Here is a 72,089-nt window from a genome sequence, read left to right as displayed (position 1 = left end):
AGCAGGATTAGGATGGGTGACAGACAGCGGGGCGTAATGACTGTGCTCGGGGTGTGTGGGGCAGGCAAACAAATTCCAAAAAAGTCCAAAAGGGAGAATCCGGGGCGCAGTCCAAAGTCCAAAACCGGGTGATCCTTCCAAGAAGAGACAAACAAGGTTATGGGATCCGGAACAGGAACAGGGAATAAAACCAGGGTAACGAGGCCAGGTGCTCCAAGCCCCTGACTCAGATGGTCAGGACGCCGTGATGAAGCCAATGCCGTCGGGTCTCTCCTGGACCCATTGGTAGGCGGGCTTCCGGGCGTCCATCTCCCAGTGCTGAGCCAGGAGTAGCGAGAGCGCCCGGCTTAAATAAGGAGGGACAAACAGAGGGCAGGTGCACATAATCAACTAAAATACAAAAGGGTCGGAGCACCCTTAAGAGAAGGGATGCAGATCGTGACAGGAAGTGCCTTTAAAATGGAGAACAAGCCATGTATTGAGCCAGATCAGCTGCATGATATACAGTAGATACTGTATGATGTACTTGGATCACTTCACTACAAGCAAACAAGCAAGTGAAATGGGCCAAATGACTTTCTCTCTCTTGCTGAGATTTCACCAATTTTCCTCTAAATACTGTACAACTCAGACAATACAGATAAAGAAGACTGTAAACCTTTACAGAGTTTCAATAGAATAAAAGTGTGTGTGTTTCACTAAGAGCTTCAGTCAAGTGCGATTTCACAATACTGGGAGGAGCCTCAATTCACGCTTCTCATCCAACCTTTGCTGGTTTGGCATGTGTGCTGTGCCATGACTATGAAAACAATATTGATTTTTTTTATTGTAATGAATGCTGTCTGACCGCAGGCCTGACAGATGTGCATGACAGTTTTGGGGACTCACACATTTTTGGAATCCTTCCTTAGCCTCAGACCATTACTCAGATGGCACTGTTGATGTTGCGATATGCACTGAGAAGGGACAAAATACACACAACTGAAAAAAAGGTCATTTACAAATACAAGTAGTATTTGTTGAGTTAAACTGAGGTTCCGACTTGGAGAGGCTCTCTCAATACGCCAATCAAATAAAAATCTGATGGACTGAGCTCCAGACTGCATGGAGGGTAAGGTGATCCAAACCCCAACTGCTCAAGCACCATCACCTGTGAGACTTGGTGGCTATCATGTTGCAAAGTGACACTGGTGGCAAAAGGCCTGTGACCCATAATAGTCAAAATCAGACACATAAAACTGTAAGACCACAACAACAAGGTAAAGGTAAAAATGGGAAAACGTTTTACCTATATTTTTCTTGTATGATAGGACAATAAGGGGTAAAATACAAATTTTATCCAATCTGCATTAAAACATAGAAACAATCTCACTATTGTCGCTACCATCATACACATACAATTTCATCAGCATCTAAAAGCAAGAAAATATTATGCTTGCTTTTTGGCTGGTGCTTGTAGCATGATCACATGCATGTCTTATGGGAAAATCGAATCAATATCAAGATATTTGTACAAAGGAAAATAATATTTTTGAGAAAGTTTGTTGTTGTTTTTTACAAGGGAAAAAAAGAACTGTAAAACACCACGATCTCCACTTCTGAAACAGGGTGCAGTTTAATTAGAACATTCTTCACAGTTATGACGAAAGGTCCTAAGAAAAACTTATGCTTTTAAAAGCAACATGTCACAGTAGCCGTGGTAGTAATCAAACAACATGCATGGCTAGTATGCACTCATAAAACACTGATGATAAAATGCTGTTACAAAACAGGGTTTGTAAAACATTAAGTAAAACGTTACAAAGTCAAGAATGTACCCAAGTGGTAACAATTTAAGGCACATGAGTTCTGTCTTGTGGGTTCTTATTCTCTGATGCTAAAGTAATCAAATTAAAGTCTAACGTAGACAGACAAATATTAACAAAACACAGTAACTATACAACACAAAACCTTATACAACATCCATCATTCATTCATCCAGCCATTTTATAAACACTTTATTCAGTACAGAGTTGTGGGGAATCCAGTAGGCAACACAGCACAAGGCAGATTACACCTTGAAAGGGATGCCAGGCACACCATACTCCAGTTATACATACAGTATATACAAGTCAATGTATCTCAGAGGCCTGTTGTACAGAACCAGAAACCCAAAATTCTCACCTTATAACTTGAAACACTATGCAACCCTTAAACAGGCTACAAAGAGAACAAAGCCCTGCATCCTAAATAACATAATGCAAGCCAAGACTAAATTTCACATCAACATGGGTGCCCAAAATTGAATGGAAATCTTTCATCCTATTCTTAAAATACATTACCAAAGTAGAAGAGAAAGTTGTTAGCCTCAGGATTCCACAATAAAGGAAATCAGAATTTCCTGAAATAAGTAGGACAGCAAGCTCTCTATAACAAGGAACTATGATCACTATGATAAAAAATATCATATAAATATGATCTTTTTTCTTATCTTTGTCCTCTCTTGTTCACGGTTCCTTCTTTTCTCTTCTCTATGCATGTTTCTGCTGTGTTTCTATTGAGATGTCTGATGTGTTATCAAAAAGCTAGAGTAAACTAGAAATTCCAGTTCATTACCTGCGTTTACCTATCTCTCACCCATCTGAAGCTAGGCAAACACTTCCAAAAATACCTACAGTATGTTTGAATAAGGTGTGGAGTGGTGCAATAAAATATGAATGCCAAAAGTTATCAATTTTAATTACCACTGAGCTATAACAATTAAATGAGACTCAAAAGAACATTTTCACTGTCTGCATGCATGTTTTTAGAAAAATAAAGCAAATAAAGTACATACATTTTGGATATTCATGTAGTGGTAATGTCATCTTGACTAATGCACTAAAATAAAAAAAGAAATCAAAATGCCCCAATCAGCAATGTACACCTTTGTGTCACTGGTATGTTAGAGGCTGGACTACATCTGTGCACTACTGTAGACTGACTAGGGCGTTCAGTATTAAAGCTCTTGTCTGGCCCTGTGGAGCTCCCAGGTTAGATGAACAGCTCTAACGGATGGGCGTGGTGGAGGGGTCGGTGAATAGGTTCTTATTCTCTCTGTGCTGTGCTGGTGGTTGTGAGTGAGTAGCTTAGTGGTATTTACATATTGAGTGTAAAATGGTTTTGTTTAAACTTTGAGAAGTGTTATACATGCTATGCTCAAGTCACTACTTCATAAATCTTCATAAATACAATAGCAGTTCAAAGAAGCATGTTTTAAGCTAAAGATATGACTTTGCCCTGCATGCCCTGATTGAAGGCAATCTTCTTTGTGCAGACTAGAGAAACCAGTAAACTGGATCTGATCTGCAGAGGTTCAGCACAGTGCTGTCTGATCCATCTGTGTAATTGTTTTGAGACTGCAATGGCTAAAAGCATAAATGTAGCCAGCAGCTACTGTACTGTATATCACCATGTAACTCAGAACTTTTTATTATTATTATTAGCACAAGTGCAGATCAAAAAAGCAGGAAGAAATAGCTTGCCTTTCCATGGAAACAATGCATTTTATTTAGGGATAACACTTACACCAGAGAAATGAAATTGCCACAAAACATACTGCATAGCAGCTTAGAGAGTGCTGGAGTGTCTTATTCACTGACTAATGCCAATTAGCCTATGAGAGGCATAACAGAACACATTTGTGTTATTTTATGCTTAGCATTGTGTTGTTGACCAGTTGACTGGTGGAAGTGTGAGGAGAGAATTATTACAAGGTCTGTCTTCCAACTTTGATTAGTCAAACAATTACCCAAATTATTTTCCTAGTTACTTTGCTAGACATATATTGTTTTTCCTAAAGCCTTTTATAGACTATTACTCAAACTATTTCTCACTTTAAAGAGTTACCTACAGTATATAACAATGCAGAGGCAGGGAAAAACTACAGTATTTGATTATGTAATAAAGTAAGTCCCACAGAGCAGCTGTGATTAATATGCCACAATGTCCAGTTAACAATATTTATATCTTGTCACAGCCAGCTTTTCTTCGGAATTGAGTCTAATAGTACATGTGAGGGATCTACTCATCAGAGTCCACAACAAGATACAACCATGACTTGCAAACCTTTGCCAACTAACAGCAGCTGCACAGGAAAAGCAGAAGAAAATCCCAAAGCAGCCCATCCAAAGGCTAATCAAGTCTGTGTGTAAAGACCTTCAGGATTTTGTTAATACTCATAATCATTCCCAATTTAAAGTTTGCAATTAATTATTTTTGACAGTTTCATGTTTCATACTGTCATGGTTATTTTATATTTATAGTATTGGCTGTGTACAGTATAGCATTTTCTGTGAATTTGATACTATATATGCATTTACAAGACTTGATTTCTTCTGTTTATCTACTGTTTGAGTATTTATTTAAAGAAGGGAAAATAAAATGGTACTTCTACTTGTTAAAATAAATGAGATCTGCAGATATACAGTAGATTCCATTTTTTTAAAACAAAAATGCACAAGTGTAGAACTAGCAAATTATTTATACAGTTGTGAGACACAGATTACTTGAATTCTAAATATTCCACTGGGCATACTATATATCCTAGTCTTGTCATAAACAAATTAATTTTAAACTATCTAGTATTTCTGGAATATGCTTCAATGACTTTTCCATCTGCAACCCTGTTTGAATTTTCAGGTTTACTGGCAGAGACTGAAGCCACACTACAGTATATAGAGTTTTGAGAAGATAATTTTTGTGGCTGTATTTGTTGAAATCAAGTTAAAGCAAAATATTTAATATTTTATATTTTGTAGCTTTAGATACAAAATGTGAGTAACTAACGAGTCACTAACATTATAGTTCGAAATAAGTCTCTGTTACTTTTGTCTACTGTATTAAATGATGTTACATACTGTACACAGTAATGATTGCTTGATTTTTTTAGAACTTTAAAAGTTGAAGATGATGGGAGTACCTTAGAAGAGTATTGCAGTCTTAGACATATGCATTAGCTACAGCTATTTGGAAGTCATCAATCAACACAATTAAAGAACTTTAGGTATTCTTGCCTGGACTCTCAACTCACTTCTGGGTAATGTCTTTTTCTGAGCTTTCACTCTGAGCTTTCAAGTTGGTCCAGAAGAACTGATACTCCAAAGAAACCAAATAATGCATACATTGTTTTAGCTATATTTAGCACATTTATCATCAGTTATTAAAAGCAGTATGCTTTCATTTCACTGTTGGTAACTAATTACTAACCATAAACAGAGCCATCATTTATTAAATGTCTATAACTTATTTACAGCCTTCCCTAATGTTCGATATGTTAAATAATGTTAATTCAATCCTTTTAACATTCATTCACATGTGGCCTCTGTGATAAATCACATGCCAATTATAATGCTCCTAATTTTACTCTTGTCAATTATCCATTATTGCATTAATTGCAATATTTCAATTTAGTCATTTTAATAAGCCATAATTAAGATGGAGAAGATGCGTGATTTGAATAATGATAATTATTGGGGAACTTGCATGGGAAACCCATACGTAAGGACAGGACCGATGTGCTGCAACTGCCCACAAACATACACCTTTAATGAGGGATGAGCCAGGACGGGACAAAAGACAAAGATGGTTTGAAGGGAGGTGATGTTAAAAAAGAAAACATTTACTGTACTTAGGTAGGCAGAATTGGTCAAGATTAGGTTTTGACTTCCTCCCAAACTTCTATTTAAAATTCTATTTTATTAAGAATCGCTCTCAGGTTTAGCTTTTATTCAGGCTAAAAAGTACAAAATAGTTAAGCCTTAGTTCTCTCTTTTGTGAGCAATAAAGGGTACAGATTTGTTTTTAGAAACTTTTGTGCTCTTTTTTTATTTTAGGAAAATTCACCTCACTAGGGGCACTAGGACATGGTAGTTAGTGACAGACCTTCAACACTAACTTTCCCTGACAACTTTGTCACAAGCATATAACCAAGTCAACATCATTCCTGCTGTTAAATGATGTTGGTGTGAGTGTCATGCTTAGCACTGGCTTCTCATCAGTAGGCACTGGAAAGGTTGCCAAGAATGAGGGGAAATGGATGGAGTAAGGTGGACAGAAAATGTATGCCTTTAGAGACTTATCCAAAAAGACTCACAGCTGTAATTCTTGACAAAGGTGCTTCTGCAAACTGCAGTATAAAGTTGGGAAGTGAGTAATAATAATAATGTTGTTGTTTTGTTGTAGTAGTGCATGAGCCTTCAGATTTTGATTAAAATATTTACTAAGTATGTTTATACTGTACATCTGTTGTAATTCAACAACACCATAAGGGTGAGACGGCACCTTATAATCGCCCTTCTTTGACAAGAAAAAAATACAAGTAACCACACATTAAACCACTGAATTGCCTAAGTAACGTCTTTGCAGGAGGATTGTGAAAAACTGATTGTGGTATTCCATCAGTAGTGGTTTGTCAGGGAGGCTAATGCTACAGTACCTTAAATGTATGTTCTAATGTTTGACCCATTAAACATATTTTAAACTGTCAGACGTTTTTACATGTAAAAAAAATAATTCTAGAGAAAGAGAGGTTCACTGCATTTAATTACTTAATTTTCAAATACCAGTCCAAAATACACGTCTCTCTAATTCATTTAAACTGGCAAAAGAAAAATATAGCAATCTGAAAAAGTTAGCTTTGTAATTTATTTTGTGTTGAGCAATTATTTTCAGATCTGTGGGTTTTTTGTTGCTGTAGAGCATGATATGAATCAAACTAAATGTTGCAGAAAGGGGAATTTAAATAGTATAACGGCCATAAGCCAGAAGACAAATGAAGGGAACTTTGTTGTTGTAAATATCGTTCTGCTCTTTGGAGCACTGTGTTAGTGTTCTGACCCTGGGGGTGTTCATTGCTGTGTCCAATATTACTCTAGAGACTTTGAAGCCAAGATGACGACTTGGGCAGCTTCTTCTCGCTCAGGATTCTGGTTTGTTAGCAGTCACCACTCTGTCATTACATCCCCAGAGGTGCAGAAGTCTTCGAACACAGTCTTACTATCTGTGAGACAAAACACATTAGGAAAACACAGGTAAAGTAGCGGCAAGCACCATATCTCCACGTAACTATTTACAGGAGCTTTCAGTCCATAAGTTTCTAACTTTCCATTCAAAGTTACAAGCATGTATGTATAATAAGTCTCCACAGTGAATGCCACTATAACAGGTATCAACCACTGACCAATATTGTATGATAAGTGGCAAGTGTTGGGGGGAAGAAGTTCAAGTAGGAAGTTGCGTCAACATGCGTAGGCTGCAAAGGAACAGGTAAAGGTTTATTACATGCTGAAAGAAAAGACTCAATGTTTCGGCTTTGGAGCCTTCTTTAGGTATCATTAGGGTGCGTTGTTTCTCCTTCTTTAACCTTTTTGTCCCTTATTTTCAGGCAGGCTTACAGTTGTGCTGGGTTTTGTCTTCCTCTGTCCCTCACTTACAGGTGTGGTGCACACCCCAGTGTTGTCAGACCCTGACTGTGAGAATAGATAGTCACCTAGAAAAACAATGAAAAGATTGCAGCTGTTCTGGGTGGAGGTGTCACCCGACACCTCCACCCAGACTGAGTGGGAATCGACAAGCACCTGTGGCAACTCCTACAATACCTTTTGACTTATTAATTTAGAAGGCAGGAGCTCCTAAATAAAACGAGCAGCCATAGAAAGTAGAATAAAGATTTTCTTGTAGAGCCTTTGCAGACCTGTAAGCTGACACAGTTGTGAATTGTATTTTCATTCCTGCATAATAAATTTCAGTTGAGTAGCGTGAGTGCCCAAGAGCGAGGTATCTTTTTGCAGTCTAGTTCTGACTTTGCAGTTCTGCTTTGCAAAGTGATCCTGGTTTCATGCAAGCCTTGTTTTCACGTTTGAGCTATTTTGGTGCAGTGTTGTTTGTATGTATCAACTCATCAGTGTTTATGTTGAAACTCCTGTAACTGAGAACAATATTCATTGGCCTTGCAATGTATGTTTTATATGTTGAACAGTATTAGTCTGACTGTCAGAAATAAACCTTGTCGGTTGTAATGCTGTGTGCTTTCGGTCACTGCCACCTCAGTTGTTCATCCAATCAAAAGAACCTTGTACTATAGAATCATAACGTCCTCGTACTCTCAATACTTGGTGTCACATTACAGTATCCACCTTTTTACCCTTTAAAACTATAGCTTAGGTGCTACAGCACAGTTACTTCACCCCATACAGTACCTCTGGCAGGCAGTGCTACTAAAGCACAGCTGTTCTGGTGAACTAAATAATGAATGTTCTCATAAAAGAAAACACAGTCTTCCAGAAATATACAGTTGTTTAGAAAATGAAAACTGAAACTGAAAAGGTTTATGATTGAGATGATCAGAGACCAAATGTTGGATTGAGTGATTGAGATGGAAAAATCACATGCTGCATTTCAATTTTTAACTCATTTTTCTTGATGGGATATCTGACCGATGAATCAGACTGGAACTGGATGGATCTCACTGACTGGAATCTCTCTGACTCAAGCCTGGGCTATGTCACGAGACTCGTGAGGTGGCAGAACGTATCAGACCAAGCAGTGCAGGTGTTGGACGAGTCTGAGCCAGGCAGGTTAACCTCAGACTGATCCACACTGTAGTATCGTCAGTGAGGAGCACCTCACTCTTTACATGGATGCGAACTCGCCTGTAAGGCGCTGTGGCTCCTGTAACTGAACAGTCAGTATGGCTTGCAGTCTCTGGGATGACAAGAAGCTTTCCTGCATCTTTTGGAGTGGAATGCACAGTCACTTTTCCTCAAGTGCCAAAGAAGGGATTGTATCAGGAAACTGGGGGGTTCAAACTGTTGTGGAAAAAAAACAACAGCTGTTGAGTTTTCTTGGAAAAAAAAACAGTCCACTTTTCCATTGTTTACAAGGGTGTTTCAAAGGGATGAGTTTCAAAATAGTAAGAAAAAAGAAAAAAAGTGCCCAACAACAAAATGTGATATGCTGTATAAAAAGCATTGGAATGAAGATGTCCCCCTGCTGCTTTTCTGGCTGTTCTGCTGATTAGTACTGGTTTCAGAATGAGACCTTAGTCCAGGTCTCATCCTAGGTGCAATTTAGCACTGCTAGAATTGAGTGTACTTGTTATTAATAAATGTCCCCTGTATCACTTAAAAGTTTAAAAGTTGATGGAACACATTCTACCAATGAAAACCACATCTGCACTACATTGATGCTAGAATTAAAAAAAATAAACCATGGATTTTTTTTTTGCTTCTTTTTCATAGTTGCATAGGAATAACTATGACTTACAAATAATATGAGGGCCAATTGTATTGCAAGCTGACTTCTTCTTTGCAATAATTTCACTAACATAATCTTTTCTTTTCTGGTTTGCAATACCACATGGGGAAGATATCTGTGGAGTGTTTAACTAGCAATGTTTCGTCTTCCGTTTTCAAACAGTTGATTGTATAATGTTCTCTATCACAGTTGATCAGACTTTTTACAATAATCACCTTGGTTTCAGCTGATAATGTTTTTATTTCCACAGCCTTGAAAACAAAGACCACTGTGATCCGTACTCAGTTTTTCCAGAAATGAGGAAACCAAAAAGGGAAAGGAGCTAATGGCCTTGGAGGTGGGAGATGGGGAGATGGGACTGCAGACTGCATCTGGTCCTTCTCTTTGTAGGGTTTAATGTTATTTTTCTGATTGCTTAATGAAATGTAAAACAAAAGTTGAAGAGGAAGTCATACCCATATTTCTCCCTCTTACCTATGTGGAAATATCATGATTCTAGCTTATTGCTTGTGCATTTCATTGTCACACACACTTTAAGGATTCCTGGGAATTATCTATGGCTTCCCTACCGTAGATTATTAAACCTGAAGCTAAATATGAAAGGTGCGAATGACACTTTTCCTCTGAGCAGGATTCTTAGCTCTTTAATACTTGATTTAATTTAAATGTTATATGCATTGCTGCTGTGTGGCACAATGGCACAGTGGTTAACCCAGGCCCTGGGTTCAGTTCCTAGGGTGGGATCTGTGTGGAGTTCCTTGTATGTTCTCCCTGGGTTCACACTGGCTTTCTCTGGGTGCTTCTGTTTTCTCTCGCAGTCCAAAGATATACCGGCAGGTTAAGTGGCTTCTGGGAAAAAATGGGCGCTGTTGTGAGTGTGTGAGTGCTTGTCTTGGTGTAGTACGATGGACTGGTGTCTCATCCGGGGTGTAATCCACCTTGTGTCTGTTGTTTTGCAGGTTAGGTTAGGCTGTCTCCACCCATGACCCTGTACTAGACAAGGCAGTTAGAAAATGGATGGATGTATGTCTATCTCTGTGATCACTGACGCAAGACTCTAATGTGTCCCCTGTGGGTGACAGAGTCTTCTGTTCCTATGCTCTTATGCTGTGAAATGCCCTTTCCAAAAAATCAAAGAATCTCTTAGCATGTGTTTAATTGCCCCTTACTCTTAACAATTAAAACATCACGTTGTTTTGAATAAAACGATAAAAATGTATGAGACAACTGATTCCACTATGCATTATCTTGCATGTTTTCTCCATTTTACACTTTTGTCATTTGTCAGCTTCTATACTTTCAATGTACTGTGATTAAAGTTCTGTCCATACCTGTCTGTAACATATTATACACATTAATATGTGCTATTACATTCTTTCTTTTTAAAATTAAGTGAAATTAACATTTGATTAAGGTGATGAAATGCAGATGAATCATTACACATTAACTAAGGTTGTTTTTGTTCAGTTGTAATTTTAACACTCAAAGCCTTTTAGATGTTGTGGTAACTTTAGAGTTTGTCCTGCATTGGGTTTAACAGGGATCATGGCCCCTGCTTGTGGATTCATTACCAGGACATTGTTGTTCAAACGTGTTAAGGCTTGCTAGGTATCTGTCTACTATGTTTGCTTTCGCTATGATTGGATTTGTTTGTGTGGTCTGTCCTTTCAGACCCCCTTTGGAATCCTAACTCCAACAATGTTCCCCACTCAGGGAAGATACTGTAGCATGGTCCTCATCCATTTAGTTGTATTTCACTTGCTTCTTGTTTAGATTCATTCAAGTTACTATAGGTTCTCTTCAACAATCTGTCATTCTTAAGGTACTGGAGAAGGCTAGTAAATTACCAAATCAGACATTTGCAGTATTCACTAAATGATAATTTTCTTTTATTCAACGAGACATGAACTCAGCTTAACTTTTAAAGATCTCCAGATCTCCATTTTCACATTAATAAGCACTACTCTTTTATCTCCCTCATCACCAAGCATTCAATCTTGATTAGCAACCACAAATTTTTTATCATGTCTATCTCTAAAGCCTGATCCTGTTCGGCCAGGGACAGTGCCCTTTTAAAAAACAAAAGTTGTGTCGCTGACTTAGCAATAGCCAGTTTGATGCTTTCTCTCTGATTACAGTCCATGACAGCCTGTCTCTCTGCTGATGTTAAAGACACGGGGAACAATCAAGACTCACTCTGTGCTATCTATATACTCCTCTGTCTTTAGGAAGGGGCATCGCTGGCCAGTGAACCAGTGTGCTGTGCCCGCTCTGTCTGGCACTAATGCCTTCCACCAGCCCTTGTTTAACATGAAAAATTCACTTCTTTTAGCTTGCAAAGAAACAACAGTGTGGGACATTGGGACATCCTTTAAGTCCTGGAATGTATCAGGATCAGGTCATCCAGCACTGGACTAAATCAGAAGGCCCTCCTGACCTGACATCACTGTAGCATTAGATGTACTGTCTCTGGCTAAATCAATGTGAAGAAGTGCAATTCTTAAACTGCACTTTAACTAGATTCACAACTTGCACAACCTTCCTGTCAAAGAGAGGCAATGATGACTCTTAATTGACTACCATGGACACTGCAGTTTCTTGTTTTGATGATTACTAATATTCATCATGTATTTGCCTAAGGGCTGAAGTTTGGTTTTATTGTACATTACTAGTAAATTATATGGTTTTGTGTTACAGAATTGAGCAATTTAACTGGAATGATATTACTGCCTGCCCAATATGTGACTAATTTAATATGATGAGCATATCCAGAAATATTGTTATTTTGTACAGCATGGTCACATAGATCTTTTCATATTGCTTCTCAGCTTCAACCACTGTGCACTTTTGTTTTTTTTCTCTGTCATGTACTTTAATGGAAATTGTTATTTCCCCACATTACTTTCACTGTTTCCTATAAGCAGAGCATTTCTCTTTGGTACTGGAATGTTCTCCTACAGAGATTTTTCTGGTGGAATTTCTCTGCTATCCTTTACTTACTGTTGCTTCACCATCTTCTTTTTGTCAATTGTTTTCCCTTCAATAATTTTGCTGTTCTCTACTGACAACTAACCAGCCCGTGCATATTTTGCAAGATAGTTTTTAAAGGTTTGTTCCCCTTTCCACTCTCCCAGGTGTGTCCCACACAAACAACTAATAATTTTCTGAAACTAGACATGGCTGCTCAAGGCCTTAGGTCAGCAACATTTATTTCTTTTTTCACCCCTTTTCTAGTTGGTCATCAAAAAACATGATCTTTTAACAGTCACAGTACATTTCAAACTGCAAAAGCATTCATGAACATGCTGTACTCACAGTACACTCATGTCTGGGGACTGTTGAAAAGAGAGACTCTTACAGCTCCCTTAGCTTTTCACTAATCAAGTTACTTTAACTTTCACCTTTTCAGTTGTGTCTTTAAATGTGATGTCTGCATGGTACGTAAAAAATAGAAACGTAGAACCGCAACAAGTTAAAGCTATCATCAGTGAAATTAAAGTCCTTTCTGTAGCAAGTCTGCAGACATTTTATTGAACAGACATGGTATCAATATGCTGTTTAACATTTGTCATCAATCATGATGATCAGTTGGTGGTCTACTGAGAAATTCAGAGGTGAGTAGCATGTGTGGTCCACTGCTGGAATCTATACAAGCTCTACCTCGACTGCAAATACTTTGTCTTCTCTTCTGTGGTGCCCTACATACCACAGATTTAGCTTTCAGATTTATGTCTCCACCCACCAGGAATAGAACATCCACAGCAGAAATATTACATTTTCAATCAGTAAATAATCAATCTTTTATTTTGCTATAATTTCCTTCATCAAGCGTTGCCACAGAGCACTTTACATATTTTTAAAGTAGTATAATATAGTATGATATAGTAACAGTTCATCATCAGACACAGAGGAGAGAAAAACAAAAACTGCCAGAGGTATCCCAGTTTTTCAGTATCCTGTGTTGAAAGAAATCGCATTATTGTGGAAATATTTCCAAGACGGTGAAAAGCTACCGTAGACTTTGTTTTTAAATCTGAATCAAACCAGAGTTTTTGGCCAAGTAGTACACCTATGTTGTGTTTTGAGGCTTTGGAGTTAAGACTGCAGCCAACTATGCTGAGACCAGATCGTCCAAGGTTTTTTGTCACCTAGTTATTAATGTCAGCAAGGCGTGATAATAATAATAATAATAATAATAATTGCTTACACTTATATAGCGCTTTTTCTGGACACTCCACTCAAAGCGCTTTGCAGGTAATGGGGACTCCCCTCCGCCACCACCAATGTGCAGCATCCACCTGGATGATGCGACGGCAGCCATAGTGCGCCAGAACGCTCACCACACATCAGCTATCAGTGGGGAGGAGAGCAGAGTAATGAAGCCAATTCACAGAGGGGGATTGTTAGGAGGCCATGATTGATAACAGCCGATGGGGAAATTTGGCCAGGATGCCGGGGTTACACCCCTACTCTTTTCGAGAAACACCCTGGGATTTTTAATGACCACAGAGAGTCAGGACCTCGGTTTTACATCTCATCCGAAGGACGGCGCCTGTTTACAGTATAGTGTCCCCGTCACTACACTGGGGCATTAGGACCCACATGAGCCGCAGGGTGAGCGCCCCCTGCTGGCCCCCCTAACACCTCTTCCGGCAGCAACCTTAGTTTTTCCCAGGAGGTCTCCCATCCAGGTACTGACCAGGCTCACACCTGCTTAGCTTCAGTGGGTTGCCAGTTGTGAGTTGCAGGGTGATATGGCTGCCGGCGTGATACAGTAGATTGTTTATGACTGAAGAATCATGGGGTTTCATAGACAAATACAGTTTTGTGTTTAGTTTACATGTTCCCTAGCAGAAGCATGTGCAAAACACTGTAACTATCATCTTGCTAGAAAGCCACTGCAACACAAGCAACTTGAGGACAAGTATTGTCCAGCTGGAATGTTGTCATGGCAAGATGAGACCCATATGCTTCCAAGTCCAAAACCCAATCAAGGATCAGATAGGGCAACTTCACAAAACATGCTAATCCACCACATGACCTGGGTAATTTACAAAGTGCTGCTTTGTAAGTTTGCATGTTACAAGCAATGAACAGGGTTTAAATAGGTGATGTGAGAACCCTGACAATTACAGCTTACAGACTCTAAGATTTAAGACTCATAAGATTTAAAAAGGTTGCATCATTAAGCGCCAGCAGCCATATCCTCCTGCAGCTATCAACCGACTACCCACTGAAGCTAAGCAGGATTGAGCCTGGTCAGTACCTGAATGGAAGACCTTCTGGGAAGCTATGGCTGCTGCTGGAAGTGGAGTTAGTGGGACTAGCGGGGGGCGCCAGCCTGCACACTGTGTGGGTCGGTATAGTGGCGGGGACGCTATACTGTAGTGGGCGCCGTCTTTCGGATGAGACATTAAACCGAGGTCTTGACTCTCAGTTGTCATTAAAGATCCCCGGGCAGTTCTTGATAAGAGTAGGGAGTTATCCTGGAGTCCGGTCCAAATTTCCCCCCTTGGCCTTTACTGTGGCCTCCAAATTGTCCCCATGTATGATTGGCTTGCACTTGCCCTGCGATGGACTGACGCCCCGTCCAGGGTGTACCCTGGCTTGCGCTCGTTGCTTGCTGGGTAGGCTCCGGCTTCCTGCGACACTGCATGGTATATAGCAGTTTGGCAAATGACATGACATGACACATCATTAAGCAGTGTCATTCATATCCTGTTCAACAGATACATTCTAATTTATTTTTAATCATTGTAATGTGGGTCAACTTGGATTAATAATAAAATTTGATTCATTTTAATAATTTGTCATAAAACTAAGGAAAGGTGTTTTGTTTTAATTCTTACTGATTTCTCACTTAATTATTCTAACAAGGAAAGTCTGCTGGTGCATGATTTATTTAAGAATGAATGTATCCTAAACTAAATCATCATAGTTTTAATTAAACTATTAATTCAGAGATAAGATGCCTTCCTCAAAGGGGCAAAGAAATCATCTTCTGAAGAGTTGTAAAGGTGATTTTTTAATTGTGAGTATATGAATGCACCAGTTCTTTAAGACTAATGTCAGAATTGCATATTATGTATGTACTGTAGATCAGTAGATCTTTCTTGTACTGGCAACCAAGAAAACTAATTTTACATGACACTATTCTAGGTATACAGTCATAGTTTTTATGAACTCAGCATCTCCTTGGTTGAAGCTCCCTTTAAATATGTTCTCAAGAATATGTAATGCAAATGAATTGTGAACATCACAAAATGAAATATCAGCATCTCTAACCACAGAAACCAAAACAGAAACCAGACAATATTTATACTTTTGATATGTTCAGTTTGATAAAAATCCCAAAGAAAACTTCCATCTGTTATCTGAAAAAAAAATGGTTTCTGCTCTTTCTGCTGCATGCACTCTTATGAGGTCTGGACAACAAATACAATGGAAGTTTTTTCCACTTGGCAGTTAGAATATTAATTAGATTCACCTTCTCTGGTAGCTAATAAACCCATACAAATCCGGACATAGTACTCATTGGCAGATACTGCATATGTAAATAAAATACATATACATCCTTTGAGCAGTCACATCAATGCATAAATGTGTTTATATGGAAAAAAAAAGTTAGCATGAGCAGAAGTTAGCTAGGACACCAGCCAGGACAAGCAGTCAAGAATTAGGGCTGATGTCTCATTTTAACAACCTATATCACTGTGTCACCACTAAACAGCTGGGTTGGAAATTCTGGTCCTGCAGGAACCAGAGCCATCACAGTAAGAATCTAATTTTCCAAATTCAGTAAAAACCAGGCCCAACTGTGCTTAGCTTATCAGCTCTAAAAAGATCAAACTCCAATTGATAACACTGCTATCTAGTAGGAACGTCTTGCCTCGGTTATCTTAACATCTATTAGAAGATACAGGAATCGTTTTATCACTATGTATTACCTTTTTAGTTATTTGTAGAAGTGACGGCAATCTCTCTTTTGTTGTTCAGCAGATGACAACAAGCATTTGTTAACATCATAGCATACATTCAGAGAAAATAATAGAGAATTACCCTGTTATTCATTGATACAATATAACCTATTATGTATTGATTATCTATTAATGAATGCAGTTGCATGATGACATAGAGGGCTGGTATTGTATAATGAACCCAGGTTTCTGCTGGGTTTTGTCTTCCTCTGTCTTTTGTGTTCTCTCTGCCCCTCACTTACAGGTATGGTGCACACCCCAGTGCTGTCAGACCCTGCCTGTGAGAATAGAGTGAAAAGATTGCAGCTGTCGCTCAAATTACATTTCCAGGTCCACACCCGACACCTCCACCCTGACTGAGTGGGAATCGACAAGCACCTGTGGCACCTCATTACAGTAAATAAGAAAGCGAGAGTTTCTAGATATAAAGAGCAGTTGCGGAATGGAACAAGAGGAGTTTTTTTTTTGTAGAGCCTTTGCAGACCAGTAAGTGGACACATTTGTTAGCTGTACTTTCATTCCCTGGGACAAGCTGACTTTGGCATAATGGATTTCAGTTGAGTAGCATGAGTATCCAGGAGGGAGGTACTGTATCTTTTTGCAGTCTGGTTCTGGCTGTATTGGGGGAGGCCTGACGTTAATATTGAAGATTACTGTGAGTCCACGTCCTACTTTGCAAACTGCTCCTGATGTAATGTAAGTTTTGTTTTCTCTGTGTGTTTCTTTTTGTGTTATATAGCATTTGTGTTTATACAGCATTATAGCTAAAGCGTAACTGCTTCAACAGTGGTATTAGGAATGTGCACGATACATATTGCATAGGAGATTCAGAACTGCAGGAAGATACACGTAGTAGGATTATGGGTGTTCATGCAGTTTCTTCTACAGCATGTTCCCAAATAGACAAGATGGGAAAGAAAACAAACAGGATATATGGGAATATAGAAAAAGTGTGGAATTTAAAACCTAGAGAAGTCACTTTACATTGCACTAGTAAGACCATGTTTAGAATATCAAGAGGGAAGCTTCTGCAATTAGATGCCAAAGTGCAAAAATAATTTAACTCCACACTTTTCAGCATGGAATTAACCTCAATCTCTTTGGTCTAGAACATAGGACATTGAGAGATTTGATTCAAGCATATACGATCCTAATGGGTATAAATAAGACTCACCAGGGAAACTATTTTGCTTTCAGCACTGAAACAAGGATACACAGTCACAATTGTAAACAAATTCATTTAGGACGAAGAATAAGAAAATCCTTTTTACACAAACCGTTGTGGGCATCTGGAACAGGCTTCCCTAAACCACAAAACGGCTGAAGATTGACATCCTTTCTCATGTTCATAAGTAAAGAAGCATTACAATTTTTTAAAATCTGACATTTTATTATGTTTTAGACAATTTGTTTTGTACAACTAACACAGACACCTTCCAGTCACAAGTTTCCCTATATACAGTATACAAGATAAATCAATTGAGGTAATGACACATTTAAAACAAAATGCACAATCATTGTGCTTTCTTCTTAAGGAAGCCACTTACAGTATATTTAGCACAAGAAGAAGTACTGAACACGATCAGCTTCCTTTTTTACCAAATGTTTGCTAAAAGTGATTAACGTGGGCTTCTGGAAACTGTTGTGGTTTATTGTTTGCGGAATATTTGCTGGTCAAATAGGCAGTAATTTAAGTACATTTTTTTGCACTGCATTGTTGGCAAATGTTGTGTACAAGGGGAGTCTTGCACTTAGCATGCAGCTGACTAAATACTGGTTTAAAAAAGTATTCAAGGATTTCAAAGATTCTTCTGGCCAGGAACAGTATTGCAGTAGACCGTGTCCACCATTTGCTCAACACTGTGGAGATGTTATTCTAATTAATCCTGGCCACAAATTGATAAACTCTAAGATATCCATTTATAGCACGACACATGCAGTTCCCTGTTACCCGTCTCAGCGATTAGAAACAGTCAGCCTGTGTGCATTAAATGACTTGCATCAGGTGAAAATGACAAGTGGGTCTTTAGTTGATCTAGGATTCGATTAGCTTACAACAAGTGTGGAATCATCACAAGCATTAAAGTAGTCTTCAGACTGTTTTTCTGTGTTCACACTCACACGGTCACAATCAAAAACAAACAATAACCTGAATATTTTAAGCAGCCTCATCTTATTCCCTCGGGAGGGGGATCAGAATACCTCCTGGGTATCCCTGCCTGTCGTAAGAGGCGACTAAAAGGGTTGTGTCAGGAAGGGCATCCGACGTAAAACCATCTTGCCAAAACCATGGTTGCAAAGAACACAAAGCACATACCGGATCGGCCGGGGCCCGGGTTAACAACGTCCGCCATTAGTGCTGTGTCCCAACAGGGTACTAATGGAAATTATGCTACTGTGGGGAAAACTGTAGAGTGGGGGCTACAGAAAAGAAACAAGGTGAAGGGGCCTGGAAGGAATGTTAAGTCAATGAGAGTGGGGAGTTGGAATGTTGGCACCATGACAGGGAGAGGGAGAGAATTGGTTGAAACTATGGCAAGGAGAAAAGTGGAGATCTTGTGTGTGCAAGAAACCAAGTGGAAAGGAAACAGCTCAAGACACCTAGGAGAGGGATACAAGATTCTATATGCTGGAAAGAGTACCAAAATGAATGGAGTGGGTGTGATAGTGTGCAAAGACCTAGCAGACAAGATAGTGAGGGTGGTTAGACACTCAGACAGGATTATCAATGTACAGGTGGCTTTTGAGAGTGGGTTATGGAATATCATCTCTGTATATGCACCACAGGTAGGAAGACCACAGGAGGAAAAGGATAGCTTTTTGGAAGATCTCGAAGAAGTGGTTAGCAGAATCCCAGGAAATGAAATGGTGGTAATTGGAGGAGACTTCAATGCACATTTAGAAGAGAAATGCCCAGATTATCCAGATGAACATGGTCAGAGAGGGCTAGGAGAGAGAAATGAAGAAGGAGGAAGGCTACTAGAAACACTCCAAGCTCTTGAATTGTTTGCAGTGAACACAGGGTTCACGAAGAATTATGAGCAAAAGGTGACATACAGGAGTGGAGGCCATGATACCCAAATAGATTACATATTAGTGAGAAGAATTGATAGAGCGAAAGTCCAAGATGCTAAAGTCCTGCCCTATGAGGCTGTTACCAGACAACACAGGCTACTGGTGATGGACATCACAATATTGAAGGAGCGAAGAATAAGGCAGAGGAAACACCCAGCACGAACAAAAGTGTGGAAACTGAGAGAAAACAAAGTAGATTTCAACAGGCTGGTGAAAGAAATGAAAAACAACACAGAGGAAACAGAGGAGCCTTCAGTTGAAGAAGAGTGGACTGAGATGAGCCACATCCTAGAAGAGGCTGCTACCAGGGTTTGTGGAAAGACAAGAGGAGGCAGACCGAGGGAAAATGAAGAGTGGTGGTGGGATATGGAAGTTCAGGAAACACTGAAGGAAAAGAAAAAAGCATACAAGGCACTGAAAGATGGCACTGGAGAATTACAAGAATATAAGAGACTAAAGAAGGTAGCAAAAAGAAGTGTAGCAAGAGCAAAGGAAAGAGCCTGGAAAGAATGGTATGAGAAACTTGAAACAAAGGAAGGAGAGGACCAAATCTACAAGATTGCTAAACATAGAGCGAGACAGAAAAAAGATATTATCCGGGTGGCGGTACTCAAGGATGGAGAAGGCAGAGTCTTGATTAAACAAGAACAGATCAAGCAAAGATGGCTGGAGTACTTCAAAAATCTGTTAAATGTAGAAAATGAGAGGGAGAACCTAGTGGAGGCAGACGTAGTGTGTGGACCAATCCAAGAAATTTCAGTAAAGGAAGTGACAGAAGCTATCAAAGAGATGAAAGTGGGCAAAGCAACTGGACCATCAGGAATAGCAGCAGAACACTTTAAGAACCTCGATGAAGAGGGGATTCAGTGGCTGACGAGATTGCTAAACAATATTGCAAAGGAAGAGAGAATTCCAGAAGAATGGACAAAAAGCAGTATGGTTACCATCTACAAGGAGAAAGGAGACCCAATGGAGTGTAAAAACTATAGAGGAATAAAACTTCTGGAACATGGATTGAAAATCCTGGAAAAAATTCTGGACAAGAGACTCAGGAAGATAATCAGGATCCACAACTCACAATTTGGATTCTCAGTGGGGAAAAGCACAACAGATGCCATTTTTGTGATGAGACAGTTACAGGAGAAGACACTAGAGAAAGGGAAAAAGCTGTATGTGGCCTTTCTGGACTTGGAGAAGGCATATGACCGTGTGCCCAGAGAGGTGGTGTATTGGTGCTTGAGGAAGAAAGGAGTACCAGAAAGCATGGTGAAGTTAGTTCAAGCAACCTATAGAGATACAACTACAAAGATGATAACACAACAGGGAGAGACAAAAGAGTTTGAAATCACAGTTGGAGTACACCAAGGATCAGCACTAAGTCCTTTCCTTTTCATAAACATTATTGACACACTGACAGAGGAGGTAAGAACAGAAGTGCCTTGGGAACTCATCTTTGCTGATGATGTGGCACTGATGGCAGACTCAGAAGTAGAACTACAGGAGAAAGTGTTCAAATGGCAGAGGAGTCTGGAAAAGGGTGGACTGAAAATGAATGCAGAAAAATCTGAAATAATGGTAATGGAGAGAAGAGGAGATACTATGACCAATGTTGAGGAGACAAATGGAGGAAAACTGAAACAAGTTGATGACTTTAAATACCTTGGATCAAAACTGGTAAAGGGAGGAGAAACACTGGAGGCAGTAAAACAAAGAGTGAAAGCTGGATGGAACAAGTGGAGAGAAATAACTGGAATAATCTGTGACAGGAAAATTCCCAGAAAGTTAAAGTGCAAAATGTACAAGACTGTGATTAGACCTGTATTACTATATGGAGCTGAATGCTTGGCAGTTGGAAAGAGGGAAGAGAACTTGATGAGAAGAACTGAAATGAGGATGTTGAGATGGATTCTGCAGATTTCAATGAAGGATAAGATCAGAAATGAAGAAATCCGTAGACGATGTAGGGTGGTGGATGTGGTTGAGAAGATGCGAGAAGCGAGGTTACGGTGGTATGGACATATCATGAGGAGGGACGTTGAGGAAGTAACAAAGAGGGTAATGGAATTTGAGGTGGAAGGTAACAGAGGAAGAGGCAGGCCTAGAAAGAGATGGATAGATTGTGTGAGAAAAGATATGGAGGTATGTGAAGTGAGTGAGGAAGATGTGCTCGACAGAGACAAATGGAGAAGAGCAACCAAAGCAGCTGACCCCAGGACAGTCTGGGACTAAGGCTGTGAAAAAGAAGAAGAAGAAGAAGAAGAAGATCTGATTATAGTGTAAACCTTTTAACTACTTTACTTTAAAAATGAGTCCCAACCCATTTATGATAATGATAATAATATTGATAATAACCACTGAACATATTCTATCGCAGTTATTGATGAATATTCAAAACCATTTATTGACATATTAAATATCTTTCATCAATTATTAAAGAAAAGTGGATCTACCGAATGGTCTTTGCTGAAGGAGTGTAAGTTATTTCTATCCTTCCATTCATTTTCTAGCCACCTTATCCAATATCGGGTTGTGAAGGAGCCAGAGGCTGTCCAGCAGGCATGGGGCACAATGCAGGATACTTCATTGCACGAAGGACGGGACTGTATGAAGTTTAGCAAAAAGAGTTCTGAAAAGCCCAGCCAGAAACACAATCTCAAAAGCTATTTCACTTTCTGGCTTAAAAGTCTGCTCTTTCTTCTTCATGTTATTAACTTGCAATTGTATTATTCTTTTGTTTTACACTGTATTGACTGTGGGACTGACAATATTATTTGAGACCAGTTAAGGTTTGGAAACAAAACAGCTGTAAGGTTTTTTTTTTTCCATTAAAGTAAATAACAGTAAACACCCACACAATTAGCTTAATTTAATTGGAAAAATTGTCCAGGGGTTCCTAAACTGAGCACCATGCCTGAAGGGTCTACATAACAATCACACATTTAATCCTAACAAGAAACATTTGTACAAATGCATATTTATATTTTATAAAACATTAACAAGCCTCCATCAAATATTTTATTATTTTTATTATTAAAGTGAAAGCACATTCTAATCAATTTTTTCCTTTTGGTGAACTCGTAATTTGGTAATTTATGAAAAAAAAAACACTAATGTTGTTATTAAGCGAAATGCTTAGTTTCCTTTTTCATGCAGTGCTTAACAATTTTAATGCACAATTGTTTTGGACCATGTTAATACTAGTATTTCAAAAAATGGTTTTCTGCTGTACTAAAGAGTATTAACGTCTAAGCTGATAGGTGACAGTTGAGGTCAAAGTAGGCAACTGAAAAGGAACAAATAAAAGATTAAATCCACCTGTCAAACATCTAATGTTTTGGTTGCAGAGCCATTTTATTCTTTGCTTTTACTTTTCAGTTTAGTAGTTGTAGCCTCCAATCCACTTGGCTTTTAAGATCTTCAGCATTGCTGAAGTGTAAATTACAGTCATCTTTATGTTGAAAGCAGCGCAATAATTTATCTGGTGCATGCACAATTTGATACCAATACTTCCACAAAATAAAGACAGATACAATCAGGCTTGGCATCAGCCTTGTAACACTATGCAATTAACCAGAACTGACAACACTTCCAACCATGATGAAACATACAGTACTGTACCAAAGCAATAGGTACCGTTTAAAAACAACAGCTTAGAAACCATATTGAAAATATTAGTGTGCTTAAATACAATGTCACAACAACAGATCAAACAGCAAAAAATTAAGGATAGTTAATAAAAAATAATTTATTCAATCATTCAAAATCGGGAAAAACTTTACTCCAACTTCAACTTGTGCTGCTAGAAATCCAGATTAACAAATCAAATGAAATAAGAGAAGATCAACTACATTCTGTCTTACTAGAATTCATATTGTTACCGCTTTAGGACACTAGGAAGTGTCTCTTAGAGTTTAGATAAAGTTGTGACACCTGTTATTTTAGCTTTAAAGCAGAGAGGATGTTTGCTGAGGTGTGGGGAGGTCCCTTGAGCAAGAACAATTGTAAAAGTTTACCTTGGTATGGCTAGGTAAATCATGGGTTAGTGATCGTCAATGAGCAGTACAGAAACACACCACATAAGATCACATTAAGAACACAAGAGGAGAGACAAGCAGAAGAAGAGAAAGGCAAGAAAGGAGTCAGGAGTTGGAACTTGAGGCATGCCCCAGACGAGAGCCCCTACTTCATGATCATCCAGGCAAAACCTGACTGGAGCTAAGTATCTGAACCTTGCTAGGGGGAGCTTGCTATTCTGTGTTTTAAGGAAGCTTAGGTTTCCTGGGCAAGAAATACCTGTTAGAAACATCTTTCCTGCTTGTGGATGCATTTCTAGAATAGGAAGATAGCTCCTATTTATTTTGTGGCATCCAGGGTGCAGAGAGATTTAACTGCAGGTTGCACTGCATTTAGTTAGAAGGCAGTTCATCTCTTGTGTGGCCTCTGTAGGCATTAGGAGTTCAATGCTTAGTAGCAGGCTGGGGTTTTCTGGTTGATTAGAACGCTAAGCCTCTGAAACACCTTGTTTGTACATACCGTAGACATAGTAACTTGTGTGTTGTATGTTTATGCTGTATGTAGTGTAGTGTTTGAATTGTCATTGTTACTGTAATAAATAAGTGTGCCTGGATTATTACTCCTTTCACCAAAACTGTGCCAGAGAATAAAGAATTCATGTGACCTTAATTATACCAACAGCTGGGGTATATTCTGGAGAAATCACTTACAAGTTTGGGATTATGAATAATGTTACTTACTGACTTTCCTGCTTGGTTTATTCCTGATTTTCACAATTTTTGTAACCCCCCATTTGTAACAATATTAACATTAAAGAAGGTTTATAAAGAACTAGTGGTAACATGCAGATGGTGTTTCAATGTGCTTATTACACATATACATACAGTACAACACATGTATAACCTGTATCGTCTGTTTAAATTAACATATTTGTTTTGTATTAAATCTGCTGGGACTAAATTATAAAAAATGAATTATTAATTAATGCCGAATTAATACATTGACTACCCATAACAGAAACTACCTAATTCTCCTTTCAGGAGCACCCCAGGCAGAAACTAGTGTAAATACCTTTTTTGCCAGTGAAATAAGTAGTGTCTGTAGGTTCTTGCATGAAAACAGAGTGAAGAATTATCAACACGGGGCCTGATTACGGATTCCTGCAGTCAAGCAAAATCATCATTTTACATACACATCACATCTTGGTACTTTTATTTCCTTTCGCCTCCCATATTGTAAGGGAGCTGGTATTTAAATACTAGATAATGTTTTTCTTTTGCAAAACTGATTTGGTTTTCTAACAGCCAGCACTGCGTTTCTTTCAGAAAACTGAAAAGGCTGAACTGTGGGGGAAAAAAATTGCACATGTCACAGCTTTTCTACATATTCCACACAAGTGTGCTGAAAACTGTTTAAACTATTATACTGTATATGCAGTATGTAGATTACTGTATTTCCATTAATATTATTTCTAAAACATGATGAAAAACCATAAAAATCTGTTGTAACACATCTTATTATAAAAAGACAGGAAAGAGTAATATAATAAAAGCATGTGTTTTATCCTGTTGTATGATGAGAAATAAATTCAAGAATGAATTTGCTTTAGAAAAAAATTTTTTTTGCAATAGGTTCACTTTTCTTTATTGAAACCATTTTTTCTTTTATTCCATTTTTAGTATTTGCTTGATGCTTTTGTCCAGAGCAACTTAAATAAGTTACAACTACCAGTGTATTACATAATTCTGGTCCAAATTAGAACAATTTGGGTAATATACTTTGCCCAAGGGCACAGCAGTAGTGTCAACACCAGGAACCAGAGCCCACAACTGGTCAGGAAACAGATCTTACCAGTCCTTCCTGGATTTCTTCACCCTCTCAGATGCAAAAATAATAATGGACAGTAGTGAAGTAAAACATACTGTATTCCCTACCAAAACACTTAAAGAAATCATGTTTAGCCATAGCATAGCATGGCATTTTCTATAACTAGTATAATGAAAATTAATTAAAGAATAATACTAGCAAAAAAAAAGTATTAATAATAAGCTACTTTTCTAACTTTGACATTGCATCGTGAATAGTCCAAAAAGACCACAAAAATATTTCAGAAGACAGAAGATCTGACAAAAGCGAAGATGATTAGGAAACCACAAAACCTAAAAGTCTCCAATATGCTGACAGCAACAAAAATTGCTCATCAGTACACTTGAAAAATCTTAAATGAATACAACCATTACCGCACTAAAGAGATCTGATAAGACTGTTTATTACACAGATGTATTCTTTATTGCTTCTCTCTGGAGGCTGGAGTCTTTGCAGAGCAACTGCATAATAGGGCACTCTCTTTTATACACACCTAAGCTTAGCTCTCTTTCAAAAAGAATATACAATGAACACATCAACTCCAGACCTACAAGCTAAAGATTGCATAACTCAACGAATCCGACATCCCAAACTGTTGGTATGTGAACGCCCTTCTGTTAATCATAGCTGATCACACAGCTGCTTTTATTCATATCCCAGCAAGGCCCTTCATGTTCGTCACTGACACAGAAAGAGAAGGGGGAGGGGAGTGCAGGCACACACCTTATCTTGTCATTTCTTATCTCTAGGCTGCTGTTAATGATTCCGCATTCTAAAGAAAAAATTAAATTCCTTTTCTAAAAATATATACTTTTAACTAATATTACATACGCATGTAAACAATACTGAGCAATCGTACCAGTTTCAGAATGGACAATGTTTCATTATCATTATTTCACACCCTGCATTTTCTGCCCAGTCTCTCAAGGGCACAAGGGCTAAAATATGATTTAATCATGTGTATGATGTCCATTTTATGCAGATGCAAAAATAAATGCAAGCATATAAAGACAGTTATACAAATGAAAAACCTGTATCAGGTATTTTTGAGATGCATTACACATGTTCAAATACATGTTGATAGTTGGTGTATTTTTGTTACAAAGCTCAGTGTTTGTTCCACATCGGAGTTGCTATTGGGCCTTGTGAGGTTCTTTCAACGACAATGAACTCGTCTGGGTTGTTCAAAGCCTTGTAGTGGATAAGCAAATCTTGAATAGCACGTTCTTCAATCTGAAAAAGCCAAACAGAAATGAATGTTTGAGACATACAGATCCGCAAATGCTTTAATAGTGAAACAGAAACAGATGGTTGGTTCCAGTACCTATTCAAGCCACACGTGGAAGCTGTGTGTTTTTAGAGCCTAATGTAATTTGTACTATGCCCAATATTACTACTTATTAATTTAAGATAAATGCAAGGAAGGGAGAGAAGAAAGAAAGTGAAACTTAGAAGCATCTGTGCATGATAGGAAGATTTTTTCTAAAAAAAGGAAATGTACTAGGACATCTGTTCTTCCTAATTTATATCAACAATACAGAGTCTGGACTAGTTAGTAAACTAGTCAAGTTCGCAGATGATACCGGAGGATCAGAAATAACTGTGGAAGCAGCATGTGAAATTCAAAGAGACTCAGACTGGGAACAGAATGTGGGGAATCAACTAAAAATGTTAGAATTTATAGTTAAAAGAAAATAATTAAAATCTAGGGATATTATGTTAAAAATGTATAAAATAACAGTAAGGTTCCATTTGGAATTTTTTGCACAACTTAGGTCACCATGTTACAAAACTGTAATTGATGCTCTGGAATCAGTCCAGAGAAAAGCAACCAGAAGCATTCCTTGACTTAAAGGAATGTTGTACCACTGATAGATCGGAAGAACTGAACCTTTCAGTCTTGAACAGAGAAGACTACTAATAGGTCTAATACAAGTATTCAAAATCCTTAAAGTCATTTACAAAGTCAATGCAGCAGACTTCTTCAAAATGGAAAAAAATAACATAAACTAGATTAACTAGATATGGAAACTATGTCGTGCAAAATGAAAATTGGAGGCATTCTGGGGATTTATTAATCTCAAATTAAAACTGAGAACAGGAGGGATTTCTATGAACACTCTATGAATGTTTTTGCAGTAATTTAATCACCTGCCCACATTCAAAACCTTTTTCTAATGGATTATAATTACGTGTTGAGTCATAAGAACCAACATTGTCATTATGGTCGACTAGCATGTATGTCTGAAATATGTCGATTAAGGATGGTGTTAAATTATCATCTTTATCTGGCACATTGTTTATCATGTTGTTATTGGCACGTGTGTGAAACAGTACAATGCCATCTTCCTTTTACATTTTGAAATTCATTTTCTTTTTTCATTTATTTGTATTTCTGTCAATGCATCTGCAAATCACAAAGGCAATCTCCCATAGGACTATGTGTGATAAACTGGAACAAAAGTAAATTACTGTAGAACTTCTGAAGCAGTCAGATCATCCACAATCCTTGTCAGAGCTCTGCTGTTTAAGGGTTTATACCTTTCCAAAAATGTATGCTATTAAAGACAAATGTACAAAAAAAAAAACACTTTAGAAAATTCCTCTTTAGGTTTTAGCTCGCTAGACTATGTGCTGTGATTGCCCTCTTTTCTTAGGGGAGATTACCTGGATCAAGGCCAAGGGCTTTTCTCTGCTCCTGATAAGTGCAGCTTCTTGCTGCCGTTCTTCCTCAAGTATGGAGGCAAATGTCACAGGAGGTACTGCTGGTGGGCTGCCCACCACAGGCATCACCCAGGGGCTGAAGCACAAACAGCCCAGCAAAGAAAGGTCAGGATTACCGATTCACACATTACCACAAGTTCTAGGTATAAACAACACTGAAGAAATGGACCACTGATCCACACATCCCTAACATTGCTTTTAATGTAATTTTTACTTGATGTCTGGAAAGAAAGTGGCTCATTGTAGTTCATAATGCTCATTTACTTGATGCAGAAATATTTGAAAAGCCTTGGGAAAAATTTAAGTTCACAAACAATTAAAATAATTCTACTAAAGAGGTCCCGGTAATGCAGCCCTAAAAGTAACACAATTCTACAGTAAGAGTTAGCACGAACTGCAAAAATATATATACACAATACATTAACATAAATATCAGATTTAGGTTTGAAAGCATCCATTTACTACTATAGCTTCATACATGACCGTTCTATCAAAGGCGAACACCCTAAAATGTTTCTGCAAAAACTAGAAGCTCCCCAACAGCTGGAAACTTCTTTTTTCTTATTTATTTCTATTTGTTTGCAATACTTATGTGCACAGAACACTTCCAATGTGTATAAAAAATAAGTATCATTTAGAAACCATCCACTATCATCTGCTATCTCTAGAGCCCCCGAGCAGGCTGACACCTCAGCCTCCACTTCTAGCGTACTGGCTTGCTTCGTCACCTCGGATTGCAGAGGAAGCTCATCACGGCCATCTCTTTCACTTTCAGCCTGCACCACAGTGAACTTGGCCACACCGCGGATGCTTCTTTCCGACAGAGCTAATTGAACTGGTTTTTTTATTCATTTTGAAATGCTTCTACTTGTTTCAATTTGCTTTCAAATAGCCTATTTCTTGGGGACGAGAACATCAGGTTATGGCTATCAATGTCAGCAACTACTGCTGCATGCTGTATTGTTGTGCATTTGATTAATAAACTTTGATTGACTGATTGCTTTGATTGATTAGTACAATTCCAAGGTTTCTGAAGTTGTTTAATGATTTTGTTTCCAGTTCAATGGTAAGAAGCAGCTGATCTGAAAATGAGCCCTCATCCTTTCTGTTACTCCACAGCTCTCTTCAGCCAGGAGAAGCAAGTATATTTCAGAGATGAACTTGCAACAAAACTAGAAGACCTCATCTGATGAAAAAGTATGATCACCATGGCCAGTCTAAGAACCACAGACTGTTACTGTTAAAAATGTAATAGTAATTTGAAACCCTGTCTCAGATACTGTGTTTTTTTTTTAATTCCACAGTGTATAAAGTACACTTCAAAATTCTACAGCAAATTTCTTATTCCCTTTTTAAGAAAAAATCTAAAAATTATCTGTGTATAACGTGATAAAAATGCTTACTTGAGATTTTCAGCTTGTTGTCCTGTAATACTGTGGTCACCAGAACTCATGCTTCCTTTGGCAGACCACCTAGAAAACATTAATTATTACAAAGAATGATATACTACATCAAAAAAGTAAAAAGTAAAAAAAAGTTTACCAAAACAAGAGTTAAACAGAACATAAAATATGGCAACATAAGACTTTTAGAGATTTGTATCTTGACGTTTTCAATTTTTATTAGTTGTATCTTTTTGAATCCCTTAAAACAGCATTAATGTCTGTTTTTTGTCATATGTTTTTAATTAATAGTATTATTTTTAATTAATTACTAATTAATTACTAATATTTTAGATCTTGTTTTAGAAATTATATATTATCTAATACTACCCTATGAGGATACCTTATAAAATCATCTTTAATCCATTACAACAGATCTTGAATTTAATTAAGCCTTAACAAATTAGAATAACATTTCTACCACTGATGCACCACATTAGCAATGACTGCAATAATTTCTATTATTTTACTAGAACATGCTTATTACTGCCATTTTATGACTTACATTAAATATCAACTAAATATCTTTAAAATCAGAGGAATAAAACCTGCTCAATTCATTCTGCTGCACAACAGAAAAAAGGTGCAACAGTGCATTTGAGACAAAAATACCATTACATGTAAAACTTGCTGGCACAATACAACACAACCAGCTTATCTGATTAATGTATTAGACACTTAAATACACACTATCAGAGGCCAGCAGTATTAACAGCTTGCCTTCTAGGAAGAAGATTTATATTACTGGATCTTTAACATCAAATTCAGGGTAAAAATAAAGAAAAAATGGTCAATCCCACTCCTTGTGTGAAAGGTCAGTAAAAAGAAAGACGAAAATAGAACCTCATGATAATGTTATTTGTGCATCCTCTATTTTATATAAAGACATGGTGATTACACACAAGCAGTCAAAAGGAGCAATTTACAGCAAAACCTGCAAATCATGCCGATTTTGAAAACAAAATTGAAAAAGTGTTAGAACATGTGCATTAAAACCACTGCTGTATCCATTTGGAAAAAAAAGACAGAAAAAGGTCTCCTCGCACCTCAAATGTGTTGTTAATACCAATCTGTTTGGCGCATTTTGCATAGACACTTATACCCTTACCCGCATATATGTAAATTATCCAAATTAGTGTCAAAAAGTAAAAATGTACAAGTAAAACTTAAGAATAAATATGAAATTCACTCAAGTAGCTCATTCAATCTAACTCCTCCATTTGATGAGGAACAAATAAGGTAACATGAAATATACAGCATGAGATTTGGGGTTGCACACAAGAGCCACAATTGAGTGGATGGAATTTTATTTCTATCCCTGCCTTTAACAAGATGTCTAAACATTTTTGTTGCACTCTGAAATTCACACCAGCAAAAATGTAGTAAATATAAATTGTGGTCAAATACTCTTTTTTGTGGGTGCCAAATTCTTCAAGCATAGTAACATACTTGACATTTGAACGGACACCATCGAAGGAGCCCACACTTCAATTAGGCAGAAGGAGCATGACTAAGAAAGAGATGCAGAAAAGGCCTTAACCACAGTTCATGGGTTTTGCAACACTTCTGCTCTGTGCTTACCCTGATAGCTTCTCATGTTCATCCTGCTCACTGGCTTTGAAAGACACCCTCTTTATAACTGAAGATGAAGCACATGCAGCTTTTACACTCTTCTCCTCTTCCATCAGGAGATCACGGAAAGAAGTGTAGGAAGGTGTAGTGTGCAGTGGAGTTGCCCTAATATGAAAGAAAACAAACATCGGCTATTTCAGTACTAAATACTTCACAGTTTGCACAACTGCAGTGCAATGAAACAATTTCACAAAAAGCTACCGGAGGGATCTACAGTAGTGCCTTTTTTCTAGGACAGCTTAAATATATTCCTAGTTTATATTAATTTCTGTCTTGTCAGATCCGTATTGAACACAACACTGGGATGTACCGCACACAGCAGCAGCAGCAGAAAATGCAGACAAAATCCCAAAACAAAATACATTTTAAAATGACATGTGACTAGAACAGAACTGTATCTACAGGAATAACAGACATGCACTATAGGTTTTATTTGCATCATAGTTTTACCTTTATACTTCAAGAAAGTATGTACAGGTATTTTCAAATTATTTCCTACAGCAACAAGGAAAATGTTTATGGGTTGGTGTAAAAGACTACAGAGAAAAGGAACGCACTTTACTACCCTTTATTAGAATGGGGCCCAGCAGTTACACACTGTGTTCAGATTATTGACATGGTTGTGCAAAGAATAGCTGCAGACACAATTATCTGCCCCCTTCCCTGTTTCTTCATGATGAGTATTACCAAGGGGCAGCATAACTAATCTTCACATTTGTCAGGGTTACATAAAACACCTTCCTTGTGACAGATTTCCCAAGTTCTCGGTAGCAGGATTAAGATCGCATTATACAAGCACATCTAGGCCAGGCCAATAATAAGGCAGCCATGGGAAAAGTGTGAAATACTGTAGCTTCATCTCGCTCCAGGGCAAAGAGGTGTTCAGGGCTCTCCACATGGAACAGCACTAGACCCCCCCCCAGGCACAGCTCAGTCACATTAAGATAGCTTGCCGCTATTGATGGCTCAACCCAGTAAAAACATTTTTTTTTAATCCCTAAGAGATTTAAATCTATGAAATGCAATTTACTTTGATACTGTAGAATGTGTTTCAATAATTTCAAAAAAATCCAACGCCATTGAACTACCACAGGCAAAACTGTTTTAAAAGGGTGACAGAATTTGTGCAGAAAATACAGATGCTCTTTCCATCTAATCAAATAACATGCTGCAAATGTACAATGGACCTGACATTTCTTAACATAGTACCTAGATGTACAGTACTTTCAGCTTTTGTCCTTAAAAGGATAATTAATAAAATAACTTGAGTTCAAATTCTTCTTTTGTAAAAAAAAACCCAACATTGATCACATTCATGACCTTTACTACTGGACATAACAATCAAAACAGTATATTCAACATTTTAGAACAAGAAAAGGTTTATTCCATGAGGAAAAGAGAAAAGAAGAAACAACGTGGAGCTGAGTGTCGGGGCTCCACAGCCTCTGGAGAAGGCCTCCGGTGTTTCCTGGACTTAAATAATGAAAATATGAGCATGCTTTGTGCAATTCTATTAAAAGAACTGTCTAACATTTTTAGAATGTTTAAAGAAAGACATTATGCAATCTATAAATCTTTTTGTTATTTTATTGTTACTTTTCCTATTCTATCAGCAATTTGAATACATTTGGAGGGCACTTTATTATACACTGAACCATTCTATTAACATCAACAACCAAAGATCAGTTTCCATGTCTGCTGTTTTTGCATATAGGAAATGCTTCAGGTCAGATAAACATCTACAAGATAACACCCAAACGGTAGCATCTAAAGAAAATCTGGAATAGATCCAAACGGAAATTCACTGTTTTGTACCAATGAAGACTGGTATTTCATATAAAATTATTCAGCCCTTTCATAACAGCTTGTGTACACATTAAAATTAAGCGGGCTGGCTCTGTAACCAATTTGCATCTTTATATAAGATAACAGAATAGGTGTGGTCAGTTCACATTCCCTTTCAAAGGATGCCAGCAAGCAAAATTGAGAATTGTGGTCTATTTGTTATCTAGTCTGAAAGGTCAGACTTTATTGCTTCTTAATGAGAGATCAGATTAAATAGCACAAAATCCCCATTTTATAATTTACTTTGAATACATACAGAAAATACAACATACTCTGGCCTATATTTATAATTCATTTTTTGTAAAGTAGAATGTAGTGCAAAGTCACAGTAAAAACTTACTGTGTAGATCTGGGCCTATATTCATTAGAAATGCATTTGAGTATTCCCTTCTTACTAAAATACACTCTACTGACAGATCTCTCGATGAACTCTTGCAATACAGGAAGGTTTGTCTATTTTGCACAGTTTGAAAATTGATCAAACGATCATGATCTGCTCAAATAATTTATTCAGCATTCTTAATGGTGCAATATGAACTGGTCTATATATATATGGCACAGACATTTAAAATAGGTTTCCTGACAATGACACTGTAGCATGTTCTTATACTATTTCCTAACTATTTTGACACAAAAGCTATAAGCAATTGAGTAGCACGTGTAATATTATATATCCTTCTTTTGCATAATTTTCATAATTATTTTTTCAATTATGGATATTTTACTGCTTGCCCTCCTAAATGTTCACACTACACCATTATTACCAGGAAATCAACGCCATCTAATGACTCGGTAATTACATCTGTATTCCACGTTGCTGAAAATAATCTGACATATATTTTCCCAACTAGTCCTCTGAAAATATTACATTACATATTGCAACATACAATCATAGCAAGTAACATCCTAATGTCATGAAACACACCATGCAAATGGCTTGAACTTACCACGCAGCTCCAGTCTTTGTAGGAACAGATGATGGAGACACTTTCACGGTGGTGTGCTCCGTACTGCCTTCCCTAGCAGTCATGGCCATCATTTTTCGTTGCTTTTGGGAAAGTTTCATCGCATGTGCTGGCAGTTTAGTGATGCTACTGTAAATCAAGTGTAAAAATAGCTAGAAATGCAACGCAGTTTGGTCGTCTTTGTTGCGGGTTGTATTGCCATTCTGCATTGACATTTCTGACTCATTTGTGCTTATAAACCAATCAATCTTAATCAATCATAAAATAAGTACTTTTGTTCACGTCGATTTTCGAGGTTGCATGTTAATACTGCATTGTTCCAATGTTATAAAACAGATGGAAATAGAGAGATTGGAAAACTGTATTCCTTACTAATTAATTAGTTAAAGCAAAATGAAGCATGAACTAACGGGGAGATGGGACAGGATTCAGGGATGCCAGGGAACGGAACACAGAGGCCTCCAATGCAGCACCAATATCTTTTAAACTGCTGTGAGGAGCCAACCAGGTCAGTATCTGTGAGAGCCCAAGAATCCTCTTTTAGTGCTAGGCAAAAGCAAGGAATATCTCTGTTTAGGTTCCTACTTTCGTATCCACAATTCTTGTTCAAAAACTGAACCACACCTGAACCCTCCCAAAATATGTATTAACGTACCTACAACGCTCACTGCAAACACCATACGCAGGGAATATGATTGCATCTATAAAGTGGCAAGCAATCTGTGTAGAACAAATAAATGAATACTTCAAAGTGATTGTTGTGGTAGCCAAATGTATATTTTCCCATCCACTAGGAATATGCAACATTTTGATAATGGATGGATGCTGACCCAGGAAATTTCAATTCCCTGTTTACTAAGCCAGCTGAAAAAAGGACTGCAATTACAGATGACCTGTCACTAGACTAAGTCCTGTAAATAGCCAAGCTGGGGGTGAATTACTTAACTGCACAACTGGTGAAGGCTTTGTGGTTGGTATATAAATGGGGTTGCATGGTGATAGGGGCATATGGAACTTTTGACTGCTGTTCTTCGTTGTTTACCCTAAAAGGGGGTTACAATAAAGCTTCTTGGATTTTACATTTTCTGATATCGTGAGCCTGTTGTGCCTGCAGACCCTTGGGACCATCCTGGCTAGAAGGCAGAGTCTGTTAATATCCTGTTACAATTACAAATAGTAAGAGCAGCTACATATGTATGAAACTTGAAACAGAACAATATTAACGGAGGGAGCCGATCCACTTTTTTGTTGATCTGAAGTCCAGCAGATATACCCAGTGCATAGGTAACCTTGCTTCTCAGGGGAATGAGGATGTAAATATAAAAGGGCAGCTCATAGTGAAAGCAAGTCCTGGAACAAGCATACTGGCCTCATTAAAAATAACAGATGGAATGTAAATCCCTTGATCACTCAATGTGAAGAAGAAAAAGCAGAATTACCGGAGAGCAAGTAATGATTATCGAAGACTGGAGAATGGGAATGTCATGTTTTCATGGGATTCATGAGTCTTTTCACCAAGTCATTATTAACTGCATGACTGTGGGAAATTATGCTAAAAAAGCAATCCACAATGTCTAAAGAGAACACTAAATTAAATACCAAACTTTACACAGAAAGGCCAGTCTTTCTTCAAGTGGAACAATTTCTCAAACATAAAAGATAAAATCTAATTTTTATACAATACATCTATTAGTACTCTGCATGGAAGCTTAAAAGCAGTCCTGTATAAACTCTGTGGTGGTTATTTGATTACCTTTATCTGGCATGATGTGCTATAGGTGAAATTAAACAGACCTGAAAAAATCTCAGGGCTTGGGATTGTCAAGACCCTTTCCAAAAACAGCAACTTTATGACAAAGGAAGGAATACTTTTTTTTCTTTGACAGAAAAAAAGCAGAGCAGGCTTTGAGACTAAGTTAATTAAAAGACAGACTCACTTACTACACTGAGGAATTACGTTCAAATAATTCAGAAGCTGAGGAATACAGTACTCCCTTTCCATTCTGTCCTTCTGTTCCTAGCCCAACCTGTTCTACAGCTGTTTCTCTGAGCTCAAGATGATGCAGATGAAATCTGTAGCCAAAGTTCACATCAGCAAATATGACCTACTATCAATTTAATAAATCCACTGACCAAAAAAAAAAGATTTGAGATACAACAAGTCTTCACGCCGGCGACTTACGCTGAAGGACTTTTTGGGGTGGCCCCACGGTTCTGTATATTTTCTTCCATTTCCATGATGGCTCTGAGGTCTAGAACAGGAGGGCTGGCCGGGCTAAAGTAAAACAAGGTACAAACAAGCTTTTGGAAAACATCTGTATTATGACAAGGTATCAAAAGAGGTTGAACACAGAAGCAAACCAGAACATTATCAGGGGGAAAGTCAGGGTAATTGTCTGAAGATTTAAGGTTGCATTAGGTTGAGCTATAAAGACCATTAAAACATCCATAGCAAAACTCTTTTAAATGGGGTGTCAGTCATCAAGAAGCTCAAAGCTAATGTGATAGTTGCTACCCCAGCAGAAAGAGGACTTAAGAGATGTTATCTTAATTTTCAGTCAGGAAAGTATGGTTCAGGAGGATGACCCACACCTTAGGGAATCTTTGAAATCTTAAAAAAAAAACTCTAGTATCATCCTCCATTTAAGGATGAGCTCGCAACTCTGGAGCTTGTTATACTCTACTATGGCAATGTAAAAAAGCTAATAGTTTAACAAACAGCAACTAAGTGACTCTCAGGTCAAACCAGACCATATGATATGGGTGGATTTTGAGCAGTAATAATCAAGCATATGATTAACAAAGACAGGTAACACCCATGTTGGAAAATGGATGTGTTCTGAAGGGTCCACACCCTTGGTCCTGTGATCAGGAACACATGGATGAAAAGGTCAAAGCTTCTGACATGAAGCTCAAGACTGTTGATGAATTTTGACTTTACAATATAATAACAACACACTGCATGCATCAAATCCAGAGACCAAAGGGTTAAGAACTGAAATGAATGATCCTGACTCATCACCAGTCTAAAGTAGAACATGTACGGTAAGACCTGAAGAATGCAAATCCCAAGCAAAGGTCACGCAACTGGAGAGGCTGGAGTCTGCTTCAGATTATTAAAGCCAGAAAAGTTTTCACAAAGCAATGATTCTGATATACAAATAAACCTGGATGTCACATTCAAATATATATGTAACAGTTCGTGATGCACATTGTGTTTCCACACACAATATTGAAAGTCCTATAGTTTGATTTATTTCAACCACCTTGATATACACCTGGATTTTCATGTTAAATCAACTTTAAGTTACACTTTGTTGGTTATTCTATTGTAAATATAACATGTACATTAACCATTAAACCCCAAAAAATAAAAATATTACTCAGGATAATATAACTATTCTATGCAGAATGCTTTTTCATTGTGCTTTCTCATTCATTGTGAGAAGTGTCAATTTTCACTTTAATATGCAGATTTACAGTACTTAGAACTAATTCACGATACACTAAATGGCCTTCAGATCTAAAAAATACAGTCTTCAGTTTGCAGCAGAGAAAATTATTTTACATTTCAAATATGAAACAGAACACAGAAAAAATATAACCCAAATATACTGTTGTTTCAAGTCAGAGTAGAGTATCTGTGTTTGTCATTTGCATTAATTCTAAACAGCTAGTGTATTTAAAAGCAGAATTCAGCATGCATACTGTTGCTGTGGGGGGATTTTCAGTTGACTAAGGAGTCAAAAGAACCATATAAGGGTTAAATGGCTGTGTAATAAGGATTGCAAGGAGACTGGTACAAAACACGTGCATGCATTTGCATGTGGGAGCAACACAGTACACTGAGGTTATCAACATTGAACATACTTCATGCACTGTGCCAAAAACACTGAATGAAGAAGTCTCAGCGACAGAAGGTACCAGGATGATGGTAACTGGTGTTTTTTTTTTCATATTGGAGAGAAAAAAAACATGACGCACTTTGCTACGCACATACCTAGATATTGGTCTTGGGATAGGCCGTGGAGTAGATGTCTTAGAAAGAGAAGGTTTCTCATTTTTCACTTCTGGAATTGGTGGTGGACTTTTTGTTCTCAATATTTGAGATTTCTCTTCCATCTGAGGAAAGAAAATAATTAAAATGCAGACCACAAATAAGATGTCAGCAAAAACAAATCTGTAATGATACAATATTTTTGCATGAACATAAAAATGAATTTTGAATGATAAAAATTATATTTTAAATATTAACATAACATTTCTTATAATTACAGGTCTACGCAATTTGCAAATTGTTTATAGCATTCAGCTCTTATGCAAAAACTCCAGTACTACTTAGTAGACAGACAGATTGTAGAATGTGCTCCACTGATGTACTGTGCTCACATCATCAATCAGATGATCTGATTCATTGCAAGATCCACAGAGCGTTACTCACTCAAACTAGAAAATACTAGTTCATAGCTCTCAACAGCTTGTGTAGACTGCATATAAAGAAATACATACTGTCTATATACTGCAGAATCTGCAACTTGGAACCTAAGTGGAAGGTATTTTGTAAAAATTATAATCTACAGATGTTAGATTCTGTTTTATTGCAATACACTGCATCTTAATATTCTTAATATTTTCAGAGCTACTGTAGATACCGTAACTGTCTTTAATAGTGTGCTGTGACTAAGTTAATTTTATGAATCTGCAGACCTAATGATCACGTTTTTGAATTTAGAGATTGCAGTTAGGTGTTGCTATTGTGGACAAAATGGCATAAAACAATAACAGACCTGTCAAGAGAAAAACTAACAAAAATGTTCATCTGTTTCTAAACTGAAACCTAGGCAGAAGCGGAAATTAAAGGTGGAAAAGAATATATATTGATTTTGATGTTAATGGGTATTCATGGACATATAGTAATATGATAAAAGCTTACTTGGTTTCCCATCAGAATGGTCCTACAGTATCTACTATACCTAATGATCAATAAAGCCATTTTGCATTTCGCCTTAAGGAGACATTACAAGTTGAAAGAAGTTTATAGTTAGCCAGGTTATTAATGTGTTCCTATACTATATGTGTTCTATAAGATCTCTGCAAAAAATTCCAAATTAATTTGCATGTGATTTGAGATCATGTCAGAGGTCATGGGCAAGATCACTGTTTTGCTAGAGCACACACAGTTCATAATTGTGTTCCATAACTAACCATGACCCTTCAATTATGAAGTTACAAGATAAGTTTCCACTGTATGGTAAAGTCAGAGGCTGTAGTTAGTTATGGACTGTAATTCCCATGGGGTACTATTTTCCTGTGATTCTACATGACCCAGCAACATTTCACTCTAGACACATTCTGCAACAAAAACAAATATACTCTATGCATATCAAGCACGCCTGAAATTGTGTGGCTGTGATTTGCAATGTATAAACTCGTTTGAAACAATATTGGGAGGAACCTGTCCAAGTCAACATTTTTTTTCCCCCCAATAGGTTGAGCACATAAAGAGAAACATAGTTTAAATATTTTCTATAAATCCAGTATGACAGCCACACCATGTCTCCAATCCACCTGTCCTGAAGTAAATCTGAATGTTGGACATAAGGTAGCATGGTATAACATGTTTCAAATGTGAAACTTCTTGTGAAACTTCTCCTTCTGTAAGGGCTTTATACCTGAACTCTATAAACAATGTGTTTATGCATTTTTGCTGCAACCTGATTTACCAGTTACAGCACATTTCGGGCACTTCTATCTCCCACTTATAGTTCCTGAGACTTCTTTGCACTGGACCTTTACAACCAAGTCATTAAACAAGGTTGTTCACCGAGTCATGAAAAGTCCTCAGAACACCAACTCCATGAGGAATTTCTGCACCCATGAAGTTGTTGATGTATTCTACACCTCCTTCTCCTCCACCTTTGATGCATGGCCCCTTAACTGGATGCATATCATTATTTAAAAGCAAAAAAACTAATTTCACAACTAACAATTCAAAACATTTTCTTTCAGCTTCAGAAAGCCTCTTTATGGTTTATTTTTTATTAAGGTCTACACTGTGTTGTAATAAGAAAAATCAGCTTCCATCTGAATAAATGCATGTTGTCCTCACCACACCTCACATTTCAAAATACTGACACACAAGCTTTGCATGTAAACTGCAATTAGGTTTTAAATAAACCTTCCCAAACAAGATGGTAGCCAAGATCACAAAGATAAACAGGCACGTTCCTTGATGGGAAATGTGAATGATCCAGGATCTTCAGAATTATTCTTAAAATGTAGAACAGCACATGGCCACGTGTAAAATTAATACTTCAAAAATATGCCTTTAATCAAAGACAAAGAAAACTGAACTTGCAATATTACTTGCAGCTTTAATTTACTTTATAAACTGTGATATATATACTGTATATGTCATCTGAAAATGTGTAATGGCAGACCTCAGATTTATCATGACCAAGTCCCAGCATGAACACAGGTGATTGCAGATCTCTTGGACTGCCAGCTCCATAGCTACCCTCCGAGTCTGACGTCAGGAGCTCCTGAAGTGACTCAATGGAATTTGTCTTATCAGTCTTCCCTAAACCTAAAAGAGAAAAAAAACATTTTTTTTTCCAAAACATTCCATCATGATGGACCCAAAGAAATTTAGATTACAAATACACAGCCTACATTTTACATTGATATTCTATATGTACTACCAGGAACTATGAGAACATCTGCAGTTAATACAGCATCTGCAACATTGTGAACATTTTAGTTTACCATCTGAGAAAAAGGTACTATTTCTCTTACTATTGATTCAGAGAAGCTTTCAAAGCATTCCTTTCCTCAGGGTTTGACTGCTCAGTTTACTGGTCTTGAAAATCAAGCTGTAACATGCCTTGTGTTTATACAGAATACAGCAGCGAGCATTCTCTTTTGTCTCATCAAAATGCACTGCACATACCAAAACGTTCCTACTTAATAGCTTTAAGTGTAGATTAAGCATCATTTGACAATTAGCTTTAACTTAATCTCAGAGTTCACACATTTTACCTTTGTTCAGTGTTGACCTTATATATATACACTAAAGCATAGCCTCAAGTCAGCATCAAGTGAAAATAAGACTTTCAAACTGATCTTTTTAACTACCTGAACGCTATTTTAAAGCTTTTTGTTAGTTTGTTGGTTCTGTACCTGGATGTTATAAACAACACTTTAGATTTTTTCTCTTATTGGCATACACTATGTCAATATTATATTGGATCATCAGAATATTGTACTGAGATGCAACTAGCTGGGACTGGAAGAATCAATCAATCACTAAACTACTGATTAAAATTAAGATGTCTTAATATTTCTTTTTTAAACCAGAAACAATTTCCGTTTTATCAAGATTAGAGCACTGAAAGCATGCTTATCAAAATGCCCCCTGACAAGCAGCAACAGCTTCAAACACTGAAGGCATTATGTTACACAACTTCAGCTCTATATTCCTGCCTATTTTGCCCATTCAATCCTTATCATGTCCTAGAGCAAAGGAGTGGTAGAGAATGCTGTGAGAATTCTCCATGCTGTGATTGTTAGCAAGGGATAAGGGTATTCCCAGGAGAAAAGCATGTAATAAAACTTCAGAAAAACATGTCCTATGTACCACTTCAAATATAATATTAAATACAGTACATATAGATCAAAATCTGTTGACAATGCTTCTTGCCTAGCCACATTTCAGCACAACTTTCCACTTGCTTAAAGATGAAGTGCTATGGTTTAACCTGCACAAGGTGGGCTCTGAATGATGTCAGACAGGTTATAACCTCCAGAGCTGTCAGATCGTTTTCTTGGCTTCTTCTTGGCCTTCATTTTGACTTTCTTTAACAGGGTTTCTCTGAAATGGGAAAAAAAAATAAACTAACCGTAAAAAGATGGGAAAAAAAATACAAGGGTGGCAATTTTGTATGTCTTAAACAGAACCCATCTTTAGAACAAAGTATCAAGTCTTTAATTCTGATTAAAAGCTTATTATGTTCTGAATGTTTCAGATGCCAACGACAGTGAAATTTAACAATACTACAGTAGTACTAATGATAACATTACTGCTAAAAGAATCATTAGTGGCCATGCCAACATATCCTTTCCTTGTTAACACATTTATGCAATCTGACTTTTAAGAGAGTTCAAAGGTCACACTTTTTGTTATAAAGTACACAAGGTTCCCCATGTGTGTTCCATTAAAATCATACCCCTATCTGTGCTCTATGGCGAGTTAGAGGAATATTTTGCTTTTGACCTCGAGGAAAGGTAAGAAGTCACAGTTCATTTGTTGCTACAGCACATACTTGGGGGTTATATTTCTGTTGATCCACGTGTTGGCATGATCATATCTGCAGTCATAAAGAACGCAGTATCTTATTTTACATTTGATAAGAAGGTTATAGGTCTTCTATCACCAAAATCATGTGAAGAATGGGCTTTATTTAGTTTTAGATTTAAAATCCCATGGACTACATTCTACTAATATCACAACATCAGCAAACACACACATCGTTGGCCAAAAACAGGAAAAAGGAGGAGTAAATGGGTATTTTTAAGATGGCAATGTTCAAACTGAAACCACATTTATGGTCCACAGTTCTGCCATCATTCCTATTTTACTGTACAGGGTAATACGTATAACACAGAAGAGAGACTTAAAAGGACCAGTGTTCTTGCCCAAGCAGCAACTGTAAGAAGTGCAGTTATCATCCCATAATGCCATCAGCTGCTCTGATTTGGTTAAGTCACCCTGAAGTCAGACGCCAGACTCCCAAAGAAGGTTCTCTTCTCCAATCTTTGCCAATGGCAATTGCACCAGAGGAGGACAGAAGAAGATATACAGTAGTAAATGCAAAGGAATAAATGCAGAATCAAAATCAACTCCTGGGTCTTTAACCACACAAGATGGAAGGACAACCATAAATTTGAGACCCACAGGTGTCAGAATATGGAAATAAATTGTGCTATAGGAAGTTGTTCACGTCTTTGGAGATATCTGTGATAGTGTGAGAATACTATACGGGTCTCATCAGTTGCTTTTGGAAAGTTTCACGAAAACCTATTATCCTTCACCAACCAACGAATGATAATACACCAAGTTCAATTTCAATCAGCCAAACTCATTCAAAGAAAACTGACTTTTTTCCCCAACTAATCCAATATGACAGCGAAACCATGTGACCAAACCACCTACCCCATTAAACTCTAAACTTTGGGCATTTCCAAATTTGCTGCAAATTGCTTGAGAGCTCTGAGGGCTATATTAGGTTTCATGGGCCTCAAGATTAAATGCAGTATACAGAAATATCAAACCTATAAATCATTAGCATAGTGAAGACCCATTAGCATAACAAGAGCCACTGCATCATGAGGTACAAGCTTGAATCTAGATAGGAAGTAAACCCGCACCCCATTACCTAAACTAGTCCTAAGCCCCAGAGAAGAAAAGTAATCAGTCATGAGAAGGGCTAAGGTGAGATAAGATCACTTTTGGCATTGGACTTCAAAAACTACTTCTTTCTTTTGACCAAAATTACTGTCCTAAGAATGCAATTAGGGTCCAGGAGAAAGAATGCCTGGTGGTCTAGTGGACCACTGAATCTATCTGTTACTATCTACTGGGGAGAGACATTGAGAGAAACAAGCATAGCAACATAGAAACAGAAGCTACAAGAAACCTAACCCTAACCTCAACCCAACCTCTCATAATCCATAACTGGGCTTCCACAAGAGTGTGAACAAAAAGACCACTGCACCAGGAATCTCAATTAAATGCACTGATGGGTTCCATATTCCTCTCTAGGTATACAACAACTTCAACACTTAAGAGCAACCAGGAGGTCAGAGCTAAAGAAAATAGTTAATTCCCTTAATGCTCTTGAAAAGTGCTCCTCGTGAGGCCTCACAGGCTCTGAGAAGAAGGACAAAGGAGGGTGAAGCCCTGCCAACTTGAAAGAGCTCCACCGAGTTCTGACTGAGGAAACATAAACCTGCCATGCCACAGAAAGCAAAGCAGCGGAATGGCCTCGGGGACTTAACGAAAAACAAAAGTGAGCTCGTCTTCCTCTGTCCAGAAAAAAAAAAACACAGGGGTCATCTACAGGGCCACATATAACAACAAAGAAAAAGACATAGCAGCCATCTTGTTTCATGCACATACCCCGTTTTCACCCATTCTCATCTAGTTGGTATTGAATGGCACTGTATCTAGACAGATAGGACTTAAGTTTTTGAGCAGGAGAGGCTATGCAACTTAAACCACCTTTCCCAAAATAGCCAATGACCCACGACAGGCACAAAAAGTAAAGTACTTTTTTGTGTTCAAGCTTTACAAAGCTTTGGTTTTTCACATAGGTTCAAATCAATGGGTTATATCCACATTTTTTTGTCAACAACTTAATAACTTCTCCATCCCAGTATATGTTTCTAGTATACAGTTTCCAGGCTGCCCAGTCTCTGAACACCAGCACTTTCAAAAAAGAGAATAAAAAACCATCACAACGATTGTCCCAAAGTCTAAAGAAAACATCCTTAGAAATTTACAGGATCATAGCTGCCACCAGGATGACTAATACAAATCAGCTGCCAGTAACTCAAAAGTAAATTTTAGTTTCCATAGTCTCATACCTGGATGCTTGATCCATATCCGTGTCTTGTTTACTGCACAGCAAGGTTTCCCAGTCATCTGTCTCAAAGGAGCTAAGGTCTGGCCCATCAGGGTAAGGAGTGATCACTCTCCTCTGCATGGCAGGAATCTGCATATTGCAATATTAAACATTGAAGTTGACCTTTAAAGTGTAAAATGTATTTATGTACATGCATATGCTGCTAACATTCTATACAAAGAAAAAGCATGTAATAAACACTAACATGATAAATCACCACATTTGAGGGAATACCACTGCTAACACAAACAGCTGCAAAATCAGAAATAATAAGTTATTTTTATGTGGAAACCTGCCTGCACAGACAGTAATAGGTTTATTTAGGTTTTGTGGAAATTGACATGTGGGCTTAAGTTTTGACTTAAAAGGAACCTAAGTAATTTCTGCTGAATATTATAAATGTGATAGGGTGTTTGAAGTAGGCATTTCATATAGAAGATTAATCAATTCTTACAAACTATTTTCAATCAATAACCAATAATCCAATGCAAACAGTCCATGAGACTCCAGCATACCAACTTCCTATAGGCCACAGACAGCTCCACCAAAACCTCATCACTAAGGACATCCAGGGCTCTAGGAACATTAAAAAGAATGGATTTAGTAAAACAATAAGCGTAACATAAGACATAAGCAACAAAAATAGTTAGGTTTTGTCACCTTGATTCCAATAATGCTGCCATGTTCAACACTATGAATTGCAAGCAAGACAGTTTCAACTGATCAGCGTTGTACATTGCAGCAAACTCAAGAAGATCTGCAGCATTCTTTAGTGTTACTGGAAAGGAAAAAAGAAACCGATCACTGAAAACTAACTGGTCAATAAATAAAACATTCATACTGATAAGCATATTGCCAGTGTGTTGTCGTATCTGAATTCCTAATCTACAAAGAAAAAAAAAAAGACAATTTAGGAAAAAGATCCTTGTTGATATCTTTATTATTTATAAGCAATTTTTACAGATGTCCTTTCAGACCATTAAAGGAATAAACAATCCACACATACATCTTTCAACATTACAGTGTTCTTACTTAAAAAAATGATAAGCCAATCTAAGAACCAAGCATAAAAATGTAGAATCAATTAAAAATAAAGATTACTAACATTTCTCAGTAATTGCAACTTCACACATCTCCTTTAAACGGGTGATGAGGAGCTGGTCTGCCACGACAAGCACATTGCACAGGAACTCCACATTAAGGGATTCTAGAATTGGTAAAGAGAATATTATTATTAACCTAAGGTACTACATTTCCCCAGTTATTTTACAGATTTTATCCCATAAGGAAGACAAAGATAAGTCAACGTACAAGTAGCCATACTAAAAAAAAACAGCATTTGTTAATCTGGACAATCTTGTGTTACATTAGGACTACTGCAGTAACATTCAAAATGTCATTTTGCATTTGGTGCAGCATGGGACTGCTCTTGAGGGTGCTGTTTAATTTCTCTACTAGCTGCCACAAAAATGTCTTAATTCTGAGTTATGAGGCAATGGTAATGCCTGCAGTTGGAATTCTCCAGTTGTGGTGAGTAACATAAGATACATAGCAACCTCAAAGAAACACTACTTTGGATCTTGAAGACTAGCGTGGTTAACGGTGTAGTGGAAACAAAACCAATATAAATTTAAAAACATTTCAGAATATGAACAATGACAACTACATTAAACAGATAGGCCAAATAGCTCCCTCTGGAGTATCATTTGCCTTATGTTCTCAGTTGTGGAAATGTGCAATACTGCATTTTGCTGAACATTACAACTTGAATTTAAAGGAAAGCAAAATTTTTTGAAAGAACGTAAATGCATGTGCTTGACAAATTTTGAAACTGCTCACATTTTTAGACTTCAAAAACATTCAGTGAAACAACAACTTTAGACTGTAAGCAGCAATAACGATCAAAATCTAAAAATACTGAAGATTTCTTTCATAAGGTCTTTTATAATTTTGTAAGGCCTTCCTAAGATTCCTAATATGACTGCTCATTAATACACTTAAACATAAATTTGTGCATCAATGTCATCAAAGCCACACACTTGGATTATCAAAGCTTCAGTTTAAGTAAATATGCGAGTCAAATATGAACAACCAACTGCAAACAGGAAGAATGTTAAGAATTTGTAGGGGTACTGTGCTACAGTATGTTGTTGGTTATGTTGCTGGTTGGCTGTCTCCACCAAGTGTCCATCCTCTGCATCTTACTTAATCCAGAATTGCACAGATATCTATATGCAGCAATAGGTAAATCTGAGTCACTGACTAAAGCAAACCTTCTTAGTAATGTTTTGCTTTTTGATTATGTGTCATTAGGGAAAATAAAGAAATGGTATTGACCCTGCAAAGGTAACTTACTGTTTTTAGACAATAAGTACATTTTTACCACATATCCAATAAGAGCCTGCATCCAAACCACACAATACAGAATTAGGAAGTTTCAAATCCTGAAGCCCACAACATTCTCTCCACCCTCTGGAGTTTCCATAACAGGGAGCTTCTGTGTGACACAGACCTATGTTCTTAGTTATGTTATTAGAATGGCTCCATAGATGGATAGGATACAGATCCCTAAATCTCACAAACATTTTTTATTTGGAATTGCCATTTTACTTCCTCCCAAGTTGCAACTGTAACTGTAATCACCTTGGCTTACAACTGCAGCCCTCATACCGGCAAGGAGGAGGTCAGCATTGTGCATGTGCTACTCCTGTGCCAAGAGAGATGTGCCGAGCTCCAAAGCTTGTTACAGGAGAATTAACGCTGACCAGCTCTCGCAGACAACACTGACAGCACACAGCTGCCACAGCAAGTCACAGAAGTTGTCGATGTAAAGCAATCCAAGGATAGCCAGGTTGACTCAGACCCACACAAAGGTAGCAAGCAAGTGCCTTCCTTAGTTAAGACACTCAGGAATGCCTCTGAGCAATAGGATCATAAAAAGAAAAATACAAAGCTGAAACGACTAAGTTAAAAAATAACAAACTTTACCACGATTAACTTTCCTGCAGTTTTCTTTTACACAATTAGGCTGCAAAAAATGTGCCATCAACATAACAGTAAACTGCTATTTCAGTTTAACACCGGTTGCGATGTTACTACTAACGGCAGTCAGTAGTTAATTACACTCCGTAAATTACTAGAATTATCTTACGCTGAAGGCTGCAATTCCACTGACATCTAACTGCCAAGACACTTGAAGGACATACAGTACTTTAAGATAAATATAGAAGTTTAGATCAACAAAGTTACCTAGAATGATTCTATATATTAACAACTGTACCTTTCACTGTTGCCGATTCATCTGTGTAGATGTAGTCAATGATGACCTGCAGGATATCCGACTGGATAGGCATGTCCAGAGCAGCACAGGAAGTGCCCTGTGTTGGTCAGAGAACAGACCAGAGATAGTGAGAAATACTGCCAGGTCAGTTGAGCATTATCTTGTGTATGAGGATGTTATTGAATACAGTAGAAGAACAAAAGAGACACAAATAATTCCATGTAGCAATTGGAGAGAACCATAGCCACCTCTGATCTGCTGGGATTTCCTTTCATAATACTCTGCAATACATAAGCTCTAAACAGGCGACACCGGCGTAAAAACAATCCAATGTCTGTTAACTGATCAATTACTCCATCTGAAATTCCTCAAATGAAACACTGATAAATATTTCTCAGACATCAGAAGTGAGGAATTTAATAAAATGTTTCAATTAACATGCAAACAGACAATAGTGGGGTTAAACTCTGTCCATAAAAAAAATAACCTTTTAAATCCATGGCCTTACCTCAATCCAGGAGCTGCCTAACATGCTGCGGAAATAATCTGCAAGAGAAATACCAATGTATTTACAACAAATGTTATCAAATACGAAATACCACACTAAAAGTACCATAATGTACACAGATGAAAGGCTTTTCCATATTGATCAATATAAAATGTCCATTTACCTAGCCGTGCAGATAACACACACTTGTGACATGGAAACTCTTTCCCATCCTCAGACATCAGAGTAACATCACAAAGATAGGAGCTGAGCAAGACAGAAAATGAACCGTAAAATTCTGCAGCAAATCCTAATTATTCAAGTGAGAAGCATTTCATTTAATTAAATAACAAAGATTTAAGTGAAAGAATTGAAAGATAAATTAATAAACTAATTTTCTCATACTACCTTCAGAATGAACCAACAGATTCGTAACAATTAAAAAAGTGTAAAACATCTATCTTGCATAATATTTAAAAACTTTCAAACAACCGAATCTAAGCTAGCAAAGATTCCTTAAAAAATGGATACTTGCCACTTCTTCTGATTGAATTTTAGTCTGCTCCCAGCCTTCTTGTGTAAAATGTTGATTTTTCCATTTTCAAATTTAACTCCATCCAAGCTATAAAAAAGTCCAGAAATGTTCATAAAAAGTACGTTACTCAAGTGAGCTGAAACACTGTAACACACAATTATGCAACAATACCTGAAACCTGAAATTGCTAGAAAACAAATACTTGAAAAAAACAAATGCTAGAAAACTCATATACTTCTCAGTTTCATCGCCATTAAGTATGGTCAGGAGAATAGTACCAGCAGTAACGTTTTCCATTTGTGTATGTCCATCCTTGTAAGAAGAGATGCAAAAGTTTGTTTTTACTTCTGTGAAAGCCTTAATGCTGCAAGACCAAGATTAATTTCCAGTTTCTTTATGACACCACTGGAAATTTATCTTCCAAAATCCAGAAAAACACTAAGTTTTAAAATAAAACATACACTTTGACATCTTAGAATGTAGACTAGAAACAAAGTTATATTTTTCCCCATGGTATTTTGCTGTATGTCCTGTTCATGTTTTGCCAATAAACTATCAAATATCCTTGCTCAATGCACGAACAGAAAAATAACTTAAGACATATCAAAAATGGACAGGGACATACACAAATAAAATGAAGCTCAAGCTCATTTATTAAAGTCTAGCTTCTGGGTTATTTTTATTAGTTAGATCAAAGTATTTTGTCTTTGACTAACATGACAAGGACTGAAAAATAAGCACATATGAACGTTTTCTGTAAATTCATTCTTACCGTGCAGACAGGCCAATGATGCCAAACTTCTTTGCCATGGCTTGCAGTGTTTTTACTGGGTTGCCCTCCTCACAGCCCTCTTTACCCTTCTTGCTGTTTTTTGCTTTGATTTTCCGTTTCTCTCCATCGCCATTGACTTGACAGCTCCTGTAAACCTCATAGGCAGATTTGCCTTTCAGCCCTTCATTAAAGCTTATCTTTTGCAAGGTGGAAATAAGTGTATCCTGGTGGTCTTCTGACCTCTCCTCCTGAGGTATCTTTGCTCTGTAACCGTGGAAGAGCATGTTGCAGGTGTCAGTGTAGATGAACTGTAAGAGCTGCTCAAACATGTCGGGATGGACTTTTTCCATGACAAAAAGCTCACACCCCACCGCATCCTCGCTGGTTTGAAGAATGTCTGGCAATTCAACCCGGTCTGACTCAGGGTAGAACTGTTTTCGAAAGAAGTCAGACCTCATGGCGAGGATATATTTGTGCACTGGGAAAGTCCTGTTGCCCACTTGAAGAGTTGCATCATGGAGGTCATCCGTTTCACCAGCTTCATCAAGCAGCCCCTGTAAGTCTTTGGAGAAGGCCGATGCTGACACGGTAGGAATTTCATACAGGCTACAAAAGAGAACACATAAAAAGGTTACAAGAAATGTTACAAAAATAAACAGTGTACTAAGTAGACTCCATCCACTATCAGAAAGCAGTTATTCATGATAAGAGTCTCAACTACCCAGAGTCAACTGCAGAACCACACGGTGTGAGGCAGGACTACTGCAAGGACAGGATCCCAGTCCATACTGTATAGGAAAGGTTACAAATTCCGATGAGACCATTCTTCCCACCTATTTCATTTGTTTGCTAAAAGCAGAGTCATCGAAGGATGTTATCCAGCTGTTTCATAAAATGTTTCAATAGCATGGCTGGGCAGCTTGTTCCCGACTCGCAAAAACGTGCAAAAAAAAGTGTACCATGCTGTAAATGCACTTATCCTTAATTTCCATGTGTTTCACTACTGATTCTAAAGATGTTCTCAAACATACAGACAGTTTAGAGGCACAAACTAAACTAGCCATAATGTTTCTGAGAGTTGGGAGGAAACCCAAGCACAGTGATACTGGCAAGAACCCCTGTGTGCTGAGTAACATGCAAACTTCAGACAGAAGGCACTCTAGACTGGAAATCAGGAAATTACTTGTAGACCCTGAGGCAACAGTGCTCCCAATGAGCATCACCAAATTTCTACCAAATTTATGAAGATCAATACTAGACTTCCAGGGAACTATGTCATTATTTTTAGATTACACAACATTTCTTTCTTGGATTTATAAAACCGAACACATACAATGGGAATAACGTACCTCTAACAGATGATTTTGGTGGTTTAAGAAATTGACCAAACTGGAGAAATATCAAAGGTCCATTCAAAAGCAAAAAAAAATACCTGGTCTTGGGATCTGACTGCAAAAGGGCAAAGTTACGTCCTTTGGGTTCCATGGTAATACTGACAGCTCGATGCACATGGGGAAGTTTTTCTAGCTGAATTCTCTCATATGCTTGACTGCCATCAGAGTGACAGGACACCTCTGCACCACTTCCAGAGGCTAGAACATCATCTTCATGCCAGGAACATAAACAAAATCAACAGAGGAGATAGCTTTAACATAAATCTAAGAAAAAGATACATTGGCAACATCCATGTATGTAATGACATAAAGACTAGGAATGCCTATAAGTTTAAAGCCGAGAAACAACAGTATTGACAAGAAAATATTAAGCCATTTAAGACAGCATTACTTGGCTTGTACCATGTCAAAATCGCAAGGCCATGCCTTGTAAAATTCCTATTTATGTTAAGAACCACTTCACAAAGCCCTTAGATTTCTGCAATTACAAAAGGGATTAAAATACACACAATCATATACTAGGAAGACATCCACAGGTCACAGAAGCCTCAGGCTATGAAAGCAATTGAAAAAAAAATCGAATTATTTTTGTAAAATCATATAAGTCTGCACAGCACGATTTTCTATAACACAAGCCAGTGAAATACGATAGGTCAGGAAAAATGTAATTGAAACACCTATAATACGGTTGATGAGAAACTAATAGTGTTTGAAGTTTAAATTCAATACATTTATTTCTTCATATACCCACCTCTCTTTGCTGTGCTCTTCCTACTGGCTGTCACCCAGTGCCCTGCAAATCCTTCACCTTCTTGAGTGATAAACATCATTTCATTTTTACCAAGGCTTATATCAGACATGAACACCTGACGCCCATAAGCCCATCTGCACTGCTTCAGGCAGCTACTAGACGATTTCCAGCAGAAGACCTGAAAAGAAGAAGTGTGTGAAGTTGAAATGATACAATACAAAAAATTCCCATCAAAACATTGGTATAATACTTTATGGCATTCTTTGGGTTCTTACGTTTTAACACATTTTACCATGCACATGTGAAAAATCACATCAAGTATTTCTATAAAACTAGGATCAAAGTTAAATACATTATTGATTTTAATTAAATTAAGAATAAAATATCTATTCCCACATCTTCAATTCCTTGCTGGAAAAACTTCATGATAATAAACACATATATATATAATTAACATATATAAATATATTAATATAAACATGTAATTTCTGTCGCTTGTCGCTATTATAAATGCAGGCATAATTATCAGCACCTTCCTTCCATGATAAAGATGTTCACTAATTTACTGCAGTCTGACTTTAACCACTTAATATTTTTTTCCTTGAAGTTTGAAGAAGCACTTCTGTCTTTTTTCAAGCTTGGTTACTTTATTAGTTGTCTGCAAAATCTTGATCACTTTGCAGAATGCTACTTGAATTATTATTGAAAGTAATGTATTCTGAAACCATCCTAGCCACTACCCACTGCATCTTTCCTTATTACAAATATAATGTAACTCAAAGTTCATCATTGCAGTTAAAACAGCACAAATACCAGGCTTAGTCACTTTTACCTAGCCTGTACCGGAAGGTTAAACAAGGTAAGAATTATCTTCACCTACTTGCAGTGACGTGACAGCAAACTTCACAAGCTAAGTCAGTGGTTCTCAAACTTTTTGGACCAAGTACCACCCCTAACCCAACCAAAGCATCAAAGTACCACCTACAAGTCATCATCTCATAGGAAGCCCATAAATTCTCAATGACCAACATGAGCACGTGTGCACACATACATATAATAAATATTATAATAATAAACTTTGTTTGATATAGGGTCGTTGCAGGTGGCTTTTCAAACTGTTTTACAGAACCAAAACAGTAACAACAACAAATAAAAATAATTAAAAAGCACCATTTCAGTGAGAGGGGTGAGCCTATTTAGTCGAGCAAAGCAGATGTGAATTAATTTTTCAAGCCTTGATACAATTCACAATAGAGTCTGTCAGGCATTTTCTTGATGGCAAAGGTCTCGCGGTGAACACATTTTATCCAGTCGATGCCATTCTCTTCGATAAATTCATTCAGAAGCTGAAATATGTGCTCTTCTGTAGTTCCTATTGGTAGCGGCTTACAGAACAGAAAGTCCTCATGGGACGTACCCCCAAACTCATATCTAATGTAAACGGGGCTCCACGGCCGAAACGTTGTGTTCTCTTTCTTCTTTTTTTCAGCATGGAATAAACCTATTACTTATAGAATTACATAGTAGCTCTGTGTCCACTGAAGTATTAGCGTGCACTGTATCGTAGTATGTAGGCTGCTTATTCGACACGTATTAAAATAGAAAATATGAAAACCCATCCTGATTTTTCAGCGCACACAACAAAGTTCCAGGGTCATATGGCCTACCAGCTGGCGGCGCTCCGCGTACCACAGTTTGAGAACCACTGAGCTAAGTATCAGAAGAATCATGATAAAGATTCCCTCTAGATGGCAGCACAAGACTGATTATATTGTTTTGAATACAACAATGCTAACAGAGGATTTACAGGTATTAACAAGAAAATATTAAGCCATTTAATATTAAGCCCCATGTTATATGTAAATTATTGCATTTAGTTTTTCATTTCATTTCCAGTTTTTCTACTTAGAATCAGTACATTATTATCATTAGCCAGCCAAAAAGATGGAAGAGGTAGAAACTACAGAATACAAATGTATAAAAATAAGAGGTTCTTGTTTACCACTTCCTGGAGGAAGCAAAGCATATATGCTTTCAAAATGCATATGACTTTCTTTTCCAGAATAAGCAAGTCATTAAGGCGTATGTGCGTCTTAAAATTATAGGAAACAAAATATTTTCATGCAAAATCATTGGAAAACAACTAATTAACATAAACCAAAGTCTGTTGATTTTTCAGATTATTTTCAGATACAGTATCATATTTGGAACACAGGATCAGTGAGGAAAATCTTACTCTTCCAGCTTCATCCAGGGCTAGGATTGACACCTTGTCTCCTCCACCCTCTTTCAGAGTCTGGGGATCCACCCTGTGATCCAAAGAGCCCCCAGCTACAAGCACCTTCTTCAAGTTGAACTGCCTGCGGAGGACAACAGAAAGAACACATAGAGAATCCCAGTACAGGCTGGAGACAAGCTGCCTGTGCAGTGATCCTGTTTCTAACTCACTTAGAAGCCAGTTTCTTGCACTGGTAGTCAGTGAGCAGGTACACATCCCCCCTGTCGGTCACACACACGGTGGCGCCGTTGCTGGCTGCGGCCATGGAGAGGGAGACGTCCTTGTGATGCAATGCAGACACCTGACGGGGAGCGGTCACACACCTTTCCCCATTAGGGTCCAAAAGATAACCTTGAGAGTTCAACAACAAAAGTAACTCCGTTAGCCCGTTTCAGCTGATGACTGATTTTTCATTGTCAGAAAAAACAACAGTCCAGAATTTGTACTCATGTGCTGGAGATGTGACAGCTTGTGTACTGATGCAGCAGAGATGCTAGCTTTTAGGTCTTTCTGTGGGTTATTTATTGAGTTCTGTTGGGGACACAGATGCATTTGTTTCATTTCCTTCCAAGGCATGATTTAAATTAAAAATATACTGTATACTGCCACAATCAAATTACCTCATGGTCTCCCTTAAAGCTTAAAAAAATCTAAGCATCTTCTCCTTCTTTTTCAAAGAAGCAGCCATGCAATGTACAGTATGTGTTAGCTGTGTCTCACCAAGCTGACCACCGTTGAGTCCCAGAGTGTACACTGCCTCCTTTGTCCACAGCACAGTATGGAATCTGCCAGCTGCCACACCAATAACAGTCCGTCCTTTGAGAGCCTTGGACAAAACCTGCATTCGTTTCATAAAAGATTCTCTTAACTTACATCTAGTCTTCTTTATTTAAACAAAAATTAAAAGCCTTCACACATGATCCTGAACACATGAACCGATTGGAGCTAAGCAGCTGAACTGCTAAGTAGTTGCTTGAGAAGGCTTCAAATTATGTGTTTTTAGGGTCCATGGGTTTCCCGTGTCAAAAATACCTCGGTTAGATTGCCTTACCTGCTTGGGGGTGCATTTTAGAATAGGAAGATAGGCTCCATTTATTTTGTGGCATCTGGGTTTCAGAGAGAGTTATTTAACTGCAGTTTGTATTGCATTTAGTTTAGAAAGCACCTTATCTCTTATTTAGGCCTCTGCATTATTTAAGAGTCAAAATACTTGGTAGCAGTCTGGAGTTTTCTGGGTGGTCAGGACATTAGGCCCCTAGAATTCCTTGTCTGTACTGTAAATACAGTAATATATGTGTTGTATGCTTATGTTGTGTGTAGTGTTTGTATTGTCATTGTTAATAAATATTTGTTTAACCAAGTGCGCCTGGATTATTACTCTATACACCAAATCTGTGCCAGAGAAGAATTTGTGTACCTCTAACTATACTACTTGAATATATTCTGGAGAAATCTATTACAAGTTGGGGGTTATTAATATTTATTTTATTATTGACTAATCCACTTGGTCAATTCCTGCTTATTCTCCATTTTCATAACCCCCCATTTGTCACAACGTTGTAGCGGCCCAGAACATCGGAAAGTCTTTAAACCAACTAGATTTACACTTTTCTTCATGAAGCATTACCTACAATCGAACCAAAAAAGTAGTGTCAGCAGGAAACAATACAGCAGGGCCAATATTTATTTACCTGCTTTGGTACATTACTTGTCGAAGGAGGAGGTACAATGCCAAGCTGATGAAAGGTATTCAGCCCAAAAGTATAAACATATCCGTCTTCTGTCAGCACCACAGTGTGATCCTTGGCAGCAGCCACTTGAGAACAGTGATGGCTGATTAGGCCCTCCACCATGCGTGGAACCTACCAGAGACAGGAGTCAGTGAAGGGGAAAGAAGTGTTCTGTTCCATTGTCAGACTATTCCACTATTCGCCCCTTGAAGCATCTAAAATGGTACTGTTATTATTAGCTCATACACACCGTGATCCGTGAAAAATGAAAGCCATACAAAGCATGCAAGAAAAGGAAAGCAGATATTGAATCTCAGATCATAACCACCCCTTAATCACACTCTATGTAACATGTAATTTCATAAAAAGAAATGAAAAACATGAATTTTTCATTACCATATTTGAAAACTAGCAGTACTATTTTCCTGGTAAGAACCTAGGAGTGCTTTACAAGTTTCATGCCAAATTGGAAGTTATTTAGGAGGAACACGCAGCATCCTGACAGCAGTTCTCAGGAGGAACATACTCATAGTTATGAAGCCTATTCAAATCTGCCGAGTGAGCATCGCGCATTTACAATGATTTGACAGAAAGCCATACCATTTCATTACTCCACACCAGCAAGAAAAAATATATATAGGCAGATGAAACATATGAGAACCTTTTAGTGCAAACTATCATACCAGATATGTCTGCTCATCTCCATGGCCTAGACGGCCTCCTTGTCCATGACCACAAGTATACACCTGGCCTTTCTGGGACAAGAAAACCGAGTGGAATTTACACAGCACAACCTGAAAGACAACGCAACACAAAATTGTTAATGCTTACACTGTGTTGTTTACAAATATAATGCAACACTTCAAATTTTAAAATTCAAAAGCAGAAACATTTTAATTTACAGCATAATGTGTCATTCATAACATGTTACGTCAGTTTTAAGTAGAAGGGCAACACAACCAGATACAACAGTAAACATCATTATTAATGCATAGCCTAACAAAGGCCTAAAGAGAACTGATGTTACTAGGAGTATTACCACATCATCGCTGAAAAGAACTTACCCCTCGTGTCACTCATTTAATTAAAGTGTGTCATTATAAAATAAATATTTAAAATTCACTCCCGGAAACTAAAACAGAACACTATAACACAAATGAAACTAAGAGACATCACAGGTAACATGGCCAGTGAAATCTGACCTGGCATATGAGCCATTTATGAGCTGTTTCCTGTGACAATGAAACATAAAAAAAGATGGGTTTTACAGAGCTGGCAGCGTGTGACTGAAGCCACAGAGAAAGAAGAGCAACAAAAAAAACTGGATGCTGCAGAAATCTTAACCAAAGGTCAACATAAAAAAGTAAAATAGGCAGCTCCATATACTCTAGATACTGTACAGCATTTTAATAATTACTACGAGAACTAATGTACCAGGGCTAGAGTGGCTAAAATCAAATATGGTAATAAGGGATGTTCACACAGTAGATCATCTGTTAGGCTATTTCAACTCTAACTTACAGTCAGAGAAGTATCCATAGACTGGAAAAATAATTTAACACCACCTTATAAAACCAAATCACAAAAATCACGCAGTCACATTTCTGATACAAGTGAAATTTTAGAAATAATACTTGGAAGTAGGAAAGACAGCAATGCATAAAACGTTATGTATTTAGATATCCAGAAAGCATTTAACAACGTCACTCATGAAAGGTTTATTCTCAAATTAGAAGACATGGGAATCCAAGGTAATGTGTTCATTAATTGACAGCTGGGTAATGAACAGGAAATGGCACATCACCTTAACACTGTAGGTACAAATTCTATTCGGGCAGAGGTGTGCCACAGGGTTCTGTTTTAGGCCCACTGCTCTGCATGATATGTACCAATGTTTAGATTCTGATATAGTTAGTAAATTAGTTAAATTTGCAGATTATACATATGGGATACAGGATCTGGGTGATGACCACCATGTTGGATTAAAATTATAAATTAATAAGAATAAGAATACTACCCATATCACCCTGCAACTCAAAACTCGCAACCCACTGAAGATGGTGTGAGCCTGGTAAGCACCTGGATGGGAGACCTCCCATGAAAGCTAAGGTTGCTGCTGGAAGAGGTGTTTGAGGGGGCAGCAGGTCACCCAGTGGGCTCACGCAATGGTCTGTGTGGGTCCTAATGCCCCAGTATAATGACGGGGACACTATACTGTAAAAAGGCACCGTCCTTCTGATGAGATGTAAAACCAAGGTCCTGACTCTCTGTGGGCATTAAACATCCCAAGGTGTTTCTCGAAAAGAATAGGGGTTTTACCCTGGCATCCTGGCCAATTGGCCTTTACCAGTCATGGCTTCCTAATCAAATCCCATCTACGAACTGGCTTCATCACTCCAAGTCTGAGACAATCTGTGCAAGGCTATGTGTAGTAGACAGAACAGCTTTCATCAGAAAAACGCGCAAGAACCCAAATCCTACAAAATAAATGGACACCACAGACTCGAAGAAGTGCTGAATCGATGTTAATACAAAGAAAGCTATAATGAAACAAGTTTTTTTGGTTTGCCTTTTAAAATATTAATTAACTTGTTTGGCGTGTTCTTTCACATTTCATTTTCACTTCACAAGGAAGACAAATGAAATACCTGTTTAATATAAACACCAGTCCTTGAGAACAAATCCACAGGTTCAGGGTGATGTTTACTCTGTTGATTCCCATGACCCAGAGTAAAATTGGTATTATTTCCCCATGTATACACTTCAGTGGGATCTGAAATATTGAAAAATATTTGTTTTGAAATGCTACTATCAATCGGCTATAAGGCATAACTTTCAAATTAGAGTTTTCAAATGAAGTCTCCATTTCTTGCTTGAGAAATGCCTAGACAAAGTTAAGATAAACAAAAGAATGAGAACTTAATTGTATGATAGGGGTTATATACTTTGAGTATATAAATCGATCTGCACTTTTTGCATTATGTGGTTTCATTTGAAAGATGAGAAATTTATTTTACTGGTAATAACATTCCCAAATGTGCAGTAAAGAGAGAAAACTACAGCAACATTGTCAGACTGGTTCTCCATTGACCATCATTAAAAAACTATAGTTTCATGCATGAAGCACAAACTTGGAGATACACTTAAAAAAAATGAAAATAATAAAAGAGAAATTAGGGTAAAAAATAATAGCTTAAATAACAAAAGCACATGCACCTTATTTTGAAAAAAAAATCTATTCAGATTGAAATTTCCTCACACTTACCAGAATTTCTAAAAACAACGTGTGCTGGTCTATCTTTCATAGCCAAATCCAGAACTGAAAGCCCTTCTTTATCGTGAGTACTAAGACAGCCTCCATGCTGAAAAAAACAGAAACAAAACTAACGGCATTTAGAATTCCCTTACATTAGGCCATCAGAACACAACTAGGCCAGTGGTCCATGCAGTCTTCATTTTACATAATCTATTTCCTACTTTATAATAATCAATAAACACCTTAGGAGAAAATTTCCATGTATGAATATACTTCCAACACAACTATCAATGAAGCACCCCCTAAACTAATGAATTATCTAAAGGACTTCAGTTGAAATGTTATAAATGTATACATTATAATCTACAGGAACTATTTCTACCTGTAAATATCACTTGGTTAAGGGTTCTTACCGTATATCTCTACCTGTGATTGTTTTAGCTATACAGAATATAGCATTAATTTGTCTTAACTCCGTTAAGCTACACTTAACAAATACCATTAGTTGTAATTATAACTCCAGTTACTGCAGTACAACTGTGGTAATAATTGTCAAGAAAAACATATAAACACTTAAAATATTATGTCAAAAAGGAAACAGAATCAACTTCCTTAGCTCGTACCTTAACGAGCGACATGAGGCAGTGAATGTGGCCGTAGAACACACTCCTGTGCAAGGCCGTCCATCCCGATTCCTTGTCCTTCGCCAGCAGGTCTGCTCCTTTCACCTCCAGGAGCCAGTCCAGAAGGGACTTTTGCCCGAGCGAAGCTGCAAAGTGAAGGGCCGTCCGGCCGAACTCATCCTTCAGCGTGGCTGCATTGTGGCAACGGGCTGTGAGAAAGGCCTTGAGCTGGCTTTCTGTGCCCTTGGTCAGCGCGGAGATGACCTCCCGAGCGTGCTGAAGAGACCGGCACTTGGTTGTGCAGTCTGGGGGCAACAGGCTCATTCTGAATTGCCTCAGTGAGTCAGTCCCCGATTTTTCCTAGCGATACTTTAGTAATCCCTACTAATCCTCTCCAGAAAAAGAGGCTAATTCTTACGCTGGAAAATATGGTAAGAACCAGAGCCAGAAAATCAGCAGGGTGCTAGAACTGTGCTTGTGTTAAAATCCCACTGCACGCTAGCAACCCCACATTGCCCCTTTTCAGTTCATTTCAATCCAGCTTGAAAACTGCGATACGCAGAACATAGTAGAAGAACACATTTGGCACTTTATGCAGCATCAATAAATAAAGTATAAAAGTTTAGAAATATATACTTCTGTTTTCAATTTACAGTTTTGAGTGCTGTTTTATTTTCAAGTGTTCCGCAAAGGCAACAATTCTGACAACCTTCAATCAATTCTTTCAAACGAAACCATCCGGCAAAGGGGAAGAACCCCTTTCCCCCCCAAACGCTCGAATCCTTTTAAGCCTCCATGATTGTAGAGGGTACCTAAAAGGAAGTGGAAAAGAAAACTTGTCAAGCTTGAGGCAAAAACAGAACCACCTTTACTGTCTACAGTGGTTTCTAACTCTATACAATTACTGAAACAATTTAAGAGCATATGATTTAGGCAGAACACTACAGTCACAACCACAAGTGAAATAAGTCTATTAAATTGCCTGGAATGTCTGGTACTGCTCAATAAACTGCAAATGTGCCTTCAAGTCCCCGTCCCAGCATAAAAAACATTCATTTAATGTGATATTTACACAGAGGTCAGGTCTAAATGCAAAAGTCTGGAATTCAAAGAATAATGAACAAATAAAGTCTAAACAAATAATGAAATATAGGTTTCAATTACACTTCTAATAGGCTATCTGTGATCAGAAATGAATTCTGACATTCTGTACATCATTCAGTAATTATATCTTGGCCTGTATGACACATTTGTAATACTATAGAAACATTCTTTCTTAATCACTGTTCTAACACAAAATTCCATTAATACATCTGAAACCAGTTGAACTCAGATTAAAAATATCAATGAATTTACAGAGGAAAGGACAAAATAATTATTACTTTCAAATCTTTTTATAAAATCTACAAGTTACTAACACAACATTGGGAACAGAGAAAATTTCTGTGGCTGGGATATAAAAATCATGTTCAATTTCAAATTCTAACACTACAAAACAATTTCAACCCTGCCCTGCCAGGGAGTATAGTACTTTTTTTAAACATGTACCAAAAGTTTAAAAGAGAGGATTGAAGCCAAGACCTCTAAAAGACCTCTGAATTTAAAAACAGAGAAAGCAGATTTTTCTAGCTTTCACAATAGCTGGTAAATTAAGAACATTTTTCAGACCATTTGAAAGTCCAGCCTCTCCAGCTTTTCTTTCATTGTTATTAAGTAACTGGCCTTATTCTACAACTCGTCCTAATTAATGTACTTTAAAAGAGAATGTTATTTATGCAGACGTAAGACAATTGCGCTTCTTAAGTTTAATGAACACTCAAACATCCTGGACAGTAGTAGTTAAGATCTTTCAGCTAATAAACTAGAGTAATTTTAAAACACCGCTTCTGAACCCCAGTCCCTGAGGAATCCTCTATCATCAGATTGGTATTCCATCTGAGAAACGAAATGTCCCCATCAACTGAACTGCTGGCTTCATTAGACCTTCCTGAACTGTTTTCTGCACGACTGTACGTCTCTCTGGTTTCAAAATCACCTTGCCAAGAAATTCAACAAATATAAATCTGCTAATCTTTCAGCTTGCCTATTCAATTTCTACTCCCCTATAAACTGTATGAACATGTCTTAATAAGTGGCCAATTCATGATGAATAATGATTCAGGAATAACACAGACTCAGCCACTGCCAGATCATTCAGTCTTTGCTCTCCATGTGTCCCTTTTCCAGACACATAAACGGGAGGAGCTCTGAAAACTCAAAAACTGATACAGGTTTGATGTTAATTCCAAACCCAAGTCTATGCTTCAACAGCAAAAAACAGTTTAGAAAATAAAAAGGTCTGATCAAAGAAGTATAGTAGTTCAGTTCAAGGCTTTAATTAGCCTAAGCAATTAAAAGCTCAACTTCAATGAAAGCCAGAAGACAAAGAAGCACACCAGCATCACAGTTGAGAACCACTAGTTAATTAAAAATGAATAATCATTACTTACTTATAATAGTAATAATATTTGTCTTTTGAATTAACTATGTAGCATAGATATATTCATATTCCATTGTGAGATTTTTAAAATAATTCACAATATATCTTTTCTACTTATTAGTAACTGTTTGTTTTTATGCATTTATCTAAGTTTATGATAGTGTTAGACTGTTTTGTCTATTTCAAAATATTTGTCTCTCATGTGTTCCATTCAAAATATTTGAGTAGTCAGTATCTAATGGGTAAATGTCATTTAAGGTGATGAAAAGCACATATCCCTGTACACAATGGGATTGCAGTCAGATTTTGATTGGTTGTCTTGGTTGACATTATTTAGGGTTATAAACCCACCTGTTCCTCAGGCAAAGGGGAAAAACAGACAGTAGACAAGGGAAACAGAAGAAGACAAGACTACAGCCAGAGGTCACCAACTGCAGATATTAGTGGAGACTCTAGGAACACATCTTCAGCTCTACAGGTAAAAATGTAGGCAACCAGACAGACATTACTTCTTAATAGTAATGCATGCTACTGTAGTGTTAGCAAACTTAACCATTTTCAATTTCATTAGTCACCTTCATTGTACATTAAAAACTCAACCTTGCTGCCTGGGCACATCTCAGATAGGCCAAAGTGCTATATGTATCAACTGATACAGTCTAATTAAGCTAATTAGAGTTTTCATCTGACTGTGGGGAATGATGCTACATTCTTTGATAGTCTCCACGTCCATCTCCCTTAGGGTTTGCGGATGCCTTCAAAGACCCTGAACATGATAATCAGTGTTGTCCCAGAGATACCAGGTCAGACAAAAGTAGGACACTATCCAACTAATCACTTTCTGGAAGAATTGTGGTTGATTTTTTGTGTCTTAGAGTGACATATAATCACTAAAAAGGTTAGTGAGGATAAATATCTCTAATGTGGCATTCTTAAAACAACACTCTCAAAGATGATGGAAGGGTCTTAGCAGGTCTAATAACTCTGAACTATCCACTTTGCAGCTTATGACCAATTATCTGTCAATTTGCTTGCCAACATCTTTTGAAGCTTCAGGTGTACTAGAACATCATTCCTTTCTGCTTTACACAACCAAAGTAACATAAAACGTAAGGGACAGTTTTGTCATTTTCCAACCATCTCTCTAATCAAATACAACACATATTCAAAAACACTATGTTAAAAACACATGCAGACTACATGTACAGTATCTTTTGCCAGGGAGTATATCACACTGTGTTAAGACAACTTCTCATCAGCAGCTGAGAAAAAGAAGTTGTAAAATTTAAAGATGTCATATACTTGTACACTCATGTATAATCCATCAGAAGTTATTGAAATTTCAAGATAAGCAAATGCTTCAAACAAGTTTTTGTTGTATGGCAGGTGCTTTGTGAGAGAATTAAACTACTATCAAGACCTGTGTAATTCACCAGAACAACTGGTTTCAAACCAGGCTGTGGAAAGCATTTAAAACGTTTTTCAAATGATGGTTACTTTAACAGTGCAGCAAGTTTGCAGGACTCATGGCTCATACAAAAGTCTCAGTATAGCTGTTGGTATTTATCAAAACAATGGCTGTGTTTGAAGTATGACTGATAATATGGTTACAACAGTAATGAGGAAACAGGAAAGAAATTCCACCCAAAACCTGAAACACACTACCACCGAACCCAGCAGCATCTGCAATTCAAGACATGTCGGAGAGTACATGGACAAAGATTCAAAGCCAATAGAAACTTTTCAGTCTATAAGTATCTTATCCCTCTTCTTGCAGAGACAGAGGCAATACAATACCACACAGTTATTTAAACAAATACATACAGATTAATGTATTTATTCACCAGCATTCTAATTTCAAATCTGATTGATGAAAAGTACTGGTAATAAAAAGCTTCAGATTTTTTATTATTAAAAACTCTATATCGTGATACATGTCGTTACCATCCAAAATTAGAATTATACTGTGATTTAAATTTTAGGCCATATCGCCCAGCCCTATTTTGAAGTGGTGCATATATCAACTGTCACAAAGCAAAAATGTCAACCTTTTTAGACAGAGATATTAAAGAACCTCACAGCAAACAGCTCCTAAAAGCAAACAATGTACCTGACAGTGCAGATTCTGAGTCATTCTGACTAGAGCAGAGACATTTGCTTTGTTGGACTCTTGTGACAGCACATGCAATTTTTACATCAGATAGGATGTTGCCAACATTGAGTGATGAAATTTATCTTCAGCTTTCAACAGATTCAGTCCCTCTTCTGAATAAGTGTACCTAACTAATTATATAATGGAAGTACAAATTCTAGCTGTATCCTTTTCAAATCCATTACAATTTATAACTACCTCACTGTCTGGCACAGAACAGGAATGACCAGACTTGACTTACTGTGTATTGTGCAGGTTTTGTGGAGCCACCCATGTTTAAGGTTTTAACACAGGAGTCTCAAACCCTCATCCTGGAGAACTCGTCCAGTTAATCCTATAGTGCACCCTATCACCTGTATTTTTTTAATTATTTGATCATTTGAAAGTTTTTGAACAATTTATCAAGTCATTGGTGATCCCTCACAGTCAAAGAGGGTCTTCCATAAGCCCCTAGGCGCCTGATCATTCCGGTACAGGATCTGCACTTTCTCTCACAGGTTGGGTGGGTGTTGTCTCTGAGGATATCTGGTTGTGTAATGCACATTCCGGTCAAGGTGAGACATTTTCACTGTGCTTTCTTATTCTGGTGTCTTTGAGTCTGAAAGTGCTGGGCTCCTTCCCAGATATTATTCCTCCTACCAGTTCGTTCAAGGGCCATAATCCTCTGGGAGCTGATATGATGCAATGCAACATTTTACTTTTACCATATATTAAGAAATCTACACCTGTCCTCTGGTGCAACTGCCCAAAAGAGAACCACCTTTTGAAGCCTGGATTCTGACATCTGAACAACGTCAACCAAATAGCAGAGTTTACAGTGTCACTGCATGTGCTGTCTCCTGGGGACAGGACACTACTGTAACGCTTCGGGGCTCAGGCGGGCGCCCTTGCCGCATTAGGTCGGCCCCCCACCGTCGGGGGCTCGAACCCGGGATTCACGCGTCACTCAGCAGGGAGCCAGCCAGGTGAGCTCAAGAGAGATCTCTCCACAGCCCAGGGGCTGTGGTCCTGCTGTCACAGGGAAGGGCGGCGACGTCACCGCTCTGGTAAGCCGGCTCTTACACAGTACCTGTCGGCCGTATGCGTTACACTACATTGTTCACATAAGGTAACTCAGGTCCTTGAGATCTGATGTGTCTTGTTCCAGATGTTGCCTGATGGTCGGCGCTGTTGCCACCCTGAGTTTGAGTCCAGCCTGGGGACCTGCTGTGTGGAGTTTGCCATGTTGTCATCGTGGCTGCATGTGGCTCTAACAGGTTGGATGTTACTCGAAGTAGCCTAAATGTTATGTTCACCAACATGAGCATGTCTTTGTTTAATAATTCGTTGACAGAAAAATCTTTCAATAAAAGGGACAGAAATCTTGTGACATTCGAAATGTTTTGAAGGTTTATCTTTCACTAATGCATGCAACTTCAAAACCTCAGTGCCCCTAAATTGTGTCCTGGGGGTATACCCACTATATATCATTTAAAAAATACGACTATGCTCCGTTAACATTTAGGTCGGCCTTTTTATCTTATAGATATTAATTGCAGGGAACGTACGAGAATAAATGTTGGTGCCTTCCAGTATGTACTGTACTGTAAACCTGTCCATACAGTTCAGTGGTTCATTAGCACCGACGTTCGTATTTGTTTGGCAAAACTGGTTAAGAAGAAGCCTGTGGAGCATCACGTGCAAAAGGATTAACTAAAATACTACAAAGCAGGCGTGTGAAAATTGTCACCTGATTCGTAAAATGAAACTTTATAACAAACAGTGCAAGTTCCCATGGGTCAAAGACATACATACTGTACAAATTAAACTTTATTAAACGTATTACACTAGGACTGAAGATGACAGACATGTAAATGAGACAGCACTTTTCTAGCTATATCCCGAATTCCTTAATAACTCCTAAAGTGTTAATTGAATGAGTAAGCTAAAACATTTCTCTAGATAGCTATTGCAATTGGTATAACAAAATAGAGGTATTCGTTATTCAAGTTGCATTGAATCTTTTCGGCGTCTAACCAGCACTTACGCAAGTTATGTATTTTCGTTTTGATTTTTGCAGGGATACTTTCTGTGGTGTCTGAAAATAGCTTGTATTGAGTAGGATACGTTAACTCACTGATAACATGAAGTTCAACACTTAACATAAGAAAGATTACAAAAAAATCTATCCTACAAGTGAATCTTTTTATTGTACTGTTGGGGCAGGATAATGACCGAAATGGGGTGGGAACCTCCACGCATGTTAAAAATATTTATGTAATTCCCAAAATGTTTATAAAGACTGACTTGACACATCATCACTATGGATTGTACTCGTGAACCAGTTTTCAATGTTGGCAGAAAGCTTACCTGTCGCTAGTTGAAGGCGAAAATGGTGCATTGGCTACTCTCGTGGGTACTTGTCCATAAACTCATTTTTCAATGAATATACTTCGTACGCTGTACAAAATAAGCTTTTGACAGTTGCACTGCAAATTATTAGTTAAGCAAGAGCCTCTCTTTGCCCATCAAACTTAAGAGACCGAATAACATGAGGTCATCTGATTGGTAGAAAAATCTAGCATATTATTTCGCCATTGGATAAACAACAGGAAGCTTTAAAAGGCCTTAAAGGGGCCGTGTACCCTCTGCCTTGGCCTATTTATACACATAGGTTTGACATAAGTCAATAGGCACTTCAGTTTGGAAACAAGTCAGCTCTGGAAGAGCCCAGGAGAGTGGAGCGGGCTTTGGACTTGTAAACAGAGCCAAAATCCTGTGTGGGAATCCAGGTGGGGCTGCACATTGGTGGTGGTGGAGGGGAGTAAAGCGCTTTGAATGGAGTGTCTAGAAAAGCACTATATAAGTGCAAGCAATTATTAAATGTGAATTGCTTGTGATAAAATAGTTGGCTCAATAAATTAGTAATAAAAAGACTGGGATAAATGATTACATAAATATATTAAATAATATTTAAGAGAATACTGTAGCGCTCTAGGGTTCACATGGGTATGCGCCCTCGCCACTGCTGCCTCCGGTTGGCCCCCACCGCTGGGGATTCGAACCCGGCCCTCTGGCGTCACTCAACAGGGAACCAGCCAGCTGAGCTAAAGGGATATCTCCCCCCAGCAGCGGCGGCTGAGGTCCCTGCTATTCACAGGGAAGGGCGGTGACGTCACCGCGCTGACAAGCCAGCTCGCACAGCCTCTGATGTTGGCCGTATGCGTTACAATACTCTCTTTTATCAGTTTGCTTTATGTGAGTCAGGAATACTTGTTCATGGCTGTGTTGTGTAGTTGAGATAACAATTCTAAACACCAGAGCTGCAGCTCAATTTGAACATAAAGGAGAGAGTGGATTTAGTGGGGCAGTTTGGGGGGATAGAGCAAGGTTAGTGTTGTTGTCTGGTAAATGATATATGATGCCAGGCATTACATTTGTTCACTGTGTTGCAAGGGTAGTTTTAAATGGGGATTTCTTATTTCCACGAAACTTCTTTATAGGATAATTTTCATAGGTAGGCAGAAGCTGTGCTCAAGCAGTCTAGATGTTTCAGACTAATGTCACTTTTCCTTTCCAAAGTGCCCACAGAGAGATGTATGTGAAACAGCAAGAATTTCTTCCATATAAGATGAGAGTACAATAACCACGGAAGTTCTAGATTCCACAAGAATTTCACTTGCTGTACATCCATGGTGATATGGGACCACTCAGCCAACAGCAGTGAGAGTCGCGTAGCTTCTTAAAGACTGAATTGTTTATCCTGCAGTTTATTATCTACCAGCCACTGCATTGAGTTGCACTTAAACTCGATGGTTTTCTATGTTTGTCTTTATACAATGCACCAGAGGTACATTGAACAAATCTTCATACCTCTTTTGAGCTTTCTTGCATCAGTTCTCTTTCCAATAGAACAACACACTAAGGAATGTATAGTATATTCTACTTCTTTATCGTGTGACATACAGTACTAATGACAAGGGTCTTTATTATACCAGATGATCTAACGTTTTGTTAAAAAGATACCTTATGTGGATGAAAATTTGTTATCAACGGTGTTGGTCGACAGTCTCAACAATCTCCCAGACTAGTAGCATAAGTAAACATGAAAATACCGTGCAGCTACAGTATAGTCACTGATTCACCATTTTATTGTAATGAGAGAAACGAATTCCCAAGCTATCAAAGCATTCTGAAACAATATCATTTGTTTTCTAAGTATGATGCAATATTCCCTAAAAAACACAGTGGTTCTTTTAATCACACATATCCAAACAATCTTTACAAATATTGAGAAAAGCAGCAACAGTCGAAATGTACAGGACAATGGGTTTATTACTGTCTTTGTTAAGAATACTGACAATAAGTTTTAAATTAGAAAAAAAGACAGCCTGTATGAGGAACACAAAAATATAGAAATAGCTTATTTGAAAGGTTTATTGGATTTGTTGACTGATTTGAGAAAATTGATGCTTATTCTATCTATGAAAATATTAAACTTCTCCTTACAAAAGATCTGGGATTGCAAACTTGCCAGTCAAAGCTTAGTGTTATGCACAATGTTATGGCTGCTCCTATAACAGTCAATGTAAAAAAGAAAAAAGGTGCTGAACAAAATGCTGCAAGATCACCCCCTGCTGCAAATATACACTGCATGGCTCATAAATTGAATCTGATTTTAGTCAAGGTTGCAATCTGGAGGATGTGTTAACCTTCCTTTTACAGCCTAGCATGCATCATGCCTATGTACTGTATGTAGAGAGCCACAATAAAGGAGAGACTGAAAGTGAACATCATGTTATTGCCAGAAGATTTTATTTAAATTAATTGCATTTTAATTAACAGCTAATATTTCATAATTACTTATAATACTAATATTTCTTTCTTCTTCATTTTTAATACCCATACTCAAATATGCAGGGCACTGCAAAAGTATCTTAACCCTATCTATGGTGTACAGTTTGGTGAAGTTATGAAACGCATTCACATTTTCTAAAATGTATTTTTTTCAAAACCCAAACTCTCAGAGTGAAGATCTCTAGGAGAGAAAAGAGAAAAGTCTATGAAGGGATGCATAAGTATTCAAACTTGAAAATTCAATGTTTGTTGAAAGCACCTTTGGAAGCAATTGCAGATGCAAGTTTGTTTGGGTAAGTCTGTTCCCGATCTGCATACTGGCGATGAGCATTAACCTTGTCTTCTAAAGAAATGACCATGTGGGAAAATCCATCTCCCAACATTACAGAACCACCAGAGCTCTTCGCTGTTGGAACCAGCAACACTGGGCTGTAGAGTTCTTTAGGTTTGCGCCACATGTGCGCTTGTCCACTTGCCCAGTGACAGATTGTGAAAGATGATTCATCTGACCATATCCCATTTCGCCATTGCTTGGCAATCCATTGCCCATTCTTTTTGGACCACTGGACTTCGAAGCTTGGATTTCCGGGTGTGATGAGCAGTACAGTGCATATACACTGCATTCTGACTATGGAGGTCCTGACAGGCCGTCTTTGACAAAACTCACTGCTTATGCTAGAGGTTGAAGTCTGCAGTCAATTGTTCTAGAGTTGCTCTCTTGTTTTGTTTTTGTCACGGATGTCGGAAGGGACGAACCGTGGAATGACAGGAGAGCGAAAAGACCCTATACGTAGCAGTGAGACGGGGGTTAGCCCGGCCTCAGCTGTTCAGAGAATGCCATATAGAAACCTACTGTGTGTCCCTCAGGTATCAGACATGGGACGACCTGGTGCCAGGCGGGTTTCAGGACATCCGAACGTCAATGCTGAGTGCCGGCAGAATGAAAGACTCTGAAATATATAGCCCCAGAGAGAAACACCAGAAGGACAGCAAAGAACTGGAAATGAGAGACAGGACAGAGAACAAGTGCCCTCTGGCTACAGAGGGCATGACAGTTTTGCATTTCAAACTAATGCACAGATATCATGATCCTGGAGTATGCACTTACGCCCACTGTTTCACTTGGCTTTGACTCTTTCCCTCTGAGTTACTGTATATGCTGACACCTCCTTGGACACCACTGCTAGTGAAACATAAGCAAGTTACGCTGCCTTGGAAACTGAAGCTCCTGGCAAGTTGGCTGTAACAGTCACTTCTCATTCAAGATCACCGAGTTCTCATCTTGCGGACATGTTGGCAATAATTTTAGGCAACCAGCATTTTTATACATGATCTTAAGCATGCTGGTGTAACCCTGTCTTAAGGGGGCCGGGTATTAGAATATTAGTATTATTAATAATTGTATTAAGCTATATTAATAACAGATTATCAATTACTATTCATAATGAACACAATTGTATATTGATAATATTATAATATTAATAATATGATTAGGTATTAATAGTATTAATATACTGTATGGGAATTAGTATTAGGTATCTAACTACCAGCCTGTGCAAGGCACTATTCCCGACTCCTGTGCCCCACACAGTAATTAATGCATAAGCTTTACTTATGTGGATACCCTAGCTTTCAATATATTTGGTCTATTTCAAAGTGTCATAGCTGCTCTAAAGCAAGAAAATATGAGAACTTTGTTTTGAGACTGAAAAGTTTTGTGATTTAATGGACATTCGGCAATAACAGACACCCTTCTCCTTTATTAGTCCATTAAACAGAGGATTTTTTGTATATCCTAATTCAGCAAAATGAGACTTTGTTGGGAGGAGGTGAATGCTCTTGCAAGGCACTATATTTTAAAAAAAATGTTTTCTACTTGAAGCTGATTTTGGTAGTTTAGTTTGCCCTATGTTAAACAATTCACAATTAAAAAAGTTTTAATTATTGTAGTCATTGCCTTTAAAAGTAATTAAGACAAAATTAAGTATTCAGAAAATATATTTTAGTAATTGCTTGTGATCTAATGTTAAAAGTTTATTAAAACGTGAATCTTTGCAATTATCTAATTATTCACATGCCTTTTATCTATGCTTAAGATACTGGAATATTAAAAACACTTCAGCTCAAAGAAGTACTCATCTGACATTCAAATGGGAGTGGTTTGGGAGACCAAAAGGTCATTCTTATTCTCATTTAGAAGGGTTATAATTTCTTGCCAGATGTCACAAGTCCTGATGAAACCTTTAAGTGGACCTAAGTGTCACGCCCTCTGCAGCCAGAGGGCGCTCCTTCTCTGTCCTGTCCCTAGTTTTCAGTCTGCTGTCCTTCCTGTCCCTCTCTTTCCCTTGGGCTATATATTTCCGGGTCTTGCACTCTGTCCTCGCTCAGCATTGACGTTTGGATGTCCTGAGACCCGCCTAGCACCAGGGCGCCCCACGTCCGCTCCCTGAGGGCATAGGTTTCTATACAGCATTCCTGAACTCTTTGCACTAATGAGCCCGGGCCTTTTTCCTGTCTCGCCGCTACGCATATGGGTCTTTTTCCGCTCTCCTGCTCCCCACGGTTAGTCCCTTTGGACGTCCGTGACAGAATGCTGAGCCACCTACTGACCCCGCGAGGGGCGCTTTTTTTTTGTTTTGCCGCAGTTTTTTTTTTCTTGTTCTCTGGGCTGTTTTTTTTTCAGTTCCTCTATTCTAATCACTGGATATCACTCCGATCTTCCGTGCCTGTGAGCGGGTCCTGCACCTGGCTTTCCTCGGGTAGATCACTCCGATATCAGTGATTGAATGTTGAGCTGGCTTGCTTATTCTTATTACTGGATATCACTCCGAGCTTCTGTGTCTGGAGCGGGTTTTCGTGCCTGGCTCTTCCTGGTCTTGCTCTCTCCGATATCAGTGATAGAATGGTAAGCTTTCTGCCGTTCCTCCATTCCTTTAGCTGGATATCACTCCGGGCATCTGTGTCTGTGAGCGGACTTCGATCTGGCTTTCCTCAGGTTGTCCACTCCGATATCAGCGTTAG

The 72,089-nt window shown here is 37.9% G+C and overlaps 1 protein-coding gene across 1 annotated transcript; it reads right to left on the bottom strand.

Moving 5' to 3' along the window:
- Positions 1 to 24,955: 24,955 nt before the first annotated feature.
- ibtk (inhibitor of Bruton agammaglobulinemia tyrosine kinase) lies at positions 24,956 to 66,772 on the bottom strand. Its single transcript, XM_088625910.1, has 29 exons — positions 66,582 to 66,772; positions 59,602 to 60,413; positions 58,988 to 59,084; positions 58,371 to 58,495; positions 56,406 to 56,516; positions 55,684 to 55,854; positions 54,713 to 54,830; positions 54,163 to 54,343; positions 53,951 to 54,074; positions 51,715 to 51,892; positions 51,002 to 51,173; positions 49,570 to 50,175; positions 48,798 to 48,884; positions 48,447 to 48,529; positions 48,284 to 48,321; positions 47,776 to 47,872; positions 45,601 to 45,702; positions 45,156 to 45,273; positions 45,011 to 45,071; positions 44,458 to 44,585; positions 41,571 to 41,683; positions 40,254 to 40,399; positions 37,814 to 37,935; positions 35,996 to 36,088; positions 33,796 to 33,942; positions 30,953 to 31,108; positions 29,333 to 29,401; positions 27,873 to 28,005; positions 24,956 to 26,438 (listed from the first exon to the last, which is right to left on the bottom strand). Exons 2-29 carry the CDS (start codon positions 59,923 to 59,925, stop codon positions 26,313 to 26,315), a joined length of 4,026 nt encoding a protein of 1,341 aa, XP_088482036.1. The 5' UTR covers positions 59,926 to 60,413; positions 66,582 to 66,772; the 3' UTR covers positions 24,956 to 26,312.
- Between the last annotated feature and the right edge of the window lie 5,317 nt (positions 66,773 to 72,089).

This window comes from Lepisosteus platostomus, chromosome 3 (assembly GCF_059453375.1).
Source record: "Lepisosteus platostomus isolate fLepPlt1 chromosome 3, fLepPlt1.hap1, whole genome shotgun sequence".
In the NCBI taxonomy this organism is placed as follows: Eukaryota; Metazoa; Chordata; class Actinopteri; order Semionotiformes; family Lepisosteidae; genus Lepisosteus; species Lepisosteus platostomus.
The sequence above is the reverse complement of the archived record's forward strand: the minus strand, read 5'-3'. Positions and strand labels throughout refer to the sequence as shown.

Bases quoted from the DNA above. Each gene is read 5' to 3' on its own strand.
- ibtk (XM_088625910.1), bottom strand. From the start codon at position 59,925: ATGAGCCTGTTGCCCCCAGACTGCACAACCAAGTGCCGGTCTCTTCAG. The intron at 48,530-48,797 runs GCAAGTATCCAT...TGTCTTGCTCAG, and splicing joins AAATTCAATCAGAAGAAGTG to CTCCTATCTTTGTGATGTTA. The intron at 48,322-48,446 runs GTAAATGGACAT...TTTCTCTTGCAG, and splicing joins TGTGTTATCTGCACGGCTAG to ATTATTTCCGCAGCATGTTA.